The following is a 72,089-nucleotide window of genomic DNA, read 5'->3' on the forward strand; positions in this document are numbered from 1 at the left end:
GAAGATCGAAGCTTCGGCACCATCTGGTCCAACGAGATTGACTCGAACAGCAGATTGCGCGAAGAGTTGAAAACCGGGGCTTCCTCCGAAAGGCTCGACAAAGTTTAGGTGACTTCGTATGAGAGCGACGGCTTTAGCAAGGGCGTGGTAAAAAATATTGACAGCGACATGATATTTATAGTGTAAGGTGGTGGCAGTTACAATTGCCCGCGTCAAAAATTGAACCGGCGCCGAAAACCATGCTTCGGTATATATCAAGAGCATTAAATGCAGGCGGTTACTGAGGAGACCTTTTGGTAGTTACCAAGGAGCCGTCTGGTAATCGATAAAAAAACTAATGATAATAATAAAACAAAAAAATTCCTTATACACAACAATAATACTCAACGACATGCATTGGCCCCAGTAGACTTTGACAGGACGAAGGGGATGGCGTTGAGATATCTCGCAGGCTACAGGCTCGGCCTATCGAAGATAAACCTTACCAGTAGGGGGCTACTGTTGGGGATGATCTCCCCCCCCCCCCCACCACTTCGGAGGGAACCGCGAAGTCTACTGGAAATACTGCGTGCTAGCCGTTGTGGTTTTGTTCCAGGGACTTCATCTGCAAGCAGTGAAGATCGTAGAGCTACATCAGTCGAAGGGTGTAGGCACGCCCGCACCTTCGATCTCCCATACTGGCGAAGTCGAAGGAGACCTTCGGCTGACGAGCGAAGCCCAGACCCGCAGTCCGCCACGTTCGCAGTGGGCGAAGATGCAAGCTGGCCTTCGCTCGAGGGACGAAGGCTATCCAACAGACATCCGAGCGGAGGAGGCTTTGATGCCCTTCAGAGGCAGCAATCGCCTCGAGACAGTGGGCCCGATTTCGGTCGTCCGGGGTACTACTGTAATTATGTGATTATGCTCATTTGTACCATAATACCCCTAGATATTCCACTAATGTAGCAGGTGAGGGGGTAGGATTTGTAAACCGCACCTGTGGTTGCCGGGTACGGGCTATAAATAGAGCCACAGTGTACCTGGAAGAGGTATCAAAAACTGTTTCTCCTCCAACACGTGTCGTTCTGAGAGCCCTTTGATATCTCTGTATCCGAAGGCTCACCTTGTCTGGGATTCCGGTCCCAACACACATGTTGTTCGAAGCTGATGTAGAGGAACAAGAGAGCATGCTATCGAGGGATAAGTCCGAAGGTAACATGAAGTGGATCGCGTTATGCCCTAAGAACAAAGATAAGTGTGTACATATAGGCCCGGAGTTGCCACCTAAGTAAGAGGCAAAGTGGCTGGCCACCCTTCCAGCTAATAAGGACATTTTCACCTGGTCACCACAAGACCTTCCAGGAGTGCCAAGAGAGCTGATAGAGAATCGTCTGAATGTTGATTCAGAGGTAAAACCTCGGAAGCAGAAGCGTCAAAAGATGTCTGCTGATTGCCCGAAGGCCACAATGTAGGAAGTCAAGAAAATCCTTGCAGTATGGGTAATTCACGAGGTTATACATCCCCAGTGGTTAGCGAACCCCGTGTTGGTGAAGAAGAACAATGGCAGGTGGCCCATGTGCATAGACTTCACCGATTTGAACAAAGCATGCCTGAAGGAGGACTTTCTCTTGGCCAGGATAGACCAATTGGCCGATACAACTGTAGGATCAGAGCTGATGAGCTTCCTTGACACATATTCCGGATATCATCAGGTCTAAATGGCCGAAGAGGATGAAGCAAAGACAAGTTTCATCACACCTTCGGGGACCTATTATTATGTCCAGATGTCATTCGGTTTCTGTAATTCTAGGGCTAGATTCAAGCAAGGTCCTTCACACCCAGCTAGACTACAATGTAGCAGTGTACGTTGATGACATAGTGGTCCAAAGCCAATGCGAAGGAGACCACAAAGCTGATTTAGAAAAGAAATTTGCTAATCTTCAGAGGGCAGGTCTACAATTGAACCCAGAAAAATGTGTTTTCGGTGTTGGTTCGGGCCATTATTGGGGGGAAAATAAACCAGCCTAAGGATAATGGTTGAAGATTACCATCCAGGTCCCTCCAGAGCCTTGATCTCTGGACCCTCAGTTAAAGGCTCGATCTCCGAAGTCATCAGATCCCTTCACGGTACCCCTTTGTACCGGTGAAGCTTTCCCTTGGCTCAGCCGGCTCGGTCTCCCGAAGCCTCCCAAAAACCCGACCTCCCAAAGCCCCGATCCCCCGAAGCTTCGGCCTCCTGAAGCCCCAGCCTTCCGAAGTCCTGCTTCCCAAAGCTTTCACCTCCCGGTTCCATGCCTCCCAAAGCCCCCGCCTCAGGCTGCTCGGGCTGCCTTCCCGAAGGCAGCAAGGTGAGCCAGCAGGCCATAGGAAAGACCTGCCGGAAGGGGAGCACCGATCGTGCTTTGCCTGCAAGGAAGTGACCGGCAGTAAAAGCCTAGGCTTTTAGACGCCGCTCTGACACCCCTGCGTGATGGAGGCTATCCTAACAGCCCTGACAGTGCGGCGCCGGGCCGCAAGCGGTGACCAGCTCACCCCCTTCAGGGGAAAGGCACCACGGTAATTACCACGATGGATATTTATCTCCCCGAGAAGGTAGAAGGTAATTATCCGGGATAAGGCCCAGTAATTCGGTCAGATCTCGGATTTTTGTACATTACGATAACTTGTACGCCAAGCTATGCATGGCCCTATAAATAGGAGGCCATGGTCCTCTGGGCAGGGTACGGGCAAGATAGCAAAAAAGACACAAAAATGAAAATACACTAAGTCATGTTGTGATACTCCTCCCAGAGCGATCCATTTTTTCTACCATCAATACATTCGTGGTGTTCCTTTCTCTTGAACTTCGTCTCCAAGCTTGAGTCTCCTCCTTAGAAGAAACTCTCGCCATACTTGCTGGGGCAAGATGAACTCTTGCTCCAACAGCGCGCCGTCCATAGGGACTCGAACACAGAAGTGCTAAGAGAGGTAGGAATCCACCTGAAAAACTACCAAAGGGTTAGCTAAAACCGCCATACCCATCGTTGCAAGCATGCAACCATATACATGGTTGCCTCAGCCATACGCACCGTATGCATGCTCCAGCCCCACTACCTTGTGGGATGGTGTTCCTCCGACCTTGGCCAACTCAGAACCCTGGGTCAGTACAGGAACTCCAAACGGCGCGGAGGCCTTCCAACCTCTGCACGACAAAGACCTCACCGCCTCAGGAGAGGACGCGGCCGAAGCCACGGCCAAGCAGGCCGCCTTCCAATGGTTCTGAGCGGTCCAACCCAGGAGTGCTCCCACCTTGACTTGGTCCCCAGGTATCCCTTCAACCACACCTGGGATACCCCGAGCGAGCCAACATCTTCAGAAAGTCTGTCCACCCAGCGCCCTCCTTGGGCCCCTCAGGCGAGAGAGGGTTCCAAGGAGACAGAGGGCTCCGAGGTGCGCGGTCCCCGCTAGCGCCTCTGACGCCGCACTCCCAATGCCAACCACGCACAGGGAATCCCAAGCCCACCTCGTCCGAGGAGGCATAATTAGAACCACTTGGGCCCCAAAAGCCGGTGTACCAGATAGCCTCGATGGTCTCCCAAAGGGGAAGAAGACCTGGGGGAAACCACAGGCTCCGGGACACACTGCCATCGGCAGCGACCCCAATGACAACTCCAAGCTTCGACGCCCCCGGAGGCACACGGGTGTGTCCTGCACAGACCAGGTCACAGCCACAACACCAACGATTGCCGCACCCTCATGACCTTCCGGGAGGAATACCTTGGAAGGCAAGCAGGATACCTGGCTGCAGAAGGAGCGAGCGAAGGACGGCGTAGGGTCCGGAGGCCCGAGGCCACCTCCAGGGAAAATCCCCGACCCCTCAACCCTGCACCATCACTACCGACCCCACCAACGGTACCACGTCCAGCAACAAGAACTGAGTCACGGACATGCCGTCGCTAGGCCCCGGACGGAGCACCTCCGGAGCCAGGCAGTGGCTAAGGGCCGAGGCGGTCAAGGATCGCCTCTCCCGACTAACCTTCGACTACGCCTCCAACATGCCGTCGCCAGGATCTGGACGGATTGCCTCCAAGGCCAGGCAACGACTAAAAGCTGAGGGGGTCAAGCACCGCCTCTCCCAGCCTAGCCACAGGCTTTGAGGCCACTAAGCCTCGCAATAGAGGCCATATTCCTACAAAGGTACGCCCGCTATTAACTACCAAGTAGTTTACCTAGTGATACATCTTTCATACGGCCAGGTTAGAGTCTGTTGGAGGCCTCCAACCTTACTACTAGAAGTCTTTTTTCAATAGATAGCCACTAGGTAGAAGCAGTAGAACTTAAGTTACATTCTCATTTAGCATGAACAGTTATATAACCTAGCTATATTCTACGCTACTGCTAGCTTCTTATTGCCAATAGTAGACTGCAAAACTTAGCTAGTATAACCATGCAAAATCCCTACACTCCCGTAGATGCATCGTGCCTAGGTCGCCTGGGGGGCGGGTCTGCCCAGGTTTCTTGGAAGGCATTGTGCAGCCTCGGAAGTGTCGATGCTGGTTATCAAAGGACTTCCTTGGTAATGTAGTTGCAGTGCCCCCGGGGGATTTCTCTGGAGGCGTGACAAGCCCACGCACCAGTAAGCATTGCTTGCCTAAACCCAAGGTCACCGAAAAAGGTTTCCTAGAGGGTAGGCATTGCCCTGGTAGGAAGTGGAGCTCACACACCATGGGCGTAGCATGCTTAGGTCACATAGAAGGCAAGACTGTCTAGGTTTCCTGGAAGGTGTTGTGTAGCCTTGATAGTGTGTGGACACCGCATATCAGGAGACTGCCCTGTAACACCTGATTTTCAGATTTCTCAAATTTCTAAAATTTTCCAAGAGTATTGAATAGCTTCACTAGTAGTATAGGTTTAAAACCTATTTTCTTAATCAATCAATCAATATAGGTTATTATTTTCTGTGCATTGCATGCTGAGTTTTGTATTAGAGTTCTTTTTCCTTTTCTTTCTCTTTGGTGTTTTGAGTGAAAAAGATTTTGAAAAGGTTTTTACAAAACTCAGTAGTGAATAAGTTAAGGATCTTAATGGTTGGAATTCAAAATCTTTGAATTCATTATCTATTCAATTCTTGATCATATCTGATCCTTCACCAGGTCAATTCAAATCTTATCCAATTTTTTGTTTAAAGTCAATCTCTCCTCTTTCTCAAATTCTACCCAAATCCAAATGCAAATTCCTTATCTAGTCCTATTCTTGTTCAACCTCATCATTTTTCGTTTCTCTTAAATTCACTCCAAGCTCGATTCAAATTCAAACCCTATTCAAATTTCACTGCAAAAGTTTTTTTTAAACCCTAGATATACTTAAAGTGTCTTTGGGCTCAATCTTGCTTAAGTCCAAACCCTTAGCCAAGTCTTCTAGATGGCCCAACAAAGAATCCACGAAATCTTTAAATTTTCGTGGAGTCCTGGACAGCCTCATTTTCCCATGAAGTTCCGAAGTTTTAAACTGCCTCAAATGCAAATCATGACAATACCAAAGTTGTAGGTCTCGTCGAGAGCTTCGATTTGAACCTATGAAAGTCCTCTTTTGGATAATAGAGCTAGGAGTTATGGCCCCCGAAATCAGTACTGCGCAGAGAAGTCCGAGTTCAAAAGTTTATCTTGTGGTGCATTTTTGAAAATTAAGATGACGTTTTCAGAAGTTCTAATGACTACCAAAGTTATAGATCTTTTCGAGTACTACAATTTAGAATCAAGAAACGTCCAATTTGGAGTCCCGACGATGGAGATATCATCCTCGGAATACAAAGCTGCGAAAAAAGAAATCGTAACCGACTCGAATTCGAATCCGATTCGTGTTCGGTTTGGACTCCACCTCAACCAGCCACCCCTAGCCCTATATATATATGAGTTGCACGCCCTCTCCTACCCCTATTCCATACCCCCAAGCCCTAGAAGTCGCTGCTGCCCTGTCCGTGCGTCGCCGGAGCACCGCCGTTCGCCGGAGCCGCCGCCGCCGCCTCCCGTGATACGCTACGTCGTCTTCTCCACGAATCCTCCTTCCTCAACCATCAAAGCAATGTGAGGATCTCTTATTCTCCTCTCTTACTACTGTTTTAGCATCATACTAAGTCCCTAGCCAAGCCCTAGCCCCGACCAAAGCCCGATTCTACGTTGCCACGGTCGTCGCCGTCGCGAATAGCCGCGAGACAGCCGTGCTGTAGCCGATTGGCATCGATGTTCCTGACCGACCAGAGGTCAAATCACCAAGCCCTTTCACCGGTGCATGTCTCATGATGTTCCCCATACCCTCACCAACTAGGTCGGCCAGTAGAGCAGCCAAACTACCGCAATCAATGTCGAAATACCCGCTGTCCGGTTTCTGGACGTGTTCAGCGTGCGCACCGGATTTGCATTCGTGTCCCCCGTCAATTCGAAAGCCGTATGGATGTACCAAACACGTCACGGCGTGTCCCATGGAGTCTTCTATGTTACCCTAGGAGCGCATCCCCGTTTGTGCAGCGACACGACCAGGGCGCCATTGCCAACCACAGCATATCGCAGCCATCACCTATCTCATCTCTGCTGATCGTTCTTCCTCTCAGTGGATGATCTACCCAAAACTATACCATAGCATTGTGTTCCCGGGATATATGAACATCTCTATTCAAACGGTTTCTCAAATTTCATAGCCAATCTCCTGGAACGCGAGCATCTTCGTTCCTTAATCTATTCGCGGTCACCACCAAACGTAGAAGCAGTTATCGTTGTTTTGCCACTACCTCGGATGACCCCTTCCAAAACCAACCATACCGCTGAGTTAGTCTTTCCGCATTCTACGCCATGCTTCCCTCGTTTCACTGAAACACCACTGAAGCCGATATCGATGTCTGTGGCCACATGCCCGATCGTCATCTCCGACGAAACCCGAACCACCACCACTACATAGAGTCACTAGTAGTATCCTTAACCTAGAAGGGCAAACTTTAGCCTTTTTAATCCATCATAGGTGGTCGATACTAGATATCAGCGTATCCCTTCTTTAATCCAAGATGGTACTTGCATAGCATGCCAAGTCAGCGCCACATCATTCTCCTTAGCCTAGTCAATGAAGTCTAGTCTACCCTACACTTCTTGAATCTTGCATAAGGATGTTGTCAAGCCTGACACAGTGATTGTGCAATAAACTCTTTTCCCATAGGAAGATAACTCCAGTAAATTAGTCTTTCTTTTCAGTCTAATCCATCTCTCGAAAGCTCATTCTCTTTTCATCGATTTAGGTGATTCTTGCGTCTAAATGTTTCTAAAATCATCCCTATCCAACCATAGTATTTTTAAAGTGTTTTAATGATGTTTGGTATGTTGTTCTTAGTGTTTTTCTTTGTGTTGTTTGTCGGTAGTTCTCGCGATTAGTCGATAACATTCCGGAGCAGTTCGAGGGACTTCAAGACCAAGATTTCGACAACACTGAGCAGAATTGGGAATAAGGCAAGTGTCCTTGATCATATTAAACCTATGTTTTTAAATTTTTTGGTTTTAATAAACTGCATGCAATGTCTGTCAATATGATGAGTAGTTACCTATGTTAGGGTTTTCCCTAGATTTTCCATTATCATCCCTTGGAACCTAGATGGTTTATGGTTAGGTGTCTTTTGTGGGTAGATTGCTTAGCCATGCTTTTGGGATGTTAAGAAGTGTCATAACCTTGACTAATGAATATATGCAACAATAGTGGTTAATTTGTTAATGGTCTAGCAACATGGAACCTTAGGCCTTGAGCAAAGTAGTTTTGATGGTTGTCATGGTTATGATGTTGGTTTAGTGTTTGCTCAAGTAACCTAAGTAAGGACCGGTTTGTGGAGCGACAACCCAAGAAGTAACGTACCAACCACGAGGCTGATATGGGTACCTACCATCACCCTTCAAGTCCGAGTCGAACACGCAAAAGACACCTTGAGCGATGCGGCATCCTCCGCGTGCAGGAGGTACGACTGTGAGAGGTGTCGCATGAACTGGAGAGGTCACTGAGGTTTTCGCGGCAGATGAGGTAGCCGCCACATCACCGTTCTCGCCTAGTTTCATTGATGTACCGTGATTTTCACCGTGTCCTTCGACGGCTAGCGTTGACCATCACTTCTTAGATCCTGGCTCATTCGGAACCCCAAGGCCACGGTGGGCAACCTTCGAAGAAGTTGTAGATGTAGAGGCATCGGCGATGAATGCCTCTGTTGCTTTTTGCTTTTGTGTAACCACTGTAGGTGGATGGCAGGGCCTGTAAGATAGGCCACGGCCATCCACGATGTAGTTGAGCCATGGCTCCTTCACCTTCATGATTAATTCTTCATGCTCAAGCTGTGTATACGGCCTAAGCAGGACCTCTGCTTCAACCTCAACCTCCTCGACGCTCCTTGAAACAAATAATAAGCAATCTTAAACAATTCATCAAAAGTGATATCGAATGGGATACCCAGGCTTACCCAGCGCTCCTTTGATATGAATCTTGAAAGCTTCAAACACGTCTAAGGATGTCGCATGCGACATGTCAAATTTCTAGTCGAAGGAGAGCGGGCCAACTTTGGCTGCGCAATGCTCCTCGATGAGGTCATGGAAGCTGAGATGTCTGGAAATCATTGCAATGACCTGGACCCTCGCCTTGACAATATTAGTGAATTCCACCATCGGTCTTCTTCAAAAGAGGATTTCTTTGGCATCGGATGACATCTTAAACCCGGTAGGAATCTGGTGGTAGAACCAGAACTTGATCCAGACATACCCCACCAATTCCATTGGGCCTTCACAGACACCTCCATCGCCCTGAGGGGAACAATGGAGACACTTCTATACGAGGTGACACACTCCTCCCCGTTCACCTGTAGCTTCTTTGGCTAACAATGTGCATAGTGCAAGTACACGAAGGCTGCGGTGCTAGGTCCCTGACCTTCGGACTGCCAGGCCCACGCAAAAATAGAGAAAGGAATAATGGCATTCGATGTCAGTTGCTGGATCTGCAGCTCATACCAATTTAACACACCGGCCAGCATAGTTACCCATGGGAATCGAACGCTAGTGGCAAAGAATTTGAGGAAGACGACAACCTCACGTTTTGTGTGGCTGCGAGGTCGACTCTTCAAGAGGCATCACTGGCTTTGCAAAGCTAGCCTTTCTCCACCAGACACCTGATCTGTTCTACAGTGCACCAGTTGACCCCGAAGTATGGTGTCAAAGGAACCTTGTCACTGGCACATTGGAGCCCAGACTTCATCATCTTGCCAAAGGAGAGGAAGTAAAAACCAGAGTAGAATGAAGGGCTAACTACCCAAATGGTCAAGAGCAACCTAGTAAGATGGGCGACAGCAAGAGATGTGTGATGGGAGAAAAGAGCTGGCAAAGGGAGCGGAAATGAAATTACACCGAATGGGGGAGGGTTTCCATATATATACCCTGCACACAAACCGCACCACCGAAAAACTTGGAGCACATTACATTGCATAGGGCGAATACTAACATGACAAGTGTCTTGGTGCATAGGGCCGTAATGTCCACTTCACGTTTGCGTAGTAAAAATCATGGGACGTGGGAGTGACACATGGCGGAAAAAGTGGGGGCACGTAGTGCCTACAAACCTTGTGCCGAAGGTACTGTTACACCTGACATTCCATTGGAAATCGCAAGCGTCGCCACTTAACTCCAAGTGACTGTTTGCCTCCTAAAAACTAGCTTAACCTGCCACCTATAAATACCAAACCAACTATTCTAATTCTCTCATAACATTCACAAGAGCTCAAGCTCACTCGATTCCCCTCTTCCGCCCCTCGGTTACCCGTGTTCAGCTCGCTCAAGTCTAGCCAAAGACAGCCATGGACTGGGCAGGACTCCCGTGGCCTGCCCTTTGGATCATTGTCGACTGCATCAATGAGTCAAGGGACTTTGTGTCCATCAGAGTAGTCTGTGCTCAATGGTGCATCGGCATCTGCTACAAAGAGCATTCGTAGTTTGCCCCGTGGGTACTAAAGAGCGGCGAAGCCCACGAATCGAGTGAGGTCTCCTTTTACTCACTGATGGAGGAAAGCATCTTTACCACCTACATCCCGGTATTGGTGAAGCGTAGATCGAGGATCACAACCTTTGATGGAATTTACCTCGTAGGATTCAACTACCACGATAACTTCGCGGTGGTCACAAACCCGTTGACGGGGAAAACCTTTGCGCTACCATGACTCCTAGAATGGGCTCAGGGCAAGTACCCAAAGAGTTTCGTTGTGAGCCTGAAGGCAGAAGTTGAGCCTAGCATCATCATCATCTACGCATACTGCAACCGCTACCTCAAGACAGGAGAACGCTTCATAGAGGTATCATGGTGGCAAGTCGGCAGCATGGATGGCTGGGTCTCTGAACCAGCAGAAGATTTTTTGGGCGACGATGTGGCCCGAAGAAGGAGAGGCCGCACACATCATTCAAGTTGGGGGGCATGTGCTTCTCCTTCGTGACAACAAGTTGTGGGCTCCACCTCCCAAGAACACCCGATGGGTCCTGCCTCTGCGAGCACTGTACAGCTTCGCGGACTATTACATACTTCATGATGGGTATTGGAACTTTGCAATGCGCATGGGCTGGCACCAAGCCTTGGAGCTCCATGGCAAGATTATCTTGCAGAGTTGGGACGACATGCGGTATGTGCTCCCAGGAGACAAATACTTCGTAGACCTTCGCAAAGACTATAACCACTTCCTCGACTGGCACGACCACCACAATAGGGCTAAATACTACATGTGGAGATGGGACATCAGAGCGAATGCCCTAACCATCATCAAGGGTGTTCCCACAGCATCTCAATGGGTGTCGGGCACTTGGTTCATGCCAAGCCTCAAGTAGGACACCTCATGAGAGAGCGATGGTTTAGTAAATATGGCACGAATAGCTATCTTGTATAGGTCACGTGAAGGGCATATTATTGCACCATCCATTGATAACCAAAACCAAATAGATAGTATTATCATGCGAATTATGTATTTTGTTCTTATCGCATGATGACGGAAGGGTATATTCTGGTTATATATATATATATATATATATATATATATATATATATATATATATATATAACCAGAATATACTCCCACATACATATCTCATTACATAGGGAGTATCTTATGTGATAAATAGTATGTACATGGAGCATGTGAGTATATAAGATTATCCAAGTGGTATGTATAGTTTTCTAATAAAATTGATGGACTTTTTTTCTATTTTTTCATGTAGTTCACACTGGAGTATCTTAGAATGAGTATATAAGTATACTCATAGTGACAAAGGAGTATATCCAGTTCATTTATGTAGTATATCATAGTAGGGAGTATGTACTCCTGGGAGTACAGACTAGTTTTCCTATATATATATATATATATATATATATATATATATATATATATATATATCTTTTTTCTTCTAAAATACAAATTAACTTTACCGTTTTTGGGGGTTGACTTCGGCTGGCCAAATGGGGGGGGGGGGACTGAGAGATGAGTACCACCCCATTGTCTAAAGATTCTTGGCTTTAGCCCCCCAAAGTAAGTACCAAAACCGCGAAGGGGCCACTATTGGAGGAATGGTACCATATTGACCCCCGTTCGTTGACTTCGGCCATATCAGCTAACCCTAAAGACAAAGTAACAAGACTAATGTTGAGGTAGAGATGTTTTCCCTTATGCTCTGAGGGGTTAAGTCCAAGGATGTACAGTGAAGGAATGGAGGTCTGAGGGTACAGTTGATGATCCCAAAGGGAGCGCTTGAAGAAAGAAATATCGATGGACCTTCGTGTAGCGAAGCCCAAGAGGTGAAGCCCAGACACGAGGACCAATGGATGAGGGGGTGCGACGAAATCCAGAGGACAAAGGGAGATGATGCAAGGATCTTAGATAAGAGAGCGAAGGCCTATTCGAGAAAGAACCTACGGGTTCACCAAAATCTGGCCAGAAGATGATCAGGGGGAATTTGCCGGTAGCCCCGAAGAAGGACCTAATGTGGGCCCCTTTAGGACATGTGTCGGGGTCAGATAGTGTAGGACACCGCATGTGTACAATGACAATATTACCCCCGGAATATTCTAGGATATTCCTTAGTGTTGAAAGGAATATTCCTATAGATAAGGGGCACAAATGTAAGGATGATTGGGGTGGTTGAGGTATGGCTATAAATACCCTCACCTGACTAATGTAATAACAAGAAAGAAATAGTTATTACACTCACTGTTACGAGTATTGTTCACTGTGTTGCAATCACAATCTCAATAATGGATGACAAGTCTTGTGGGTAAAATGTAAAACCTCTTTAAAGTGTAAAAACATGTTAATCAATCATGCTCACGGTCAAGAGCGGTGAGCAAAAGCTCACATGATTAGAATTTGATGGAATGGTTGGTTTGATCAATCAAGATGGTGGGAAATGTGATTGAGGAGTTGGTTTGTTCAACCTTGGTGATTAGAACATTGGTTAAGGTGTTGGGAAGTTGGTTAAGTCAAGGTAGCTGGAATCTTCATGTGGTTGTTTATTTAGAGTTTTTCACTTCATTATTTACTCATTTTTAACTGTTGTTAAAGTAAATATTGTTTTATGCAAAGAGCCATAATTACAATATTATTATTCAAGCCTTCATATGCATACTATTTTTCTCACAACTTGCTGAGTATTGTAAGTGATCACACTTGCTATAACCAAATAAACTCAGTTGGAGAAGAGGTTGGAGAGTTTACGGAAGATGGATCGTTCTAAGGTATTTTCTATGTTGGTTTTCCTGTGGTATCATCGTGAAGGAGAAAGTCTACGTAGTTCCGTTATAATTTTATTGATTCTTGACCCTCAAATGTTACCTTTGTAAGATGATTAAGTATGATTAAGTTAGATATTGTAATAATTATCATTAATAAAGTTACTATATGTTGGAATTGATTTCTAGGCTCAACATATAGATGATATTGATCTGTTTCTTGGTCTGATCTTAACAAAATTCGAGTGCATGTGGGTGCCTGATGCGAGACTCTAACTGGCTGCATGCATGATGGAATCAAGAGCAAGCGTGTAAAATCTTTACTATATAAAATATGAGTTAGATCTCGTGTCACATTGTTCTCCTACTCTAAATTCAAATAATTTACCCACTTTTATCATTCACTCTCGTCCTCTATCATACTTTGTTACCGGCTATGGATATAGAACCTATTTTACTCATGCGAATAAATAAACAAATTAAAAGAATAATTAGTGGATAATTTCATCCTCTTTTTTATCTCATTTAAAATCAAACTACGTATCGCTCTTGATATATTCGTTCAGTGACACTCCTATACCGTATCTACATCTCTATACTTAAATTTATACTTAATATTATTATATCTAATATTTATATTTTCGTAGCTAGTTAAAAAATTGCGGCTGATGGTCATGCATGCCTTGCATGTACTGTGCTAGGCGAGATGCCGATTGGGAAAATAACAACAAAAATGTGGCCAGCTATGACTGACTCCCGGCAAGTTGAGGTAGTAGAGGTTTTGGTCGGGCGGCCGCACGTGTACAGGATTAGGTAGGCAAGTACAAAAGTGGTCCTCGTTATATCCTTATAAAAAAGAGAAAAAATTATGAAAATACTATCATAAAAAAAACACTTGTTGTCAAATACCGTCGCAAAATTACTGAGTTGCTAAATACCATCGCAAACACGAAAAACTTTGGAAAATACCATTGCCGGTGTTAAAACACCATGAACGATACTCGACAGCTCCAATTTCAAAATAGTAGTCTTCTGTTACTCCAAAAATCTTAGAACTTTTTGTATGTGTTTCATAATCCATGTGCAACCTATTTTAATTAGATTCACTCAAAAAGACTATGTATAATTTAAACTAAAATACTTAAAAAATACTACTTTTATAACTCCTAACAATTATTAAGTCCTAAAATAAATTCCAAACAATCCGGAAAAATTTACTAATATTCTTATTATATGATAGAATAATTTCTAAAATTATTTTTTTCATTAGGTTATAATTTCTAAAATTATTTCCTTCATTACCGCAATCAGATGAACAGTACTGCAACTAGTGAACAGTGACTTCCGTCCAGTGATCAATGATTTCAGACCAGTGAATAGTGATTTAAGACTAGCGAACATGATCAATGGTCATGACCAATGACCAGACGACCAGTGATCATGATTTGTTCCCGCAATTGGTCTCTGGACAGATGGAAGAGTTGGTCAAATCTAAGAAGGCCGAACTACATTAAAGCGTGTTTGGGTAGATATATGGGAGTTTTACGTATTCAAATAGAAATATATGTTTGTTGTAGAAAGTTTGGAGATCAGATAGGCGTAGCCGAATCATATCTGTAAGTCTTATTCGGTTTGAATTAGGAGTCCTGATCTTTTACAGCTAAGACCTGCTGCCCTTTAAATATGAGAGGGTCATGGCTGATTGAGGGATCAACCAATCGATCAAACACAATTTATATTATCTTCATCTTTTGCCTAGCTCCTGTAATCCCATTCTTTTTTCCCATATATATTGCTTCATATTCTTGATCTCGGCGACCAAGAACAAGCCGCTAGTGACCCGCACTTGTAACACCCAAAAATTCAATTTTTGCAATAATTTAAAATTTTGCTAGAAATTTAATCAAGTGTTACAACTTAGTTCAATAGGAAATTCATTTCTAAACTTAACCTGGCCTAAGATAAAATGTTTGAATGTATTCATGCTGTTATAGATGCAATAAGGTTTTATTGGGTGGAAAAAGTTTACAAAATTTCGCTAGGTTTCGCCGCTTTAAAACCTCATTTGAAAATATGCTGAAATTCAAATAGAAACAGCTTTGAAATTAAGAAAATTTGATTTGGGCCGAATTCTCCTCCCCTCCCTTCTTCCCCTCCCACGTGGGCCAGTTTTCCTCGCAACGTCGGCCCAAGCTAGCCGAGAGCCCACCGAGCCAACCACTCTAGCCGGCCCGCCGCCCCCCATGCCTTTTCTTTTAAGAAATAAAACTGTTTCGCTTTATGACATCATAAATCCAATTTTCCAGTGTAAAAACAATTCGAATTTTCTCTGATAATAAGGAAAATTGGCAGAAACACCCCTGGAACTTCAAACGCTCATATCTTTTCGCTCGTAGCTCCGTTTTAGGCGATCTTTGCGCTCATATTCTCGTAGCGACGTGTAGATTCTGTTTATAGGGTTTTTTTCCCTAGTTTTAGGTCTGTTTGGTGTACTGTTCTTATGTTGATTGTGTGCTCGTGTAGACGATTCAGTTCAGGAGTTCAGAAACTTTCAGGAGGAAGATTTTGAAGGACCTGTGCATCACTTCGGCGAAGGCAAGTGTCTTGACCATGTTGCAAACCCAGTTTTTATATAAAAATAATCTTTATCCAATATGCATGCTATTTTACAAAATGGGTAGTATAGCAAATACTAGTGTTAGTTGTAGATATTTTATCCTTAAAATATCATCATGCTTATGCTTAGCCATGCTTTAGATGAGCATGTAGCGTGTAGGTGATGAATCATGAGTTATGAACTAAAAGTTGATATAGGAAGAATATCATGAAAACTGATGTTGTTAAGGGAGTTAACAACAAAGATAACTGGGGTTTGGACAAGGAAGGGCTACTTTTCCCAGCATGGTTGGTTGTTTGGAAATGTTTGGTAATCTACCCTTATGGGGTTATTGACGGTCTTGCCCAGACCATTTTAAGGACCGGTTCGTGGAGCGACCATTCATGGCAAACAGAACAACCACGAGACCAATATGGTACGGCTTGGCCTAGTAATTAGATGTTCTCCCAGTGTTGTATGAGTCAATTGGATGTGTAGATAAGGAAGGGTTACTTTCCGATTCTACCCGGCACAAGAGGGGGCTTCTGAGGTGGAGGGTTACTCCACTTATGTACGGCAGTGAAACCTCAGTGGGCAAGTGCATACTGGGAGACTCTTTGGAAAAGCCTCGTAGTGATCTCTTAGCGCACACCCCGGAAGTGTGTAAGGTACCAGCAGGTGCCGGCAATAGAGAAGATCACGACTTGTGGGTAAAGTGTACAAACTCTGCAGAGTGTCAAACTGAATATTCAGCCGTGCTCACGGTTATGAGCAGCACGGACCCTCACATGATTAGTCGGGTGGTTGTTGTTCTTGGTTTGAGAATTGGGTTGAATTCTCGGAGGTTAAAGAAAATCTTGGGTACATCTTTTCCTGTTTAAAATAAAATTTGCTTTTCCAAAGTTCAGGGATAAAACCAGCTTTTATGCAAATGAAACCCTAGAGAATAGGAAACCTTGATTCAAGCCACCATATCAAATTAAATTTTCCCCCACTTGTTGAGTATTGGAAATACTCACGCTTGCTGTTTCAGAAAGTGAAACTTTTGAAGATTTCCCTGAGGACAACTTCCCTGAAGATGATGCTGAGTTCTAGGCTTGTGGAACTCCCGGTCGACTGCTTGTTGGCTTGGAGCTGCGCCGTTCTTTTTTCGTTGTGGTGTATTTTTCTTTAGACCCGTGTGTGGTCATTTTATAATAATTAGCGATGTAATAAGAAGCACTGTGTCTGTTACGCACTAATGAAGTCGCTATATGTATGAATAAACTGATCCTGGCATACATATAGTTTACATCTGGTTTTGGTCTTAAAACCGGGTGTGACAGAAGTGGTATCAGAGCCGTGTCGACCGTAGGTCGCAAGCCTAGCTAGAAATGGTCGCGTATTAAGGATTAATTTATAAAAACTATATTTGCAAAATTTTCATTTACCCTTGAGCTTCATTTTATTGCTTTATTGAAAAAGTTTTACTAATACTCTCTTGTTTCCAAACTCTAGATGGCCCGCATCAAGAAGACTGCTCGCAAGACCATCGGCGGCTATGTTCCTCCCCGTGCCCCAGCCACCTTTGCACCACCCAACGCCTTTGCTGGACCCAGCCGTGGAGTCACTATTCCTAAGAATGGAAGCAAGAAACTATATCATTCCAAGGGATTCGAAGCAGGGAAGGCACCAATGATACTGATGGAAATGCTGCAGCGTCTGGGGTACACCAACGCGCCTGTCTACCACGGTCTTCGTCAGACTCGTCCAGGACGTGAGGAGTGGACGGTGGAGGTGTGCATCTACGGTTCTCCAGAAGGCGACGACAACTATGAGATCGTGGGCATCCACAAAGCAATGGCTGTCCGTGCAAGCTTCGAAGCAGGAATCCGAGACGCAGCAAGGCAGGCACTGGCTCGTGTCTGTGAGCGCCACAGGAGCACTCTAAGGGGGACTTCCTACGACTACTTCCCTCATCGGGAGCGTGGAAGCCGGGACATCAAGGTGAAGGCAACCACCCACGAGCATAGCGGTGTGGCTCGAGAGCAGGTGCTGCTGGCTACCACACTACATGAGGACTTGGATGAAGCTTTGGACGAGCTTCAGGACACCCGCAAGCGCCTTCATGATGCTGAAGCACAGATCCGATAGCTGCAGAAGAGCCTCAATGGGATGTCCAGCTCTTCTGACTCAGAGGACCAGTCTGTTCACTCGCCCTCTCCCAAGAGGCCGCACCGCAGTGATCCTTCTAGCGAGGAGTCTTCGGAGGACGATGACCAGTCAACTGCCAAACCATCTGCCGGGTCGCAACCTTAGGAGACCACCTGGAGCCAGTTTAATAAGTTGTCTAGATCGTTCGTGTTGTCTAGTCCTTGTGTGGTCGTGTCTGTTTTGTGATCAATGTTATGAGTTGGATCTTTGCATGATTGTTGATGTAAGGTGGATGCTCTTTCTCCACGTTGCATCAATTATCTTATAATATAATAAATAGCTGGGAGTCTTTTGCTCTTGTTCTTTCTGTCTCAGTCATATCTTGTCATCTCTGCTTTTTCCCTCTGCTCTCCGCTCATACCTTGGCAACCAGCAGATGGTGAACACCAGGAGAAACCCCCGCGCCGACAACAACAAAGTCAACAACAACCAGCAACTGCCGCATCCTCCTCCACCACCTCAGTTCAACATGGAGCAAATGATGGCCATGCAAATGCAAATTCTTCAGGGACTAGCTCAGACTATGGCGAATATGCAGCAGGCCCCGTGCACATGCAAGCTCCTCCTCCTCCACCGCAGAATAGGTTGGGAGAGTTTATGAGAACCAAACCCCCAGTGTTCTCACAGGCTGTGGAACCAATGGATGCTGACGACTAGTTGAAAGCCACGGAGAAGAAACTCCGGATAGCTCAGTGCAACGACAGGGAAAAGGTCTTGTTTGCTTCACATCAACTTTCCGGGCCCGCGGCAGATTGGTGGGACGCATATGTCAATGCCCATGAAGACGCTCAAACCATTACATGGGCGGAGTTTCGGACCAGCTTTCGCATTCACCATATACCAGCTGGGGCAATGAAACTCAAAAAGAAGGAATTTCATGAGCTTAAACAAGGAGCTATGTCTGTGAGTGAATATGTGGCAAAATTCACACAACTATCAAGGTATGCCCCCAAGGATGTCGATACGGATGAGAAAAAGCAGGAGCACTTCCTAGAGGGCCTGAATGATGGTATCCAATATGCATTGCTTCCCCAAGACTTTGCAAGTTTTCAGGCTATGGTGAATAAAGCCCTGGTGGTGGAACACAAACGCCGCCAGATGGATCATAAAAGAAAAATATCTTCTCAAGGTCAAGGCTCAAGTAGTCACTCCCAACCCCGCTATAACCCACCTCAACAAGGACCCATGTTACGCCAGCAGAACCAGCATCAAAATCAGAACCAGCATCAGAACCAAAACAAGCTACAGATGCAAGCTCAGCGCTCAAACTTCCAAACCCCTCGTCCGACCCAACCCCCGGCGCCTCAACAGAAGTTTGGCGATCAGGCACCTTCCACCGGAAAGGCATGTTTCGTCTGTGGTGAAGTAGGGCATTATGCCAATAAATGCCCAAGGAAGAAACACAACAACCCTCCCGTGCAGTATGGCAATGGGAATACTCCAAAGCAAGGGCAGCATCAAACTCCAGGCCGCAATGGGAACCCGGCACCAGCTCTAACCAACCGGGCTCAACAGAACTACGCACGTGGGCGAATCAACCATATCACTGCTGAAGAAGTCCAAGAAGCGCAAGATGTGGTGCTTGGTATGTTCCTTGCCAACTCAAACCCAGCATCAGTTATATTTGATTCAGGAGCATCGCATTCATTCATCACTGCAAGATATGTTGCAAAGTATAATCTGCCAATTGTGCATATGAAGCAGCAAATGATTATTAGCTCTCCTGGAGGAGAGATGAGGGCAAAGTATATATGCTCAAAGATGAGCCTTTATATAAGGGGGGTGACTTCCTAGCCAACCTTGTAGTTCTGGAATCCAATGGAATTTATGTTATTTTGGGTATGGACTGGCTGGCGAAATATAAGGGAATCATAGACTGCGCCAGAAGAGCAGTTTGACTGACTAACAGAGAAGGCACGCAGGTCGAGTTTGTTGCAACTATACCCTCGGCAGAGGAATGCTCACTAAATCAAATGAAGGGTATTCCTATAGAAGAAATCAATGTGGTGAACGAGTTCCCGGACGTTTTTCCCGATGATCTTCTAGGTATGCCGCCAGATCGCAAAATAGAATTTGTGATTGAGTTAGTGCCAGGAACTGCACCTATATATAAGAGACCTTATAGAATGGATGCTAATTAGCTGGCAGAGCTCAAGGAGCAAATCCAAGAGCTATTAGACAAAGGGTTTATCCGCCCTAGTTCTTCGCCCTGGGGAGCTCCGATCATCTTTGTACCAAAGAAAGATGGAACGCAAAGGATGTGCATAGACTATCGGACTCTCAATGAAGTAACTATCAAGCACAAATACCCACTGCCTCACATTGATGGTTTGTTTGATCAGTTGAAAGGAGCGTGTATTTTCTCTAAGATTGATCTTCGGTCCGGATACCACCAGTTGAAGATTCGCGCTTTGGATATTTCAAAGACCGCGTTGTTACCCGATATGGCCTTTATGAGTTCACGGTAATGTCTTTTGGCTTGACAAATGCACCAACATACTTCATGTACCTAATGAATAAGGTCTTCATGGAGTTTCTGGACAAGTTTGTCATGATGTTTATTGATGATATCCTGGTCTTCTCCAAGGACGAGGAAGAACACGAAGAACACTTAAGGATGGTATTACAGAAACTCAGAGAAAACTTGCTTTATGCCAAATTGAGTAAGTGTGAGTTCTGGTTGACAGAAGTACCCTTCCTTGGTCATATTATTTCATCAAGAGGTGTGTCCGTAGATCCATCCAAAGTAAGGGATGTTCTAAACTGGAAAACCCTGCAGAATGTTTCGGAGATCCGCAGTTTCTTAGGTTTAGCAGGGTATTATCGCCGATTTATAGAAGGTTTTTCCAAGATAGCGAAACCAATGACAGAACTACTAGGAAAAGGAGCAGAATTCAAATGGACAGCCGCTCGAGAAGCTAGTTTCAATGAGTTGAAGAAAAAGTTGACCACCGCCGATTCTTATTATGCCAGATACCCAGAAGTCGTTCTCTGTGTATTGTGACGTGTCTCGACAAGGGTTGGGATGTGTGCTTATGCAAGAAGGTCATGTGGTAGCATATGCATCCAGACAGTTGAGGAAACATGAGGAAAATTATCCGACCCATGATTTGGAGTTAGCTGCAGTGGTTCATGCCCTAAAGATTTGGAGGCACTACCTCATTGGCAACTGATGTGAAATATATACGGATCATAAAAGCCTAAAATATATTTTCACCCAACCGGATCTTAATCTGCGGCAACGTAGATGGTTGGAACTAATCAAAGATTATGATGTGGGAATCCATTACCACCCTGGGAAAGCAAATGTTGTGGCAGATGCCCTGAGTAGGAAGGGATATTGCAATATGACTATGTTGCAAGGAAGTCAGCCGGAATTATGCAAGGAGTTTGAGAGGTTAAATTTAGGTTTTGTTGCTGACATGGATGCAACAGTAATAGAAATGAAGTCACAATTGGAACAAGGCATCCGAAAAGGACAATGGGAAGATGAGAAAATAAAGGAGATCAAAGAACTCGTAAAAACAAATAAGGCACCGGGATTCTCGGAAGATAATCAAGGAACAGTGTGGTTTGGGAAAAGGATTTGTGTGCCCAACCAGAAAATTTTGAAGGATTTGATAATACGAGAAGCACATGATTCTGCATATTCCATTCACCCCGGAAGCACCAAGATGTACCAGGATCTGAAAGAGTATTATTGGTGGTATGGTATGAAGAGAGATGTCGCAGAATATGTAGCTTTGTGTGACACCTGTCAGAGAGTAAAGACAGGACATCAAAGGCCAGCAGGATTATTGCAACCCTTGGAAGTTCCAGAGTGGAAGTGAGAAGAAATTGGTATGGATTTCATTGTTGGGTTACCCCGTACTCCAGCAGGCTACGATTCTATCTTGGTAGTGGTGGATCGCTTAACAAAAGTTGCACATTTTATCCCAGTCAAGACAACATATTCAAGTGCGAAACTTGTCGAGTTGTATATGTCAAGGATTGTGTGTCTACATGGGGTACCCAAAAAGATCATGTCAGACAGAGGTACCTAATTTACCTCTCGCTTCTAGCAGAAGCTACATGAATCCTAGGACACTAAACTGAACTTCAGTTCCGCATATCACCCCCAAACCGATGGACAGACAGAGAGGACCAACCAAGTGTTGGAAGACATGTTAAGAGCCTGCACCTTGAAGTACAAGCAAAGTTGGGATAGGAGCTTACCATATGCAGAGTTTTCTTACAATAACAGCTACCAAGCCAGCCTCAAAATGTCTCCATTTAAAGCTTTGTATGGTAGAAAGTGCAGAACTCCGTTGTATTGGAACGAAACTGGAGAAAGCCAAGTGTTTGGGCTAGAAATTCTTAGAAGAGCAGAAGAGCAGGTTCAGGCCATACGGGAAAACTTGAGGACTGCACAGTCCCGACAAAAGAGTTATGCGGATAATCGACGGAGAGAATTGACTTTTGAAGTGGGAGATATGGTGTATTTGAAAGTCTCACCATCAGAGGTCTCCGCAGGTTTAAGGTAAAAGGGAAATTGGCATCCAGGTATATTGGACCATTCAAGATAGTCGCTAGACGTGGAGAGGTAGCATATCAGCTGGAACTACCATCTGCACTGGCTGATGTGCATGACATATTTCATGTATCTCAATTAAAGAAATGTTTAAGAATGCCAGGAGAACAGTTGTCCCTGGAAGAAGTGGACCCAAAAGAAGATCTGACATATGCAGAATATCCTATCAGAATTCTGGACACTACAGAGTGAACGACGAGAAGAAAGGCTATTAGAATGTGCAATGTCCAATGGAGTCATCACTCAGAAGATGAGGCAACCTGGGAGCGAGAAGATGATCTGAAGGCAGAATTTCTGCAGCTATTTGAAGATCAACCCGAATCTCGAGGGCGAGATTCATCCTAAGGGGGGTAGGTTTGTAACACCTAAAAATTCAATTTTTGCAATAATTTAAAATTTTGCTAGAAATTTAATCAAGTGTTGCAACTTAGTTCAATAGGAAATTAATTTCTAAACTTAACCTGGCCTAAGATAAAATGTTTGAATTCATTCATGCCGTTATAGATGCAATAAGGTTTTATTGGGTGGAAAAAGTTTACAAAATTTCGCTAGGTTTCACCGCTTTAAAACCTCATTTGAAAATATGCTGAAATTCAAATAGAAAAGGCTTTGAAATTAAGAAAATTCGATTTGGGCCGAATTCTCTTCCCCGGCCCAGTTTTTCCCTCCTCCCCTCCCTTCTTCCCCTCCCGCGTGGGCCGGTTTTCCTCTCAGTGTCGGCCCAAGCTAGCCGAGAGCCCACCGAGCCAACCACTCTAGCCGGCCCGCCGCCCCCGCTCTCGCCGACCAGTGGACCCAGCTCCGAGCCAAGCCGAGCGCCCGCTGTGCCGCTGCCGAACGGCTCCTCTTCTCCTTCATCCCGCCGCCGGACTCCCGAGCTCCCAAATCCCGCTGCCGCTTCAAATCACCGCCGCTTCAAATCACCGCCTCCCCGCGCATTGAATCGGCAATCAAAGTGCATGGCTGCGTTCCCCTCTTACAAAATACTACTTTTATAACTCCTAACAATTATTAAGGCCTCAAATAAATTCCAAACAATATGGAAAAAATTAATAATATTCTTATTATATGATAGAATAATTTCTAAAATTATTTTTTTCATTAGGTTATAATTTCTAAAATTATTTCCTTCATTACCGCAATCAGATGAACAGTACCGCAACTAGTGAACAGTGACTTCCGTCCAGTGATCAATGATTTCAGACTAGTGAATAGTGATTTCAGACCAGCGAACATGATCGGTGGTCATGACCAATGACCAGACGACCAGTGATCATGATTTGTTCCCGCAATTGGTCTTCGAACAGATGGAAGAGTTGGTCAAATTTAAGAAGGCCGAACTACATTAAAGAGTGTTTGGATAGATATATGGGAGTTTTACGTATTCAAATAGAAGTATATGTTTGTTGTAGAAAGTTTGGATATCAGATAGGCGTAGCCGAATCATATATGTAAGTCTTATTCGGTTTGAATTAGGAGTCCTGATCTTTTACAGCTAAGACCTGCTGCCCTTTAAATATGAGAGGGTCATGGCCGATTGAGGGCATCAACCAATAGATCAAACACAATTTACAATATCTTCATCTTTTGCCTAGCTCCTGCAATCCCATTCCTTTTTCCCATCTATATTGCTTCATATTCTTGATCTCGACGACCAAGAACAAGCCGCTGGTGACCCGCACTTGTAACACCCAAAAATTCAATTTTTGCAATAATTTAAAATTTTGCTAGAAATTTAATCAAGTGTTGCAACTTAGTTCAATAGGAAATTAATTTCTAAACTTAACCTGGCCTAAGATAAAATGTTTGAATGCATTCATGCTGTTATAGATGCAATAAGGTTTTATTGGGTGAAAAAATTTTGCAAAATCTCGCTAGGTTTCGCCGCTTTAAAACCTCATTTGAAAATATGCTGAAATTCAAATAGAAAAGGCTTTGAAATTAAGAAATTTCGATTTGGGCCGAATTCTCTTCCCTGGCCCAGTTTTTCCCTCCTCCCCTCCGTTCTTCCCCTCCCGCGTGGGCCAGTTTTCCTCGCAGCGTCGGCCCATGCTAGCCGAGAGCCCACCGAGCCAACCACTCTAGCCAGCCCGCCGCCCCCGCTCTCGCCGACCAGTGGACCCAGCTCCGAGCCGAGCGGAGCGCCCGCCGAGCCACCGCCGATCGACTCCTCTTCTCCTTCCTCCCGCCGCCGAACTCACGAGCTCCCAAATCCCGCCACCGCTTCAAATCACCGCCTCCCCGCGCATTGATTCGGCAATCAAAGTGCATGGCTGTGTTCCCCTCTCTCTTAAACCCCTAGTCCAACCGTTTCCCCCTCGATTCCCTTCTCACTTGCATGGAAACCGAAGTTTGGATTAAAATTGGGGCCGCCGACCAATCTTCTCGAATCCGGCCGCCTCCCTCCCCCTCTCAACTATTTAAGCCCTCCTTCGGCATCGTTGCTTCATTCCCCACCAGAACCATCCTTTTTCCCCTCGATTTGCGCTCGGGTTTAAGCCCTCCGCCGAGACCACCATTGTTGACGGTAAGAAGCTCGGCCACCGCCGTTTCCTCCATGGCCGAGCCTCAATTAACCTTGTTCTTCACTCAAACGGTGTCGTAGGGTCTCGGTCTTCGTCCCTCGGCGTTTTTTGGTGTGTCTCTCGCGATCGGACGCCACTTCGGCCGAGACCGAAGCACCGTCGGTCTCCCTCACCGTTGCCAGCCATCTCTGGTGCCCCTCTGTTGCCGTCGAACCCGTGGTGAGACTCCCTTTCTCCCCCTTTCTCTTTTGCACCGCTCGCCGTTGAGCTCTATGGCCGGATGCGCCGTTTGGCGCATCGCCGGCGAGCTCACCGTCGCCCCTGCCGCTGCTGGCCATCGCCCCCTCCGTTGAAAGCTGCCGGCACCGCCCCTTTTAAATCTCAGCCGTCGGATCTCCAACCAACGGCCGGATTAGACCGGCCGAGTATGTAGACCCCTCGGTCCACCATGGACCGGTGGACCGGTGTGTCCTCCGTGGTCCACAAGCCCCGTGAACCTTTTCCATACCTTTTCTTTTAAGAAATAAAATTGTTTCACTTTATGACGTCATAAATCCAATTTTCCAGTGTAAAAACAATTCGGATTTTCTCTGATAATAAGGAAAATTTGCAGAAACACCCCTGGAACTTCAAACGCTCATAACTTTTCACTCGTAGCTCCATTTTAGGCAATCTTTGCGCTCATATTCTTGTAGCGACGTGTAGATTCTGTTTATAGGGTTTTTCCCTAGTTTTAGGTCTGTTTGGTATACTGTTATTATATTGATTGTGTGCTCGTGTAGACGATTCAGTCCAGGAGTTCGGAAACTTTCAGGAGGAAGATTTTGAAGGACCTGTGCATCACTTCGACGAAGGCAACTGTCTTGACCATGTTGCAAACCCAGTTTTTATATAAAAATAATCTTTACCCAATATGCATGCTATTTTACAAAATGGGTAGTATAGCAAATACTAGTGTTAGTTGTAGATGTTTTATCCTTAAAATATCATCATGTTTATGCTTAGCCATGCTTTAGATGAGCATGTAGCATGTAGGTGATGAATCATGAGTTATGAACTAAAAGTTGATATAGGAAGAATATCATGAAAACTGATGTTGTTAAGGGAGTTAACAACAAAGATAACTGGGGTTTGGGCAAGGAAGGGCTACTTTTCCCAGCATGGTTGGTTGTTTGGAAATGTTTGGTAATCTACCCTTATGGGGTTATTGGCAGTCTTGCCCAGACCATTTTAAGGACCGGTTCATGGAGCGACCATCCATGGCAAACAGAACAACCACGAGACCAATATGGTACGATTTGGCCTAGTAATTAGATGTTCTTCCAGTGTTGTATGAGTCAATTGGATGTGTAGATAAGGAAGGGTTACTTCTCGATTCTACCCGGCACAAGAGGGGGCTTCTGGGGTGGAGGGTTACTCCACTTATGTACGGCGGTGAAACCTCAGTGGGCAAGTGCATACTGGGAGACTCTTTGGAAAAGCCTCGTAGTGATCTCTTGGCACACACCCCGGAAGTGTGTAAGGTACCAGCAAGTGCCGGCAACAGAGAAGATCACGACTCGTGGGTAAAGTGTACAAACTCTGCAGAGTGTCAAACTGAATATTACAAACTCTGCAGAGTGTCAAACTGAATATTCAGCCGTGCTCACGGTTATGAGCAGCACGGACCCTCACATGATTAGTCGGGTGGTTGTTGTTCTTGGTTTGAGAATTGGGTTGAATTCTCGGAGGTTAAAGAAAATCTTGGGTACATCTTTTCCTGTTTAAAATAAAATTTGCTTTTCCATAGTTCAGGGATAAAATCAACTTTTATGCAAATGAAACCCTAGAGAATAGGAAACCTTGATTCAAGCCACCATATCAAATTAAATTTTCCCCCACTTGTTGAGTATTGGAAATACTCACGCTTGCTATTTCAGAAGGTGAAACTTTTGAAGATTTCCCTGAGGACAACTTCCCTGAAGATGATGTCGAGTTCTAGGCTTGTGGAACTCCCGGTCGGCTGCCTGTTGACTTGGAGCTGTGCCGTTCTTTTTCCGCTGTGGTGTATTTTTCTTTAGACCCGTGTGTGGCCATTTTGTAATAATTAGCGATGGAATAAGAAGCACTGTGTCTGTTACGCACTAATGAAGTCGCTATATGTATGAATAAACTGATCCTGGCATACATATAGTTTATATCTGGTTTTGGTCTTAAAACCGGGTGTGACAGAAGTGGTATCAGTGCCGTGTTGACCGTAGGTCGCAAGCCTACAGCAACATGACAGGGACACCACAGTGATTCTATTGCCCCGTACCTTCTGACCCGATGGATGCGAGTTCTTGCGCTGTGCTATTTTACTACGACGCCGAGTGACGACACGGAGTATAAAATATTTTACGTGTTAAGTGTACGACACCAAATGAAATGATGCATAACAATGGTTTAATAGCAACAAATATCACATTTTATGATAGGTTTATTTATGAAATACGTTTTCAAAAAGGGTAAAAAAAAGTAAAAATTCCACGTTGCAACTAGAGTACAATACAAAAATACCAACATCAGCGCCCAAGCTAACTACCGACGAATGCTTGGAAAGACCCTTCAATCAAAAGCGTAGCACTAGGTTCTTGGCATATCTGTCTGTGAGGAACAGTGACGTCTTAAGACGAGGATGAATTAGGACGCTTAGAAGCCTAAATAAAATTGTCTCTAAAAAACTTTACAAGATGAACTTATCTTAATTTCTATCTAAATGTGCTCTAGGTTTATCTAGTATGTTTACTCTACCACTCAAGAGGATTACAACCTACTCTAATAAGGTAAATTGCAAGTATATAAATGTAAAAATGTAAATAAGGTAGAGACAAACTTGGCACGAGGGATTTTTATCTCGTGGTATCGATGACATGAATACCACCCTAAGTCCACATTGGAGATCCATAAAGGATATGCTCATGATAGACAAGTCTCTTCCAGTCACGGCTCTTAAGCTACCAAGTCACCAAGATAAGGGGTCTCAAGGATGATGAGCCACCAAGCCACCAAGGTAAGGTCTCACCACTAGCCTCTCTTCTGGTCACTTGCCGCCGTGATAACTTCGGAGCTTGAGCCATCAAAGCAAGGGTCTTCGCATTCCCGTACACGTGTCTTACCGCTGTTCTACACCAAGTCAGAGGGTCATCAAGTTTGAGTCACCAAGACCTAAGATGACAGCAAGTCACCAAGACTCTAAGGAAGGCCTAAGATGACAGCGAGTCACCAAGACTCTAAGGAGCCAACGTACCACTTGGTACAAGATAGGATCACTCCTTGATCCCTTCTTCAAGCTGCAGCACCTAGCTACAACTCACTCTAGGCCTATAAGCACTAAACATTCTCTAATCTTGTATTTAATCACCTTGTATGATCACTTTAAGCACTTTGGTATCTTGGATATCTTCTCAAATGTGTATGAGCTTCCTCTAGACTCCAGCATCATGCCACATCTTCAAATGACTAAGTGGAGAGGTATTTATAGCATCAAACCCACCAACTAGCCGTTTTTCCAAAGGCTTAGAAAAGTTATTAACACCGGATGATCCGATGAGAGCAGTAATACTAATATCGGATCATCATATGAGTACAACATCAGAGACTAGCCGTTAGAAGTCCACTCAATGCCTCTATGACCATCGGACACTCCGATGTGCCTTCAAATCCATCACCGGACCTTCTGGTGAGTTGTTCTTCATTTTTCAACACTTGCATTCGCCTCTGCAATAAATGCTCTAGTACTATACTCCGTTATGCACAAACCAAGCACCGGACCATCTGGTGGGTTGACTTTCAGTTTTCTGCACTTGCATTCTTCTCTGCAGGAAATACTCTGGTGTTACCCAGTGCAGACCACCGAACTATCTGGTGAGGTCCTCAGCCTTTTTCTCCTTTGTCAGAAATACTCCGGTGAGTTCGACACACAGAGCATCGGACCATCTGGTGAAGTCATCAGCCTTCACTTTGCCTCTGGACAAAAAAAAACTCCAATGAGTTCAACCCATGAACACTGGATCATCCGGTGAAGTCAATTCTTCTAGGACTTCTCCAATTCAATCAAACTTTCTCCTGGTTGTGGTGGCTTCTTGATGTATTGCATCGTAATACCTACTAACATATATTCTTGACAAATATATTAGTCCCAATGACTATATTGTCATTAATCACCAAAATCACAATCATATCCTAATATGGCTATTTTCGCTACAATCTTCCCTTTTTGGTGATTGATGACAACACAACCAAAGTAAGTGGCAAATAATAAATGATACAAATCATAAAAAGCACAAAGTCTTACCACATTACTTGGATGCATGTTCTTACCATTTAGTCCCCATTTGTTTTGGATCCCCATTTCACCATTGCCACTACCTCCCTTGATCGACCCATGCAAGAACTTCTCCCCCTTTGTCAACCTAGGTGCCTCATGTTGCATCTTGTATCTTCCTTCTTCTCTCCTTTGTCAACTTCGATATTCCTAAACATCTTGTATCTTGCTTCTTGCTTTGGTCATCAAACTTCTCCTCCTTTATCAACAATCCCAAAAAGAGCTACAAATATATGTTGAACTCGAGGAAGAGCATTAGAGCACATGGGAGAGAGCTTCATAAATCATGATCCAGTGAAATGATACCAATTGAAAATATACACTAATTTTAAGGATAGGAGGCATTGATATCAATTGAAAAAGAAAAACAAGGATCGTAATTCATGAAATTCACATAATATAATCTAAATTCCCCTTTTACGTGTGCATAGATATAATGAGACCCACTTGTGAATACCACGTGTAGGAATATAGTAATATATGCACATCTATACAATAAGTAGAGATACGAAGTTTAAGTCATATCATGCATGAAGGTAGTTTAAATGTAAAAATAAATTGATAATGGTACCAATTAAAGTATTTAAGCATTGCATACCTTCTGGGACGTGTTGATTTCTCCATAGACTAAAAAAATACATCTAGCAACACATGTTAGTTTCGAAATCACAACTTATAGGATATACTTCCCTTAAATATGTGTATACAAGTTTTAAATACTTATGAGAGATATGCAGTTATTTTTTATAACAATAGGGAGGGTACCCTATAGATTAGTTCATGGCACATAAAAGATACCAATTATGAAACTAGTGCCATGAAAGAAACTTATAACTAATAAACAATGTAAATTTCTTATGAGTTAAAGATAAACACAAACAACCTACCATATAAAGATCTATACTAGGCATTACAATAAATTAAAATAAACATATGCAATCCTAGACAATGCAATGATTCAAAAAACATGAACAAAAGTCTAGCTACCATTACCTCATTACTTTTGGATAGAGATTTGGGTATATGATGATCATGATCTTCATTAATGCATCCAATCTTATACAGTTGGCTTCTTTGCTTGAACCTTCACTTCATCTTGCGAGCCAAGTCTCCAAATCCCCGAGTCGACTTGTGCTTCAAGTCTTCTTTGGAACCCAAACTGATTGGGACCCCTTTATGTTAGTGATGACTTTCTTAGGCACCCAAATAGGTTGGTTCCACCTCTGATCCTTTCTTCCAACCATATGTGCAATCACCTTGCCATTGTTCTTCTTGTTGAGCTTGTAGTGGTTGCTCTTGGTCTTGGTCTTGTAGTTTGACTTGGTGTATATGTTGGAGGTCTTGTTAGAGAGGTTCATTGCTTTCTTATTCTTAATCTCCTTCTTGACTTTCTTGCATTGGAAGGATTTGTTGCCTTCTTGATGACATTTGAAGCATGTTATGGTGGACCCCTCCGCAAACTTCTTTATCATAGTTGCACGGTTATCTTTAAGAGGTTGGACGTAGTTCTTGCTCTTTAATCTTGCCAAGTCATTCTTGAGGTTTTCCACTTCTTGTGAGCTCATCATTTTCTTGTGCAATGAGTTCATTAGATGTTTCTACAAGAACATTCTCAACACATATCTCATTGCAAAGGGGTGAGTATGATATATCAATTAAATCATCACAAGAAGTGCAAGCATCTCCCTTAGGATTAAAGTTAAATAGAGAGGAATATTGCTCCAAAGAGGCCTTAGATTGAGATTTAATGCACTCAAATTTTGCCTTAAGCTATTCATTCTCCTTGTTTAGCAAATTGAATTTGCTCAATAATTACTCATAATTAGAAACAAAGGTAGCATGAATGTCATTGAGGGTATTAAATTTCTTAAGTTTCTTATTTGTTTCTTAATAGCCATTTGTCATTGATCAAATAAAGGAATTCATCATAGGAAGGAGAATCCTCATCGGATTCATTATCACTTATATCCCTATCCATACCTTTGGTCATAAGACACTTGTGAGATGGTTTGCGTATTGACCTATCCATACCTTTGGCCATAAGATACTTGTGAGACGGCTTGCGTATTGACTTGCGTGATGATAATCTTAAAGAAGAGCTTCTCTTAAAGCAGTGGGTGACAAAGCTCTCATCACTTAAGTTTGAATCTTCATCTGCACTCACCCATCTTCCTATGCTTGCAAATGCTTTAGCTCTTCCCCTTGTCTCCCTCTTGCTCTTGGTCTTCTTCTTCTTTTTTATGCGATCAATATTTTTGACCAAGTCTTTCATAGAGATTCTATGATCAATCTTGGCATTGATCTTCTTGATGTTCTTATCCACTTGAGAGATGAGCTTGGTAACTTTGGGGTCCATTTCTTCGTCACTTGATGTGCTTTGCTTATCATCTTCATCTTTATCTCTATTATCTTCGATTGAGCTTGACTCTTGCTCTTTCCTCCTTATTTTTTTCTTCATATGTGGGCATGGTGCTTGCTTGCTTGTGAGAGCAAGTTTCTTGTGAGAGCAAGCTTCTACCCTCCATGTTTATGGTCATCTCATGGGTGGTGATCTTGCCGAGCACTTGACTTGGAGTCATATTTTTGATGTCGTTGTTGTCGTAGATGATGGAGACTATCAACTTATACTTTGGAAGAAGAGCTTGAAGTATTCTTCTCACCACTTGATCATTGTCAATTGGCATCAAACCTAGCCTATTGATCTTATTGACAAGAATACTCAAACGTGAGTACATGTCATTAGCACTTTTATGGGTAAATTGTTCGATGCTATTGAGCTTATTAACAAGCACATGATATTTATCATTGCGTGTATCATTTGTGCCTTCATATATTTCAATGAGACTATTCCAAATATCATATGCATTGGTGAGAGAATAAATACGATTAAATGTATCAGCATTTAAAGATGATAAAAGGATACTCTTCGCCAATGCATCTAATTACCTCTCATTGTTGATGATGCGAGGTCTCATCCCTTCCTCGTTGACTCTCCAAACATCTAGACCCTTAGCTTGCAAATAACAACAAATTAGAATGTTTCAATGGTGGAAAATTTATGTCATCGAAAAGTAGAGCACTATGAGTATCCATCCCAACTCCGGATGTCATAACTTTAGGATGTTAAGTCTATGAAGAGCACGAGACTTTGATACCAATTGTGAAGAATGGTGATGTCCTAAAAGGAGGGTGAATTATGAAGCTTAGAAACCTAAACCAAATTAGCTCCCAAAAAACTTCACAAGATAAACATATCTCAATTTCTATCTAAATGTGCTCTAGATTTATCTAGTATGTCTACTCTACCACTCAAGAGGATTGTAACCTACTCTAGCAAGGTAAATTGCAAGTATGTAAATGCAGAAATGTAAATAAGGTAGAGAGACAAACTCGGCACAAGAGATTTTTCTCGGCATGGTATCGATAGCATGAATGTCATCCCTAGTCCACGTTGAAGCTCCACAAAGGATATGATCCCTATCGCCAATTCTCTTCTGATCATGGCTCTTGTGCTACCAAGTCACTAAGACAAGGTCTCAAGCTTGATGAGCCACCAAGCCACCAAGGCAATGTCTCACCACTAACCTCTCTTCCAATCACATACCGTCGTGATCATTTCAAAGCTTGAGCCACCAAAGCAAGAGTATTCGCATCCACGTGCACATGTCTTACCGTTGCTTCACACCAAGTCGGATGGTCAATAAGCTTAAGCCACCAAGGTCAAAGATGCCAGCAAGTCACCAAGACTTCAAGACGCCGATGTACCACTCGGTACAAACTAGGATCACTCTTTAATCCCTTCTTCAAGCTACAACACTTAGCTACAACTCACTCTAGATTTATAAGCACTAAACACTCTCTAATCTTATGCTTAGTCGTCTTGGATGATCACTTTAAGCATTTTGGTGGCTTGAATGTCTTCTCAAATATGTATGAACTTCCTCTACACTCCAGAAGCATACCACACCTTCAAATGACTACGTGGATAGGTATTTATAGCCTCAAACCCGTCAACTAACCGTTTTCCCAATGGCTCAGAAAAGCTATTAATACCAGATGATCCGGTGAGAACAATAGTACTAATACCGGATTATCCAGTGAGTACAATCTTAGAAACTAGTCGTTGAAACTCCACTCAAAGCCTCTATAAGCACCAGACACTCAGGTGTGCCTTTAAATCCATCACCGAATGTTCCGGTGAGTTATCTTGAGCCATCCGAGTCTTTTGCAGCCTCTCTATGTAAAATGCTCCGATGCATTCATCTTCAGAGCACCGGACCTTCCGATGGGTTTTCTTCATTCTTTAACACTTGCATTTGCCTCTGCAAGAAATGGTTCAGTGCCATACTCACCGGACCATCCGGTGAGTTGATCTTCAGTCTTCTGCACTTGTATTCTTCTTTGCATGAAATATTCCGGTGTTATGCAGTACAGATCACCAGATTATCCGATGAGGTCCTCAGTCTTCTCACTCTTTTTCAGAAATACTCTAGTGAGTTCAACACACATAGCACCGGACCAGTCGGTAAAGTCATCAGCCTTCACTTTACCTCTGAAAAAAAACTTTGGTGAGTTCAACCCATGAATACCGGACCATCTGGTGAGGTCAATTTTTCTAGGACTTCTCCAATTCAATCAAACTTTGTCTCAGCTGTGGCGACTTCTTGATATATTGTATCCATAAAACTTACTAACATATATTTTTAACAAATATATTTGTTCTAATGACTATATTATCATTAATCATTAAAATTATAATCATAATCTAATAAGATTATTTTTGCTACGCTGTCCAGTTAGGTCTTTAGCATTTTTCATCTTCATCAGTCAGCATTAGGCTGAGCATTTTGCTCGGAAGGGGAAAACTGAGGTGACGCGGAAGGAGTTGAGGAAAGATGGGCTCACAGATGGGAGAAATGGTTAAATGGGTTCAGAGGAATATAGCCCACCTGTCAGTTCATTTTTCGGGCTTGTCAACGGTGATGCAGGGGTCGTGCCATGGCCTCGGGCCCCCCAAGCCCGACAGGAAATAAATTTCACCGTTCACTGCTTCAGTGGTTAATTCATCGCCGGGATGACTTTCTTTCACTACATCTTTTGGTTCCAACTACTAGTTGTTGATGGTTTTATTGCATTAGCACATGTCTCTACTACTTAAAAATTGTATAGTGATTTCTACATCTTTATGTATCTTGCCTCCACATCTTGCCCTCCCCACAGATGACTACCCGCCTGGGCCTAGGCTTGCTCCAACGCATGGGCTGCTCCAGCTCACTCATGTGCTTCATGCTATCACCTTTAGGCGAGCCTCAAACTGAGCCTCTCTGCTCCACATACGCTAGATCGGCCCACTAGCCGCCTTAGCCTCTCTCTACATCCATGCACCAGCGCAGCAAGTCCATGCTAGCCACCTCAGCAGTCGGTCTGCACAGCACCTATACTGGGCCATCATCCATTACTGGTCAGAGCACACACCACACTCTACTGACCACATCGGCCTATACCAGCCTACACTAGTTGTTCTAGAGAAATCAATAATATTATTATATACAAATTTCTAGCTCCTGATACAACACACGACCATTCAACTAGTTATAACTAAAAGATAAATTTTCAAGACTCAGTTATATACTAGTTTAAGACCTAAGGTTTTAAGTAAACCTCTGTTCAAACTTCTAGGAAGAAATTGGACATTCATTGTCAGGTTGAAGTTGAAAAGTATCCTTTTTGTCTAAGAGAGAGGTGACTGTTGGTGGCCATTGCAAGAAAGAGGTAAACCAACTGAATTACCTAGACGTCGAATCCCATATAGAAAGCTCTAGCCGCAACAAAATTATTTGTTTTTAGCTACACATTTGCCGAGTGGAGCTTCCAATCCTACATGGATCGAAAAACTCACACCGCAACAACATTGTCTCCTTCATCTGAAAAAAATAGTGAGAAAAATCTCTAAACGAAAAATATATTTGGCAGAAAATTGATAAGAACAAGTCTTCTGCATCAATAAAAGGGAAAATTTAGATATATGCTATTATAAATATTATGGTTTAAAATATATCATTAAAAACCTAGTATTTAGAAACATGCCATTACAAATCTCTTAAAATTGGATCCATATCATTGCCTACGTCTCCGGCTGTAGATCTGTATCCCCATCCACCGTGTCGACGCCTCCTACAACCTCCCCGCCGTTATCTGGCTCCTTGAGCCATACCCGCGCTCCCCGCCCCTCGTCTTCCACTCCCTCATCCGTGACATGATCATCAAGCCCCACCACCCGCTCATTGAGCACTCCAGCCTCATCGCTAACGCCCCTACCTTCGCTCATGGGTCTTCCCCTCCTTCAACCTCGTTGACCTGATCTGATCCCTCTCCCACCTATTCAGACTTGACCCATCCCTATTCACCAGGAATCCCCTTACTGCCGCTCCACCTCCTAACCCTCCCACTCCAACACGAGTAGTCCCCACCCCCACCTAACCCTTTTCCTTCTGCCCTCCCCCTATAGGGCTGATGGGTTCCCTGCCTCACCCTAGCTCACCGCACGCTCGCCTCCCACCGAAGACCCCGTTGAAGCCTTCAAGCGCAACACCATCACCAAGCTCGTCGACATGTCCTACGTAGATGCTGCCACCCTATGCATCGCCCGTGAGGCCAAGGTCTACACCCTCTTCACTATCCAGGCAGAGCTACACACCACAGGGGCGACTTCGTTACCGATAGGGTGGAGAAGGGCGCGTTGGAGTGCTGCCTGCAGGACATCATGATGGCCACCAACGTGATAAAGGCCTGGGTCGTGGAGAACAGGAGATACGGCAATATGGAATAGGCGTGGGGGGCAAAATGGTCGATACGGATATACAACAGTAAGAAAATGTATGAAATAGAGCTGGAGACGTAGGTAATGACATGGATACAATTTTAGGAGATTCACAAATGATATGTTTCAAAATACCGGATTTATAATTACATATTTCAAAACCGATATTTATAATAGCATATATCTAAATTTTCCCAATAAAAAAGCCTTCGTGCAACAAAAACAAATCCCTTGACAACAGAAAAAAAAATCCTTATGCAACAAATAGATTACCCAGCTGCAACAAAAAATGGTCAATTAGCTGCAACAAAAAAGTTCTTGTGCGACATTTTTCGTAAAAATATGCAATAGATTAGAAGCTCATTTGCAACAGCTTGAAAAAAGCTCACGGATTCACATTGAATATACGAATTTGGTGAGAGTAACAAAAAGAGAAGAGGTATGCAACAAATTAAGAAAACATATGCAACAAATGGGTGAAGGGGATTTGCACAGACGGAAGCGACGACACGAGCTAGTGAGAAGGACGTGGTTTGCTAGTTCTCATCACCGGCAGACTCAAATCCCCTCTAGCTGTCGAATCTGGCCTCCATGCTCCTCTTCATTGCCTCCGGTGTCTTCTTCTCCTTTCGGCACACAGATCTGATTCCTTTGTTTAGGTTCCGTGGGAGCAGAGAGAGAGCGGGGGAGGGGGAGCCGGGGAGCGGGGAGGGAAGCGGTTCCTCTAACTGCACGGGTGACGATGGTAGTATAAAATTATCTTATCCGGATATTTTAGAGTTTTTCAACATTCTCGGGTATATTCTTATTCCCGAAAAAGAATTCTAAACTTATAAAAACTACCCGCATATATTCAAGATATCTCATAAACAAATAAATTTATCTCAAAAATGATAAGAAAAAACTTCAGAAGTTATAAAACGATCCCTCTATATATGCAGATCCTACGAAGGATAAGCTAATTGAAGCCTCAACAAGTCCATTGAAGCTATTTAAACCTACAGGAGCTTAGAACCCTCGAGTCTTCTATAACTTAAATTTGTATTAGTATCTCTTCATGACTACTCATAAGGGAGCCATCTGACTAGATTGAATCTATCTAGTCTAGCCAAATAACCTTTTGTAAATAGTCCTAGAGATTAATACAAGATCAACATTATGTATAGCTATTATCCTAAGAAAAATCTGAACCTATATAAAATCATGTGTGTGCTATGATTCGTCTACTAGAAACATCTTCTATTATTTCTGTAAGTTCGTAAGATCGGTGATTTACTAATCGTTGACACAGGGTGATATCGTCGCTGATACACAGAGTCCACTAAGAGTTAGTCTACATGTCAGCGACTAGGTTATATTACAGTTACATCAAATGATCTCCTTCCACAGGGAGGGAAGCAATAGGAGGAGTGCATGAGGGATGGATAGGAGTGGTTGGGATCGGAGACCGGATAAGTACTTTTTTTCCTGTTTAGCTAGTAGGTTTGATGCTTGCTAGGAAGGCAGGTATGGGCAGACGAATGTGTCCAATTTATTTTGTTAGTTTTAGACGCCCAAGCGTAAACATTATCATTCTGTATTATTATCCTTTTCTGGATGTATTTTCATTGGACTAAAAGCAACTTTAACCGGCTCGACAAATGGCTCGCTATCACCAAATTTGCTGAGCCGGACAAAAAAAAAACGCTCTAATCAACTCGCTATCGCTATCGCTATCGCTATCACCAAATTTGCCCACTCGCTATCCGCTCCGCCTGGCTCACCACTTCCAGTGAGCGGGACCAGCTCACCATCTCCGGTTCGCTAGAATGAAGGAGACGATGACACGTGGACCCTCTACGAACAGTGTTTGATAGCTTCAATTTCTCTTCCTATTTTCTCTATTCAAAATAGTGGTCTTATATTGCTCTAAAAATCCTAAAATTTTTGTAAATATTGCATAATCTATGTGTAACCTATTTTAATTAGATTCACCTAAAAATTCTATGTACAATTTAAACTAAAATTCTCCCAAAAAAATGTTACTCTTATAACTTCTAACAATTGTTAGGTTCTTAAATAAATTTCCAAAAATCTCAAAAATTTCATTAATATTCTTCTCACGTGATGGACTAATTTCTAAAATTATTTTCTACCCTAGGTTATAGGTGACAAAGTGAGTTCTTTTGTAATGTTCTATTTATATGTATTTTTATTATTTCATGTGATATTCTTCTTTTAATCCAATTTGAATTCAAATAAAATTCAAACATATACAAAATTTAGCAGTTGGAAATATAATCATTATAAATATTTTTTTATTTATAGGATACTAATAAAATATATGTAAGTGGAATTTAAAGAGCGAGATTTTGGGAATTGGTTGGAGTTCGATGACAAATAGTGAGTGAAATCTAGATAGAGAGGTCCCTATGTAGGAGAATAGGGAGCCAAATTTGAGGGTTCGATTGAAGATGCTCTAATGAAAAATCCGAAATGGATAATCTAGGTTTGAAAAAAGTAAGAGCTGATCAACCGTCTGTTGTTCCATTGAACGACCGAGAATCCAAGGCAACCTTTGCTACTCTACACATATATCCGCATCTTTTCTAAGGCAGAATCCTGAGTTAATTAATTTTTTGCCACTCTAGCGAATGTTATATTCTCAAAACAACATCCACTTAGTTGTTATGCTAAAATGTCACCTGAATCTCACCACTTTGAGGCTTTTTTTTCCCGCTATGTGGCATTTTTTATTTTTTTTGTCTATGTCGATGTAGATATTCACTAGAAATGATCACTTTGCCTCCTCTCTTATGGTTCTCCCTCGCATATCTCAGTTCTTCCTCACATCTCAGTTCTATCACGCGGTCGCGCCTGCTGTCTTGCTCATCGGCTTCCTCGTGCCTGATGCTAACGTGCTGACCATGCTCACAAACGGGATGTTCCCCGTGGGACCGAATGATGAGCTATGACGGCCACGACCAACGCCCGCTCATGTCCTTCCAGCTCACCGTGCTTGGCGACGGCATCGTGTTTGTCAGCTTCATCGCCAATCACGCCGTCGTGGATGGCACCCCCTTTTGGAACTTCTTCAACACGTGGGCGGGGTTGTGCCGTGGCACACCAGTCTAGGAGCCTGACTTTCGCCGCAACTTCTTTGGCGACTCCACCGCCGTCCTCCGGTTACTCGGTGGCATGGGCCCGGTTGTGACATTCGATGCCGAGGCGCCCCTCCGCGAATGAATCCTTCACTTCAGTGTTGCCACAATTCGCATCCTCCAGTCGGCACGACGGTAGAGCCCAGGAGCCCGACTTCCGCCGCAACTTCTTTGGTGGATCCATTGCCATCCTCCAGTTCCCTGGTGGCTTGAGCCTGGCGGTGACGTTTGACGCTGAGGCGCCCCTCCACATGCCGACGAAGATGACAGATGGGTTGATGGTGCGGAGCTCCTCTGGCTTATGTGCGAAGAAGCAGATGTGATACGCGCATCCAACCTCGTCCTTGTAGAGGCCCGACCGATACTGCATCGGGTGGAGCCAACACTCGAAGACATTGTGCGTGTACTCGCAATTGTAGCCCTTGCGGAACTCATCGCAAGGAACACAACTGTAGGAGTAGCAGCGCAGGGGAGGTCACCGATGCGGAGGCCGAAGAAGGCCAACGCGCCCGCAAATGCTCCCACGGTGAGCAGGAGGTGTGTGGCCACGATGGCGTTTGTGGCGTTGCCGGTGCCCGACACGCGGGCCGCCTCGAATGGCATGACCGATAGGATGTACGCCAGCAGCACCGTGCTCCCGTATAGCATGATGACCATGGCTGGCGTGCGTAGCTCGAGGCGGAGCTGGCCGCCGCCCATTGCTGAGGGGTCGTACCACTAGCACGCGACGTCCAAGGCCAAACAGCAAGAATCAGACCAAGCGCCATCTCGCCATCGTTCTCACTCCCCCAGCTCGCGTTCCCACCTCTGTCAGTTAGCTCTCGCCATTGCGATGGGCTCCGTGCACTCCTACCACTCCTCCGTCTCCATCGCCAACGGCGAAGACAAGGAACCCTTCACCGCCACCGTATCCTGCTTGGGCCGACCCACACCACCGCCCACGGCTGGCGCCGGTGCACTTGCCATTAGTGTCCGCGTCCAAGGTGCTGGAGTAGGAGCCCGAGGTGCTCCATGTCACATCCTCCTTCCGTCGCCATCGCCTCAGCAGCTAGGGAGGGTAGCCGAGGCTACCGCAGTGGCAGATCTGAGGGTGAACTGAGAGAGAGGAGACAAAGTGGTCATTTCCGGTGAATATCCACATCGATAGGAAAAACAAAAATAAAAAATGTCACGTGATTGGAAAAAAGTCTCAAAGTTGCAAATAAGCTATTTTTGTGGGGTTTGCAGATGACATTTTGGCTCGAGTGGATGTTTTTTGCGAATATGTTCCGCTAAAGTGACAAAAAAATTTAATTAACCCCGCCACACCATATTTCGAAATTTCAATTCCCGCACTCTCTCCCACCTCTCTGGTCCACCCCGCGATGCCGCCGGCGACGACTCCCTGTGGCGGCGGAAGGAGGGCCACGAGCGGTGACTCTCTGCTTCCAGGAAAGCAGCCGTGCGATTCGGACGAATGCGGCGCCGACGGCGACTGCGACTCCGTCTCGGACTCCGACTCCGAGGGCGACTTGGTCAGGTGCCGCCTCGGCGCCTCCCCGTTCCTACTACTCCGATCTGGAATATTCCGTCTTCGATTTTGCTCGCCGGAGTCTGATTTCTGAACCGCCCTTGTTCTCATGGGCTGATCTGTGATGCTTAATTTCGCGGGGGCGCCGGCAGCGACTTGAGGGAGATCGTGTGCCTGCTGCGTCTGATCAAGGGCGGGGCCAACAAGGATTGCCAGAAGATGTGCGAGCAGATCATCGCCAGGTGAGAACCCTGGAGAGTTTCCTCATTTTCCTCTTTTTCCAGCTTAATTACATGAGCAGTTTTTAATATCAGTGTGCTGTATGAAGCTATTGGTTTGCAATCGTCCAGAATGTTGCCTGTGTTGAATTCACTTGTTTTACATCTTGTAGTATCTTTTTTTCAGAAGACATGTTGCTGGTAAAATCTTGCCCTGATCTACAGTTTATGCAATTGTGCAGCCTTTTAGGATCTGTATTTGCTGGCCTTGTGGTGTAGCGCTGCAACGGTGTTGAATTAACTCACAATTTATGGTGAATGGGAGGGAAATACATCTGCAACTTGGACAGTTGCAAGTGTGCTCATCGTGCAATCTCGTGTATGAAGCTCGTTGTTTCTTGGATTAATTCGGGCTCTTTTGGTGATATTGTTGTGCTACATACTGTGTGATCTGAATGACTGATGGAAATGTTCTTGCTAATATTGTGATGGCCGGCTGAATTAGTGTTCTGAGATTTTTTTTGTTCCCCTCAAGATGCTTGTCCTTTTGGGCAATCATAATCTTTATTGTTTCCTGAACAACAGGGAGCTACTTAGAATTGTAAACAACAAATCATTTGAGACAGATAGTGGGAAGAGTAACTATATATAATTGATCAGATTTTCCCCATTTGACATTTTGTCAAGTTTGCTCGTGGAATGCATGATCTGTTAAATCTGAAAGTATGCTCTTTCGTCTGTACTACTACAATCTTGTTGCTGATGGTTTTCTTAATCTGTAGTGTCGCAGCGGATATTCAAACTATGCTAGAAGAAACCCAGTTGAAATTTGAGGAGGAAAGGTATTTCACTTGCGTGTGAATATTTGTTCCATACACTAAACGTCTAAACATATTCCTTCATGAAGTGTAAAAATGTCTTTATACTTGCCAGTTAGCAGTTGCCAATAGTTAAAAAAATACTCATCTTTACTGAGAATACACTAACCTGTTCTCCTATTACACATGCAGGCAGAATTTGCTAAAAGTACTGTCAAACACTTCCAAAGAGGTATTGGAATTGCAATTCATTCAACCAATTTATTTGTTTGCCTATAGAAGAAATAATGACTTGAGATCTGTACTATTAGCAGTGTGAGAGTTCACTGAACAAAGAGTACAGCAAGTTTCAAGAAACATACGAGATGTTCTGTAGAGAAAAGGATGCACACTTGCAGACTTTCAGAGGTGGGTCAAATAAGGGCTAGCTGCATTTGTGATAGTTGCTTCTCACTGATATCTTCAGCTATATACAAAGTGTGTCTCTTGTTTTTCCTTCTTTTTACTTTAAAAAAAATGCCTAGTAGCAATAATTCCAGGATGCTTGATTTTGTTTTTACTTTTACATAATAGAATGTAGAGGACACCTTCAAACCAACTTTTATGCTTTCTTTACTAAAATATGTTGTTGTTGCCTTTTTGCTGCTTGTCTGAATGGATTTGCATGCTGTCTCTACAAAGAGCTGCAGTATCCTTATTGACTTGGCAAAGATATTAGCCTATCAACTGACCTCTTTAAATGTCATGATTTGCAGAACTGTTCTCAAAAGTTGAAGTTGAGAAGAAGTTGCTTGAGCAGTATGAACATCATAGTAAGTAACTGGATGAATTTTCCAATTTCATGCAACAGAAAGATGTTTTCCCTGACTATCATTCTTTCAAACAGAGAAGGCGGAGACCGCCACATTATCAGAACTTGACAAAACATTCTCAGAGAAGATAACATACGTGGAACAATCTGTCAGAAGGATGAAGCAGGTATATCATGCAGATATATTACATATGCTTGCTCCTCTTACACTATATTTCCGGATATCCAGATTCCAGAACTGATTGATAAGGTACATTTCTATATCATGGCTTTGTTTACGCAGGATAACAAATCCTTTATCATCTTTCGCAAGTCGATTGGCTCATTTCTCGAGTGTGGCTCCGATGATGATTTTGTTGACGATGAGTGATGCTGCTCCTTGTACGACGCACTTGCTCTGGGAGGCGGATTCCCTGGGAGGCAATAGACAAAACGGGATCTCTTTATTGGCCTTTTCTTTTCTTTTTAATACAGATTTGTTATGGTTTAACCAATAATATGGAGATTCAGGAAGCACAAGCATAAACCGTGATATTGGATTTGATCTGGAGCTTGTTGAACAAATATAGGCGTAGTGTTCGATTGTGCTATTTTTCCTCTTTGAAAACAGCAGGGCTGGTATTGTACATGTTACCACTCGTCCCAAAAATTTGACGGGGAAAGATTATGGTTCTGTCACTACATAGGTTGGCATTCTTGAGGATCTGACACCATATTAAGTGAATATGTTAATCTAATCTTGTGGAGATTTAGACCATGTTGTTACACCTCAAGAATAACATCATCAATTGGTTTACCTTGTACAAATAAATCATATCTCTCTTACGCAGCTTTGTGAGCACTATCTGTACCTTCCACATGTTTCTCAAGTGTATCATTACCTATGTTCTAATTTCTCCAATCATCCTTAACAAATTTACTGCCTCTCTTGCTAAACAAATAACATACCATACAAAATGCTGCATCCTTCTTAATACTATATTCAAACCAAGGATATTTATAGAATCAAATAATACTGAAGCGACGATATTTACCGTATATGTTCCTGGTTGGGTAATAAGGGCATAAGGTTGGCATGAACCTTTTAAAATATATCCTCTTCGTATCGCATTTTGATCATTGACATTATAGCTTGCAATAGGCACTCTTAAGCCAGGATCATGTTCGAGACGATCAACATCACAAATTAGTAATGGTTCTTGTTTTTGATGTCGCTCTTCAGCTACAACTGGAATCAAAATATAATGTAGTTGTTCTTGAGATTGCTTTTCAGCCATAGTCGGAACATGAGATGCTTTTTGTTCTTGAGTTTGAACATGCTTCTCAGCCGTAATTTTCTTTGTCTTTGCTTCATGTTTTCGGAAAAACGAAGCAATATCTCCTTGCCTTTTCATCTGTGCAAGGTTGTCAGTCGTCACCTGAACCTGATCGATACACGTACACGAATAGCACGGCACAAATCAGTAAAATTCCATGGCATAAAAATTGAAACAGATAAACCGGAAACAACTAGATGGTTGACACTAGCTCACCTGTGAGGAATTAAGGCTGTGACTGCAGGAAGATGTACATGTACTGAATACTGATTGACACGCTTCAGAGACTTTGTCTCAGCCTCTCAAGTCTGACACTATATGACGGTATGACTTGTCACTTCTAAAATTCTAAGCCCATACCTCTGTTTGGTTTCCCTCTGACTCTGAGCGTCCGCCGTCCGCGTGACCGCGTGCGGCGTCATGGCCGTTCGCGTCACGGCCTCACGGGCGTCTGCATGGCTGGCAACTCGCGATTCGCGAAGACCCGCGGGCAGCCGGCAGCGACGCAACGTGCCATCGTCTGGGTGTCCGGCCGTGCGCAGTAGCGCTGGCGCTGACGCGCTGTGGCGTGAGGCGTCCGCAGAGGCTGTGAGGTGTCCCGTCCGGCCGTCCGGTGTTCGCACTCCGCAGAGCAGCAGAGTCGCAGATGATAATCGCAATCGCCAGATGAGTTCGTGACCGCGTCAGGCGAGGATTACGAGGAGTTGAGGAGGTGAGGAGGCGTCGATTTTGGCTGTTTCTATTTTTTTAACTGGACTAAATATTTTAGAATGGGCTAAATTTTGGGCTGAATCAGGGTAGTCCTGGATCTACCAGGATCACCCTGTGGCTCAGGACCTATATGTTACTTGAGATATTAAACGTAAAATACTGAAGCGCCAGTATATGAAATCCTGAATACTTGTGTGAACAGCTTAACCTTATTATTGATGGATTTGAGGTCATTGCCACAATGAAAAGCTTCATAGCATATATTTGAACATCAAGAAGAAAATAGGAGACTTCCCAAAGTATTGATATCTTCAAAATTTGAATTCAAAATTTGAACTTCCCAAGTTATCCATAAGCAATGCTAAAGCACAAAATGTATCAGGTCGAATTCCATCCATATATAATCATCAACTGATTGTTTCATGCTGCATATGAGAAAAACAAGGTAGCTAGATCTCCTAGATGAAGTCCGAACTGCAATATGTTGCAAACTATGTAATATCGATGCCACTCTACAAACATTAAAACAGACGCACTTCAACCAGATCCTAATATCATATTCTAAGGTCAAAATCCTCCCAAAAAAATATGTTCCCAAAATTCTAATACCATGTAAACCCGGCGCTTTCAGAACACTTCATCCAAACTGATGTCATAAATGCGGCTCAAACGATTAACCCTGCCACCCAGAATGACAGTGTCTGCGGCTTCAATCTTCATGTAGTTGCAATTCAGAATGTCCTGCTGCTGCTTTGCGAGCAATTCCTCCGCTTCCAGTTGGTGCTATTAGGATTCAAAGAAATAATCAGCATAATGCATCAGTGACGCAAATAGTGAACATGAGGGCACATCACATGCAAGAACTTTGACATGACTTAGATAACATTGACTCTACTAAAATTTTACTGTAAGAAAACTTCAAGTATGAATTTTAGTTGTATATTTCTATTCTGAAACTTCTTTGAGATAGGATGATAGCTATTCAAGTTCATAGAATAATATTCACTACTATAAAAACTTTTTCAGATACTCAAGGTGCCTTTCCACAAGCAGCTCAAATGACAAACCGCCTGAGCAGTCACCTGCGGTTTCAGATCGCTTGTGGAAACAAATTTCCATAGACAGCTGCTTACGACAGCCGCCTGTTCAAATGGATGATTACCATAGATGATTCCTTATGTGAACCGTCTGTGTAAATAGTCATTACACAAATGATTTCTTATGTAAACCGTCTGTGCTATTACGGTTCAGATAAAGAACCACCTCTGGAAATAGGATGATTATCACGGGCGGGCCACATAAGAAGCTACCTGTGTAAAAGGGCATTTTCAGATACGGTTTCTTATGTAAACCCGCTCTCGTAATGAAGATGATTTTTAGAGACAGTTCTTTATGTGAACCGTCTCTGGTAATGGGCTGCAAAAATTAGTAATTTTTTCATACGAAGTCGGATGAGGACAAACTTTATAATTGTAGTCCTCGACGAGATCTACAACTTTGTAATTGAAAACTTTTTCATTTTAAGTTATTATTCAGATGGTGAAATGTTAACCCCCATCAATAGTTTGAGCCATATTCAAATGGATCTATCTAGAACTTTAACCTTGGGTGGAACAAACTGAGAATGATCATGCACAAGCCTCAAAGAGAAAACACTCTTGAGATAGATTTTGCCCCTACTAGTAAAGACAGAAGTGGAAATAACTCCCTTTCCAGTATCAGTTTTGGCCTTTTTAGGAGTCCTCTCACTAAGATCAGACCCAGATGCATGTTTTGCTTTGTCATTATTTAGACATCTAATAATGACTTCAAATTCAAAAAAAATCAACTACAAAGTTGTGGATCTCGTTGAGAGCTACAATTTTCATAAAAAATTTATCTCCATCTGACTTCATATAAAAAAGCTATAAATTTTTACAACCTATTTTCAGAGACGATTCCTTTGCGAACCGCCTCTAGTAATGGGAGAAGAGATCAAAAGGATTGCTTATACTATTAATATCACTAATACTTCTTTTGTGGGATGGTAAGGATGTATCGCGTAAGCTGAGAGATTCCGGTTCGAGTGCCACGAATCGCACGCGCGCGTATTTGAAGCTAAAAATCGCGTGACTTGTGACTTACGAGACGACGCGGGCGCGAGGTTCCTCACGTGCAAAAAAAGTTCGCTTTTTTAGGCTAAAAAACATTAATTCTGGAAATTGATTAACAGAGGCGTTTCTCTTAAGAAACCGCATATGAAAATCGAATTACCACAGGTGGTCTGCTTAAGTAACTACCTGTAAAAACATTTTACCATAGTTCACTTCCAAGTGAACTGTCTGTGGTAATAAGAGTTCACAGGTGGTTCCTTAAGTGAACCGTCTCTGGTAATAGGTATTTACAGACGGTCTTTTTGCGCCTGTGAAAATCGTCTATTTTCACAGGCCATCGACCAGAGGTGGGTGGCTAAACATCTGTGCAAATGGGTTACTACTCAAATCTGAAAATAATTTTTGTAGTAGTGATTTTACCTTGAATTACCTTGATTAGTACCAAGTTCCCCATCTCATGTCTCTTGGACATTAACTTAAACTTTCTAACCTTTTCATAATCAGGGTTTGTAGGGCCCACCCAACAAAATTCTAACTTACTACCAGGTCTCCGGGGACGATCATTGAACATTTCAGCTGTTGCAAGCGTCGCCCTCACAGGCCGTGGCATCCCAGAAATCATGAATGGGAACTCATGCAGCATGGTGACTACGGACTCAGCATCCTTCTCATTTTCCATTTCTACTAACGCAGATTGAGGAATGTCATATGGAACTGAGTAGTTGACCAAAAAATTGACCATTCTGACACTCCCTAATTGATTCAAAGCCATCTTTATCACTGCCTCTGTAGCTAAGGGAGACAAGTTATCAAGGTATACAGTTCTCCTGACCTTCTTCCCGAACTCTTTATACTCTTTTATGGCCTCCAAGTTTGCAGCACTGGTACTTTGACCCACAGCCTGACCAACAGAGTTAAAAGGCTTCATTCCAGAAGTGTTCTTGCTGGTGTCAGTAGCATGGACCCCAGAGGTAGCTAGCTTTTTGCTAGACATCTTGCCATTAGCTGGAATAGCTGGCCTTCTGTTTGAGGCCTTCTTTCTAGCCTCAGCAGATAGCTTGTCAGACACAATGTTGTTTCTAGCTTCTTCGACCAGGCTTGTCACACTTCACTGCAGAGGTTGTCAGATTCTTGCTTGGGTTGTTGATCGTAGTCTCATTACGTACACCCTTACTTGAGGCGTTGCTGTTTGTCTCATACAGTGCCTATTGCTCAGGATATTGTTACTAGCATCTTCACAAGGCCTCATTTTGGAGTTGCTCTTTTCCACTTCACCCTTCATTCCTGTGATTGCCAGTCTCTTGCTTGGGGTGTTATCGGTAGCTCCTACGCATGATTCCTTAATTGGTGTGTAGCTGCTATTCTCAGGAGGCAGGCCCTTGCTCAGGATGGTTTTGTTTCCCTCTTCACATGGCCCCTTTCGTACAAGGTAACTGCTTTCCTCTTTACCATCCACTCCAGTACTGGTTGTCAGGTTATTGCTTGGAATCATGAAATTGGCCTCTTCAGGTAGTGTGTCCATTGACAGTGTTTTGCTCAGGCTGTTGCTGTTCGCCTCTTTACACATCCCTTCTCCTGAGGGATTGCTGTTTGCCTCCTTAACCTTCACTTCAGTGACTGTAAAAGCCATGCTTTGGATGCTGTTATCAGTCTGTTCAGGTACTTCATTAGCGGGGAGGTTTTTAGTATCCTCAGGTACCCCTGTGCTCATGGTCTGAAAGCCATCCGAACCTCTTTCTCAGTGGTAGACGTATACGAATTTTGATCGAGAGTAGGAAAATTGTCCTGTCACTGGTATCCTTGCTGGCTTCATCAGCCTGGTTTTCAGAGGCAGACATTTCCTTGGCACACAAAATACTCCTGCACAGTTTGTGAATCAAAATGGCAAAAAGATAAATAATAAAGATATATAATACTTGTCACACTATGTGTGAAAGTCAAGAAGGTCCTTATTGATTTATCACATAATAAGCAGAAAGTCAGACTGATGTTCACATTACAGTAAACAGGCCTAACACAGATAACCTGAATGGTTTGCACACAATGCACTGTAAGCTAGTCATATCTAAGCATCAACATTAAAACACAGTAGAAATGACATTTTCAATGCTACAAACAGGTTCGCCAAAACTATCATGTGGCCTGATGTCCCTGGATTGTTGGATATAGCACCAGGCTGGACAAACATCATATCTGGTCCTGTACGGAACCAGAAACTACTGCAATAACTCTATCTATATTGGTGACAAGTGCCAATTTAATTGCGGGCACATCTGGAAATCTATTTGAGTTTCTTTTCCATTTTCCGGTCGTGATAGTACGACACTAGTTTTGAATCACTTTGCAGTTCTGGTAAACATCGTAAAATAATGCTGTTTTGTTCCAGATAACAGGTTAGGCCCAGTAAAACTGTCCAGCTGAGTAGTCCTACAATACACTGAACCTAATAGCTAAAACAACAAAATTCATAGAATCAATAAGGAAAGGTATAACAGCTAGATCAGGTGAACATTCTTCTACTCCTGATGCAGAAGAACATTCAGGGAACTGCATTTTTCCACCGATGCACAAAAAAACTTCAGTAAGACAGTAACTTGGTGAGAAAAACTATGTGGTGAGAACTAATGTTGGGTACAGATATTTTACCGCAAAATTCAATATCCTGTCAGCTCATTCGCAGGGAGATTTATTTTTTACCAAGAACGACACATCAACAGCACATACACTAATTAAACACAAATTAGTAGAACAATAGTAACAATCGCCTGCAATATATGCAATATATAGCCTTAATTTAGTTTCTCCCATAATTAAGTTAAGAGCTTGAAAAATTCTTCAGTTGTATGATCACAACGCTGATATCATAAGTCGAGGCCCTCGAAATCGATGTCTTAGCGAGCATCCTACAGGAAGCCATGTGAGAAGCCTTGTCATTGCTGCTGCACAGAGGCCATCCAATTTCTCGCATCTCTTGAATACAATAACAATTTATTCAAAAAATGTAACGGGCTAGCGATTGACTTTTTTTTAGATGATTAGATGAGTGTCTTAAGAAAAAAGGTAAGGGCTGACAACATGAGTACTTAAAAGTGTCGCGTGCCACTCATCTCCACTTATGCTTCTTTTTTGTTGGATCATGAACCATACTCTTGATGTTCAAACTTCAACGGGAATGCAAAAATTATGCTGATGACTCATGTCAAGTGAAAGTTTGCAATGCTAACCATATCATCTCATTTGTATCTTCTCTGAATGCATCTTCTGAAGCCTGAAAGGAGCCTAGTAGCAATATTGAATATCTAACGAAACAACAACCATATTGCTTCCTCACAAAATAGCTATTTTAGATCACCTAAAGCTTAAATATGTACTTTTATTTTTACGACAATTAAGGAAACATACCTGAGTGTATTATATGCTAGCAGTGTAGCTCAATACCTATGAGATCATGCTATTTAATGATTAAAGAAAGGAAAATTTTAACCTACATCCTCAATATTGTATATGAGATATTATAACTTGTGAGGACATTACATAGAGCTCGTTCGATTTCAAAATGTGAGTTTAACAAAAAAATAAAAACAGTGAACCGAGCTAATCTCTTGCACTATAATAAATATGATATCGACTGTTATCTGATCATTTGCAAGGTACAATAACTAAAGATAGTCTAACAAAGTACAACTTACGAAGAGTCTGATCATTGGCTTATCCAACAAAAATTTATTGAAATAATATGATTTATCCTAGAGAAGGATCTTCTTAGAGTAATAATCATATGATTTCACATCATTTCGCAATTAATAAAGAGAAGCTAAAGAATCAGCATTGCGCAATTATGCTAGATGAGCATTCCTAGCCTACCAACGGTCTTTGAATCACCAAAGACTGCTTGCAGTGGGGAACAATTTTTCGAACCCAAATCTCCTTATGTAACCGTTAAGTGATTCTCAACCTCAAAATAATTACAGGGGAAAAAGTTTCACGCAAGAAAACAAGTCGACCAGAAAGAGCTGCAATGAAGAGATATAAGATGCACAAACCGATTCAGAACATGAGGTTGACCCTACAAGTGAGTGTAACAAACTAAAATGTAGGCAAGTAATCGCAAAGATAAGCACATGCACATACCATGAACAACCAAGACAGGCTGCCATAAGCCTATGAAATAAATAGATTGTGCCATCTCCCCTCGAGCTACCTACCATTGATGTTGGCTGTCCAATCCATGCGATGCTGGCAAGCACATCGCGTCAAACACCTTGGAGATTGTAGGCAACGACATCATCTTGCACTCACTGGCCACTGCGGCGCTGCGTTCACACTTGCCGTTGATGCCTTACTGTTGTCGCTCCACTTAGCCATTCCGTCGAACAGGTGACACGCGCTAGTGCTTGGGAGCAAGTACTGGAGCTTGGTGGCGTCCAACCGTCTATGGCTCTCACCCACCTCTCTGATGACACAATGGTTTGGTTGGCGTAGACAAACTAAAATGCGGACAACTAAACTAGGATCGAATCCTCGTAGCAATTCAGGGGGGGGGGGGGACAAAGAACTACAAACCGGGTTAGAGTAGAGAATGCAGAGTGGCACGCCGGTCACTGCATCTCAAGACGGAAGTGGTGGCGCATGGGAGGCACATACATGTTGTGATGTTAGCGCGGTTGTGGTGGATTGGGGCGACGGGTGCATATCAATCTCCTGGCTACAGTAGGGGCTGGTGACCACTCGCTCCCACAACTTGCACACACACGACAGGACGGTGAGCACCTCATGTACTAATCTGGGAGTATGAGCATGGCGCAGAAGGTGAGGGGAGTGGGGCGGTTAATATGAGGCGAGGGGAGGGGGGCAGTGCAGGCGAAGAGTAAAGGGAGGAAGGGGATTAGGAACAATCATTTTGAACAGTTGTGTTTGTGCATCGTGGTGAAGCAGGGAGGAGCAGTGAAGGAGGGAGGAGCAGCGGTTTTGCGCGGTGGGGAATGGGAGGGCGACATCAGGGAGGGAGAGATGGACAATGAAACTCATTGTTTATATTAATAGAGATTTAGATTTGAAAAATGCTTGTAGATTTTGGTTTGTTCTCTCGAGCAACTTCGAATTCTAAGTGGTACCATCTTGTATTCATTTATAGGCAAAATTTGCCACATAACAATGAACTTTGCTAGCATGTGTCATTTCACATCAAACTTATCGTATTTAGCTTATGTACACTAAAAATTCGTGGATATTTGCCACAAGACACTACCGGCATTAAATACTATATGTTTGGTGTGAAATAGCAAATGTCAGCAAAGTTCAATATTTTGTAGCAAATTTCACTTTATTTATAAATGAACCACAAACATGTGATTATATATAAAGAACAGTGTATCCAAATTCTTGTTGATGCAGAGGCCCGAAATTGTTGTTGGTGCAAAGACCAGGAATCGTACTTTCATTATTTGAGGAAATCTAAAATATGGGTTTTGTTTCTATTATTTCACACATATATGATCGGCTTAAGAGGGCACAAAAGCACCGGTTAACCGATAAGCATCTACCACCCACTATAAAAATATTTTTTTGCGAACAATGGATAGTCCGAGACCCTTCTGTTATATTTGCGACATGAGGAGAATATGTGTTATATTAAATATCTTATCATCGTTACATCTACATTTATTGGGAAATATATTCCCGTTTCAATTTATTATTCTCCTCTGCCTTTTTATTTGTAGGGAGAGCAGGTTCCTGTTTGAACTTGAATTGAGACTATATGCCTTAAACTCCTTAAGAAAATCAGTGAAAAAAAGATCAGTAAGAAAACGAACTAATTGCAATAGATTTGTTTCACTTTGCTAAATCGTCATCAAGGGAGAAGCAAGCAGTCTTGAAAGCTCGCAATCATGTTTCAAAGCCCAATTGCCACCAGAAAATCAGAAGTAACAAGGGCAAGAATCCCAATGAGTGAGTAAGAATATAACGTTAAGGGCATATGATTTAATTCAAACTGGGACTAAATCCTATGGATTTGGATCCAATGCCATAAGAGATGTTGTGGTTGTCATTGTCGTCGTTGTTTTTGTTTTTGGACTCTACTTGTTTATCAGTTGCTCTTGAGAGTTGAAATTATTGGAAATTTGAATGAAAATGTAGAAATCGAAATGTGGCTAGGATTGCACTAAAGCGGGCGGGAACTGGCCAGTTACTGACTATCGACCAAGGTCCTAGATTTGAAACCCTGCTCACAATAATTTTCTATACTCTATATAACCTTCATGGTGATGAGTTGCAGGATCAAGTTGAAAAATAAGAAATACCACAAATGCACAATGATACGTATTAAAAAGATATTCGAATAGGAAGAGTAGCAGGCAAACTTGGTTGGTTGGGACAGAGTTAAACTCTCTAACTTGCCATTTGTTTCAGATATTCAAAAATCTCAACATTCATGCAAACGAAAAGGTGTCTATGAAGTTGTTTAGGATTGTTTATTTTACAATGATTTAGCGGCTCAGATTTTTCCAACTCAAATATATACAGAAAAATAAAGCACCTGAATAAAAAAGTGAGACAAATCCATCTATACAAATTAAGTCTCTTCGATTTCGATCTCGCACACGAAATAAAGTCTCTTGTTTCCACCAAGTTCACATGCACATACGGTGTATATCTCTCCAGACATTTAAGCTCTGTTTGTTTCAGATTATAAAAGCTGGATTGTGATCAAAATTTAAAAGCTGAAACAAACAGCTGGATTGTAAAAGCTGGATTCTGATCACAATCGAAAAGCTGAAACAAACAGCTGGTTGAAAAAGCTGGATTGTTACAATCTAACACACAGATGGTAACAATCCAGCAATCTGCTTTCCACCAGATTGTAACCATCCATAATCCAGCTTTTTACAATCCAGATTTTACAATCCAACTTCTTACAATCCACAATCTATAAGCTGCTTTTCATAATCTACAGCTGAAACAAACAGAACCTTAAAACAGCGTCTCACTTTGATCCCGAAAACTCAGACAAGAACCACCGCAAGGATTGCTCCCACAAGCGCGCAGATCGCTGCAGAAGAGTAGCCAAGCGCCCTCCTGCTCGCCGCACCATGGTGGCGGTGGTGGCTCCGGACAGCGAGGTTACGGGGATCGACAACCCCCGCCCCGCCTTGCTCCGGCATGCCGCCGTTCGGGTTGTGCCCACCACTGTGGCTGCTGTAGCCGTGCCCTTCATGTCCGGCAGCACCGGTCCTCACCGTGGTCCGCTCCTCGTCACCTCCTGCTGCTGCTGCGCACACATCAGTTCACCGGTGAGTTGAGCTGGTGTCGTTTCACAGGTCATGGAAATATGGGACTGATATTTGTTTTTTCATTCGAAAAATATATTATTTTTTCTCTCCCTGTACTTTTCATTATCTTTTGTCGATTGATCAGGTTGTTGTTTTGGTGAGTGGTACAATGATGCTGTGTTAAAGTATTGGTGCATGGTCGCTTTTGCTATATCATGAGGCACCAGGAATAAGTACCTTAAGGTGAGAATTAGATGGTTAGTGGAGATAGTTGTATTTCCATTTATCAAGGATTAAACTATATATTTATTTCTTATATGTCTTATTAAATTGAATTTATTTATTTTTAATAATAAACACATACTCGTCGATTACAAGATGACTATAATGACTTTATCAACCTCTAAGTTCTATACCATTAGTTTTTAATAGACATTATATATATATGGTGGTATGAGTATACCTACGTCTATAAATTATAGCATTATTTGTGTTTCTAAAATAAATATCCTTGACGTGTCCTGAAATGCAGGGAATAATATACTTTTCCCTAGACCACACAGGACAGACCGACAGAGCATCTGCGATTGGGAAGGGGCCTCAGATCTGCGTTTGCACACCTCAGCTGGGTACAAGACATTTTTTTGCACACCTCATTTGTAACAAAATATTACTTTTAATCTGAACCCTGAAGAAACTACTCTGTTTTCTACAAAATTTCTCTGATGTTACTTTGTTTTTTTACCCGATCTCATGTTACTAGGTGTCAAAGAACTAAAATTTGAGTCAACAAACACCATTGTCAATGTTGGCTCAACTTCTTTAATATATTTTTAGTTTTCTTAAGATAATGGATTTTTAGCTTGATATGCATGCTTCCACTAATTGCATGAAATTAGCGACATGCGGCGGTGCCATCACGAATGAACTACATAAAGGAAGTTCGTAAGAAACTGCGGCGTTACTATTGTTGTAATGAACAATTCAGTTATCGATATACTATTTTTTCCTGGCCACAAATAATTTACTTTCCCAGCCTAAACATGGCCTTACTGCAGACACTACCGAAGGACTGAAAATAATTTCATCAAAGCTTCAAGAATGAGCAACAAACTAAACGAATTGCCACCATATGTTCTAGCAAAAGTAAAATTGAAACCTAGAAATCTGTTGCTGTATATGAACCGTAAGAAAGATATGGAAGCCTGACCAAACTCAGCCCAAATATCCTCAGCCTGAGATAAGAAATACTGCGCTGCGTACCTGCGTCCCTGGCATCTGCGAGCTGAGCTCCATGGACAGTTGACACAAGGAGCACGAACAAGAGAAGGGAGATGAGAAGGCAAGGTTTCCTTGTGCTCTCCATGGCTGCACTGCAGGAGCTGCACAACAGACAAAGAGCATTAACTGCTCTGCATCTGATGCTGCTAACGCTCTTCACCGTTCCCTTAAGAATCCTCTTGAAAGGAGAGAATAAGTGCCTCGAGGAGCTTTCCACGTGTCTTTCCAAAGCTGGCCACACCAACCTTCCCTACTTTTTTTTTCTTGTAACAGCCAGCACTAACGCATGTCTTCCTTGATTTTTAATTACCAGTGTTATCATCAGTATTTCTTATTACGCAATAATACAACAAAGGTGGGTCTTAAGTGGCTGTATTTATGTACCACATAGCTTATTTTCTGGAGAAGTATGATGCACATTTCAAATGTGATGTGTAGGCCTAGTTGTTTATGTATGTCATAGTACAGAAATACAGTATATATTTCTTCTTCTTTAGGCAAAGGCAAACTAGGTAGATGTTATCTACAGGGACATGTGCAATGGAAACAGATCTAGATTAGATTTGTTTGGGTTTCTATAAATTTTGGTTTCTTCAAAGTTGTTTCTAATGCAAGCACATCTAAACTTACTTATAGCTTCTCAGATTTTTTAGTAGTAAATACTGCTTTTTGCTTCTCATAAACTATAGCCAGAAGTTAATAAAAACAGACTAATTATTTCAGCTTCTGGCTTCTAAAAAGCAGAAACCATTAGAAATACAAACTAACAAGACCTAAACTGTCACACTCTGATTTTTAGATTTCACAAATTTCTAAAAAATTTCAAGATTAGACTATAGATTAAATAATTAGAATAGGAAAAATGATATTTTCTAAATTCAAATTCAAATTCAAATGTGAATTAAGGATATTAATTGTTTGAATACATTCATGCTCAAAATAGTCATTTAGGTTTTATTGTTTTTCTCTGGACCTTATTGAATTTTATTTGAGCTCATTTGGATTTTATTTGAATTCTTTCAAGTTATATTTTATTTCCATAATATCAAAATGTTTTCATAAGTCCAAAATATTTTATTGGCTTTTAAATGTTTTCAAAAGCTTGTCGGTTTTTTCTAGAATTTTTAGGTTTTATTAAGTATTTTATTTGGGATTTATTTGCTTCCTTTCTTTTCTAGAAATTCCAAAAAATCCTTAATCTAAAGCCAGCCCACTTCCTCCTGGCCTTCTCCCTCTCTCCCATATGGGCCGAACTGGAGCTAGCCCAGTCCAGCCCGGCCTGCCTCAGCCCAGCTTCACCTCACCCATCCCTGGGCCCGTTTCCCTTCCCCTGGCCTAGCTGGACAACCGGCCCAAGTCAGCCCTGCCTCTCCCTCTCCTTCCCTCTCTCGTGCCTAGGCCTAGCTATCCCAACCCATTTTTCCAACATCCTCTCTGCCCTAGGCCAATGCCTAGCTGCCGCTGCTCCAGCCACACCTGATGGCACCCCGTCTCTTACAGCCTTCACCATGCGCCGCCGCCATGTGGCCCCTACGGCTTTCGTCGTCACCACAGACTCTTCCGTCGCCGTATCCAAGTCAGGTCCATCGGTCGCCGCCTCCGAGTTCAGGCACTGCACGCCTCCCTAGCCCTTTAAATATCAGACGAGGCACCCATGTCCATCACCCCCGTGCCCTAATCCGTCGAGACATCAAAACCCTAGAGCCGTTGCCGCCATTAAAGAACCTCATCGGGGTTCGCCGATTCGTTGCATCCAAGCCGTTTCTGCCCCTCTGAGTAGCCCCTTGGAACTACAAGCTCACGAGGAGACGATCCCACCGATTCTCGTCGATTCTTCGTCGCTGGAGCATCTGTCTCACCGACGCCAGTGAGCAGCCACCGCATTCTCTCGTCGCCAGCTGTTTGCGCCGCCTCCCGAAGCCAACCAACACCCTAGGTAAGTTCGCGGACCATATATCTTTCTCCTTTGCCGCTCATCGTTGAAGTCCGAGGTTGGCGACGACCTTTTCCCCTTTCTCCAATGAGGACGCCGCCGTCTTGAGCTCGGATTCGCCGTCCCTATCCTCTTCGCCGGCTGTCAACTCCTCTGCCCCTCTTCTTGACTATCAGATCCATCATCAATGGACAAGATTAGATTGAACCCATACCCTTTCAGCCACCAATCACAAACCGTCACGCGTCCACTTAATCCCAATCAGCATGTCAGTCATGTTAGCTTCACCACATCATCGTCAACGTCAACAAAGTAATTGATGTCTCATCCTTGTCACCTTGCCACGTCAACAGAGTCAGCCCAGTCAGCCTTAGTTTTTCATATAGGTCCTTGGATAGTTTAAATCTTAATTTGAGGTCATGTCTTTTTACAGAAAACTCCCTGGTATTTATAAATTAGATTTTAGTCCTAATTTTTTGCAGAAAAGTCCCTGAAACTTCAAACCTTCGTATCCTTTTCGTTTTAGCTCTGATTTGAGTGATTCTTACGCTCAATTTTTTCTAAATTCATGATCTATCCAACAATGAAAGTTTTAGATATCAATTCTCACATCTTTATAGTAGTTTTTCTTTAATAACATCTAGATCTCTACAACCTTATCTTTCACTGTAAGAACATCAGTCAAATTCTGTTCTCCTGGTTCAGCCAAATCAAAGATCCCAGTCTATCGTTCTATTTCTTTTTGTGTTTGCAAATTGGAGTTTATTTGATGCTTATTCGATGTTGCTTTTGTTTGTTGATAGAATCCACGATTGGTAGACAACGCTTTGCATCTGTTCGAGGGATTTCAAGACTAAGATTTCAACAACACTGGGCAGCATTGGGTAAAAGGCAAGTGTAATCCTTGATCATCTTGAGCCTATATTGTCTTAAATATTTTATTTTACAAATTGCATGCAGTGTCTATTAATATGATGGGTAGTTACCTATGATATGGTTTATATAGTTTTTCCCTTATCATCCCTTGAAGCCTAAGTAGGTTATGGTTAGGTGTCGTTCTTGGGTAGATTTGCTTAGCCATGCTGTCAAGATGTTAGGAAGTGTCTTATACAGGATTAGTGGACATATGCAATGATGATGGTGAACTTGATATAGTAACATGAAACCCTAGGACTTGGACAAAGAATTGTAGGATGGTAATAGTAAGTGTATTCAATGGTAGATGCGTTGGGCTTGTAGATACGTTCCAGGCAGGTAGTTTCTCTTGGTTAGGTTGGCTGTGACATCTATTCCCCCCCCCCTTGCTTTACGATGGTTATCTCCTTGTTGAGTAGCCTTTGTCCAAGTGTTACATGTAAGGACCGGTTCGTGGAGTGATAACCCAAGAAATACCGTACCAAACACAAGGCCGATATGGATAAGGCTTAGCATATCGATTAGACATCTGGCTGGCATTCATTGGAGTATCAGGATTTAATTGATGGACCATGCATCATAGTGATTCTCCTGATGGCACACCATTGGCGTGTATTAAATGTCTTGCAAACACGACAATATGAGTATCATGACTCGTGGCTAAAAGTTGAACAACCTCTGCTGAGTGTAAAACTGTTATAACAATCATGCCCGTGGTTATTGCAGAGTTGGATCCTCAAATGATTAGATGGGTTTGGTTTGGTCGTGGTTATGGTTATGGTGATAGTTATGGTTTGCAAAATGGTTAGTTTTAGGTGAAGTCTAACAGTTGGATTAATTGGGATACATTCACTTAATAATTATTCAATATTTTTAAAGTTTAATTGTTTTCTTTAATCGTATTTACGCAAATATATCTTGTGTTAGCATATTCTTGATATAAGCCTGCATATCATTATTCTCATGTACACATGTTGAGCGTATCATGTGCTCACACTTGCTATTTTTTCTATGCTATGCAACATGTATGGTACTGCTCAGTGAGTGAATGTGTTGAAGACTATAAAGACGAGGTTGTGACGTTCTAGGCACATATCTTCCGGTCGGTTGCCTTCGGTGTTTTTGGCACCAGTACTTCTGTTCCGCTACAGATATCTATATAGAAGACAATATAGATCAATTGCTGTAAGAGTTAACATTTATTTAATTAAAATATTACTTTTGTTATTTCACCTTTGACGTCCTTATTTATGTTGCACATTCTAGACATATATAAACAACATCTAATTTTATCGGTTAAAATTGGATGTGACATAAACAACTGTCACTAGCATATGCCTGCTGCAACATGGCACGTAGATCAGTAGCTCGTAACTCTTTATTGTCTTGTTTAAAAAAATAGTATGTCTTGGCCAAAAAAAAGAGAGAAAAAAAAACCTGCAACAGAGGAGATTTGGGGCGGTGGTGCACGAGGTGCAAATCAAATGAAGTCAAGAACACCTTACTCCGACACCGAGGAGATCTGAACACAGCGTATAGTTTTTTTACCTCTTCCTAAAACCTAGTCCACATTTCATACTTTTCATACTCTAAACCAAGACACGTAGCTCAGAGGAACCAACCAATTAATCCAAGTAGCAAAACGCGAGTGGCCGCCGTCAGCCTCGACGCCGCAGTAGGCAGTAGAGGTGCGATCAAATTGAATACGAATAAATATAGCTGATCTTATATTTATTTATTTTCTTAAAGATGGGCTAAATATAAATAATATCGAATACACATATCATTCATCTTATATTTGCTTCGAACTCCTTCGAACGGTCGCATGGTCAGATATATAATTTTTTTTATTTTATTTACATTCTCACATATCACATTAAACAGTATAGTTATTAATAGAATTATTTTAAAGTGAGCATAGTAAGAGAGTGATCGATAAAATGTCAAAATAAAGCATTTAATATTATCTATCTATAAATATATAACAAAATATCTATATATTCTCAATAAGTTTTCTCATAACACATAATATTTGAATACTTTAAATATCAAATTAGATATGAACCGATAGTGTTGAACACAATATCTATCATCCCATATTTATTTTGAACCCTTTTAAATGATCGAAAAATATTCATCACATTTACACCTATTAGACGGCGACCCTAAAGAGATGACCCAAGGGTGGCCCGTGCGTGTCATGCCCTTTGTCGCTATGGCAGCCGCGCGTCTTCTCGTGACCACGTCGGACCGCCGCGCCTCGCTAGTGCCTGCACGCACGCATCGCCGGTGGCTAGATCGCAGTGGGGCGAGGCAGGCGGAACGGACGGGCATGAAATTTCAGGCGACGTGGCCCACGGTAGGGGCGCGTGATTTCACGCAGGACCGAGTGTGTTCGATTGCAGCAACGACTTAATTTTGTGACCAGATAGTAGGACAAATTAGAAAAAGAAAGCACATGCTATCTCTCAACAGTTACATGTAGAAGGATAAACAAATGTTAAGGTTGCCTAATTTAAATAAATTCCAAATATAATACTTTCAATATGAAATAAGGTTATGCTGCCATTGCTAGCTCAACCTCTTACAAAAAAAAAGGTCCACTAGAAAGTGGGACACTGCAACGGCAAACATGATGAAATGACAAAGTCCAAAAATATATTGTATATGTACATTCAGAATGAATTGGTGGGTCTTAATCTTTCTGTGCTAATCGGATGCTCCTCTGGAAAGCCGAATTAAAAGTAAAAAAGGCATGACACGCACGTATTATATATTCTATATACTTCGAACATGAAAAAAAGCAACTACTTCACTTTTACTGTAAATTATCAAATTAATACTTCATTTGATCATAAATACTTATCGTTTTGATCAAGATTCGATCAAACTTTTAAAATTTTGACCGTCAATAACTTCTAAAATATTTAGTTTAGAAACATAAAAATCACATATATAAATTTATCTTAAAAATACTTTTATAATATTATATATTATAACTATATTCTAATAAAAAATAAAAGTCAAAGTTGTACGTTAAAAACCATAAAATAAAAAATGATAAATATTTATGACAAAAAAAGTAGTATAAAAAGGTAAAACAAAATACTTTATTAGTTATGTAGGGTCGCAATCCAGCAACCCCTAAACACGAAGTCAATGGAGACACAATCCGACGTTCTCCGCACTAGAGAGCAAGCAGAAGATGGTTAGGGGAAGACCTGGATGTACTCAAGCTAGAATTTCAAGTAAACACATGATGGAGAAAAATCTAGAGTAAAAAGAGAGAGAATCTATACTCCTATAAAATGTAAGAGTTGTGACAGATTTAAATAATTTCTACCGTTTATCCGAGTTGATCAAATAGTTACCGTATAAAGTTGAACCTCATTCCTCTTTGAAAAAATATTTCCAATCTTCATGCCCACGGATAAGGGATTAACCCCACAGTTACTCATAGGATTAATTCTATAATTTACCTTTTATAGCTAGACGTCCATTATTTGCCTTCCTTATCTTCACAGTTGAACTTCTCCTAAATTTATTCTATGTATACAAAATACATGTGCAGTTACTAGGGAAAATAAAAAGGCACTGGGAGACAATTAAAACAATAGCAGAATCTATCATAGTCGGATTACTGTGGAGGTGAAGTGTGTTGAAAGAAATGGTAGAATTGACGTAGCTAGAGATTAATATGATTGAGAGAAAAAACGAAAATCAAGTAATTTCTATTTACTCATGAGTCTCAGATTTAAGAGAGTGAAAGAGGCTAAACACTATATGAAAAGAACAGTGAAAATGGGGCTAAACATGACATGTCTAATAGCCATTCCAATAATACTATACCAATTTATAATATATATCTACTACTTAAAATACCTAGAGAGTTGTGGCCGGAGAAAATATATTTTTAATATTGAGAAATTTTGCATTTATGTCTGCAAATAATAAAAATGTAATACTAAAAACGTCAAAATCTTCAACATGAAGTTAATTTTTCACGAATTTCTACTATTTATGTTTTCTGTGCACGGGTTGCTTTGCTAGTATATACCAATTGGCTCGGCGATAAATGATCTATCTTGGTGGCGTAATGCTAAGGATTCAAATTCATTCCGGTATTTGAGCACGGCCATTCGGTCGTTGATTTAGTAAGGGATAGTAATGGATTTCGGATTTCAATCTTCCATGAACGCTCGCAGCAACGATGAGATGCGTGACGATTTGGGGTTCGTTACTGCGAAGCTATCCATAGGGTTGGAAAACGTCTCGTTCCTTTTCAGGATCGGAGTACCAAACATTTGCTCATGTCCACTCAAACTTGAGGAAGCAACGAGCCATTGATCATCGATCTCTTGCCATAAGAGATGCAATCAGCTGACTGATGCAGGTCAGATCAAAGACGAAGCAAACAAAAAATCGCCGCACCGAGGAGGCATGCGGGCACCGTGGACTGCCGGCCGGGGTTTGTAACTCCGGCGCTGCGCCCGTGGTGGTTGTTGTTGGCGCCAGCGACCGTCCGAGGGTTGTACACGGTCGGTGTCCCCGGCGTGCCGTGTCCCCGGCCTTCGCCATGGCCGCGACCGTGGCCGTGGCCGTGACCGTGGCCGCCTTTCCTGATGGCCGGAGGCAACCATCGGGTCACTGTGGCGTGCGTCTCCTCAGTCCCTGCTTTCGTGGAGCCAATGTAAAATTAAAATTGTTACGGAAACAGCTCACTCATTTAAAACATTGTGGAGAAATAGGCAACACTATATCATGACCAGAGAGAGAGAGAGAGAGAGAGAGAGAGAGAGAGAGAGAGAGAGGCGCACCTACGCGGCCTTCGCTGCCATCTGCAAGATGATCAACTCCACGAACACTTAAGACCAGAACTGACAGTAATAAGACAATAACAGCAAGGAGGAGATGAAGGCGTGTAGTCTTGCTCCTGCGTCGCGCCATTGTTCACATCGAAGTCATCACCTCTCTAACGCGCGCCAATAATATACGAGAGACGCTGATTAACTCCGCAACTAGCGATCCCATTTGCTGTCGACCTCTCATCGATCCCTTTGCCTACCTCGCACGCTTTCTCGGCTTCTAGCAGGCTAAAAGCGGTCGACAAGAGAATCAGGGAATACGTGTCGAGATAGAGAAGCTAACATATGGAACATGTATAAAAAGTTTTAAAATTTTTAGAGTAATAAAAGACTATTATTTTAAAAACAATATACTCGATCGTATTTACTGAAATAGATAACATATTATCATATTTATAAATTTAGTATGCGTATTCGGTACCTCATTTGCCGAAAATGGTGAACAGTGACATATTCGGTACCTCAGATACCAAATATAGCACTGTTCACCATTTTAGACAACTGGGCTACCGAATATCAACTGTATTTGTAAGGTGCCGAATACAACCAGCCCAGTTAACTCCCGTTCGCAATGAACAGTACCGTGTTTATTAAATTCCATTTTCCCTCTCCTTTAAAACGGTGGTCTTCTGTTACTCCAAAATTTTTAAAATTTTTTGTATGTGTTCCATAATCCATGTGCAACCTATTTCAATTAGAGTCACCCAAAAATCCTTTGTATATTTTAAACTAAAATTCTCCAAAAAAACTACTTTTATAACTTCTAACAATTGTTAGTGCCTCAAATAAATTCTCAAAAATCTGAAAAAATTCACTAATATTCTTCTTATGTGATGGAATAATTTCTAAAATTATTTCTAGCCCTAGATTATATGATGAAAAAGTGAGTTCCTTTGTAATGCTCCATTTGTATGCATTTTTATCATTTCATGTGATATTCTTCTTTTAATTCAATTTGAATTTAAACAAAATTCAACTATCTCATTATTTTTATCCTGTTGACATGCTAAACTTTTAACTACATTTTTGAAAAACGGTGGGCGAGCTGGCACGTCTCTTGAACCATTTTCAAAAGAAGTTTAAGTGAGCGCCTTCTAACGAACTTTTGCAAACATTTTTCACACATAAAAACCTATTGCAACTATGACAACATGAATGCACAAACAAAAATATAACCTATGGAAATTTAAATTTAGAAATTAATTTCCTTCTAAATTAAACTAAATTTACAACTCCTATTTACTTATAGCAAATTTTAAACTATTGCAGAAATTGAGAGTTTAGGGTGCTATAGGGCCAACAGTGGTGGCATGAAGCGTCGAGGCGGGGGTAGCTGCGGCGGCATGATGCAGCTTCTAGGCTAGGAGGGAGCACCATGGGACATTCTATTGGAAATATGCGTATTACTTTAATAATATCATATTTTACTTGGATGCATAATTCATAGTTTTCACTCATGCAAAATAATCAACCACTAGAAGTAGGCTATAACATATAATCGAAAAGAATGATATGGACTCTCAATCGAGATCGATGAAGAAAATGACTTGATACAGTGACAACCTGTAGTCGTGGAGATCGAAGGGGAAGTCGTTGGGTTGATGAAGTCGAGCTTCCGCAAGGGCGATCTGATCCATGTCGTGGAAGCAGCTCCTCAAACGTAGTTGAAGTTGAGTATGTAGTCAAAGTCGAGGACGTAGTCGAAGTGGTAGTGCATGAGAGATCGTGCAGTTGCGCGCCCAAAAACCATATTTGCCGCCTAATGTGCACTCTTCACGATGGCAACCGTTTGGAGATACCGCTCACCCTCAACCTTAATGCATGCCAAGGAGAGGGCTGGCAAGGTTCAATAGCATAACACAAAAAACACATTAATTCCGAGGAGAGAAGGGTGAATAAGTTTGGTTTTTTTCCCCAGCCTTGTTGCCTCACTAACGATGAATACTGGATAATGACCATATACGAGTGCCCCAGGGTTTCTTGCAACTCGGGGAGCATATCTGTGTTTTCAGGAAGGGGATCCCTAGATGAAAGAAAACTACCCGTAGGTACCCAAGGTGTCCCGTAACCGGGAAGGTTTATCTCCAAGAATAGGAAAGAGGAGTTCAGAGAATGTACGACACCCTCATATATATATGGGGCCAAGGGGCCCTGCGGAAGGGTGGGAGGCCACAAGCAATACAAGCCTAAACAAGCCAAAAAAAAGCCAAGGAGGAGGTCACCAACTAGGTTTAGATCCATCTAAGCTAGCTACAACCCCTTTGTAATGGGCTCAGATCAATATAAGATAAAAAAAGATGTAGGGTTATTATCCTCTCAGAGGTCCGAAGCGTCTAAAACCCCCTGTGTATTTCCTTGTGATTCTCCTACTCAAAGCATCCCTCCATTTTTCAACAAGTTCGTTAGATCGACAGTTCACCAATCATCTAGAGCTGGCACCATCCGTGAGGGCCACGACAATAGATGTTGAAGATTCTACACACAACATGCCATCGTCTTGACCCAAGATAACCGGTTTCTCGGATGAAGGGTTCTACGATAACTTCACCTCTCCTACCCATGAACCGGCAATCGACCGTGTAAACTTCGACAAAGAGATTCCGACGATGATTCTAGCAATGAGGTAAGTCGCTTTATGGATCAATGCCAAGGATTATGACATCGAGTTCATACCACCTGACTGCCAAGATAGCTGTGAATGCCCTATTCACCACAAGCCAGGATCTTCCCTTGTAATTTTTGACAACATGGATTGTCAAGATACATATCCGAAGCAATCCAATAAAAAATCCATGATGGATCTACCATCAAGTTGGTTACGCAAACCTTCTACAACATAATACCTAGATCTTCGGCCACTCCCATCGGTCAGATATCACTCCTCGTTACCTTCGGGAAGTATGATAACTTCCAGACAAAAAAGATTATGTTCGACGTGGTCGACTTCCAGACAGCATACAATGCCATCTTGCGAAGATGTACTCTCACCAAATTCATGGCAGCCATGCATTATGCTTATCAGTGCATGAAGATCCCAGGACCTGAGGGAGTCATCACCGTCTGGGGTAGTCCCAAGGCAGGTCTCCATTGCGACAAGCGGAGTCTCGACATGGCAATTCAATACCAACCAAGCAAGGAACCCAAGAGCTCAAGGATCAAGGTGAACAAGAAGACTCAATCGTAACTGTGACCATAATGCCTCGAGATGCAAACCCAAAAAACCATAGGCTAGGTTCCACGACTAGTTCGGATTTTGGGTCTACAATAGTTCGTGGGTTGTCAATAAGCTCTGTAAGTCCCAAGCGTAAGTACTAAGAGTACCTTCATAATAATAAACATCAACTTCCTAGGAGCTCGCTTGAATTGTTTTTCTGCCTTGTCTTCCTTTGCATGCTCATGCCCGACATTGGGTTAAGCAGCTTATCGGGTTTCTCATCCCAAATGCGCACCTGGGGTGGCAAAAAGCTTTTCTTGACCGGAAGGCAATATGGGATTGTTTCTCTTAATTGTGTTCTCTATTTAGACTGCCTACCCGAAAAATTCTTCCGGGCAGACAGTCAGTGGCTTCAGAAGTACTAGGTGTTGGAAACCGAAAACAACATATTGTGTACCCTATGAAAGCAAATTCCAATGAGAAGGGAAGGATTGTTACATTACGAACTCAGGTTGTGAAAAGGCTCCTTATCGCGTTCCACAATTGACCGAGGGCTACAACGCCTCCCACTCATGTGGACCTAAGGTTGGTCATAATAAGCGCTTCGACTAGTGATTAACGCGTCCCGAACTAATCAAAGAAAGAAGTCAGTAAGGAGATCATGATATGTTGTCGAATGCATCTAGCACGAAGTATTCTCGTAAAATGAGAAAAGTGTTTAAATTCCTACAAGTGTAACAAATCTACAAAGATATTTATTACAGACTGCAGGGTAAAGTTTTAAGGTAGGACGACCTCAATGTCCTTGAAGAAAAAAGGACGCAAGTGCTGATAAGATGAACACAGTACCAACAAGCTCTTCGGCACTACCACAACTAGAACATCCGCAAAAGAACCCTCCAAACCAGGAAGCTAGTTTTACGACCTATTCAAAGTCAACATAACAACAACAAAATATCCCCAAAGTGGGAGGGTCTCTACACGGTGGTCGAGTCTACTTGCCTTGGGTCCCTTAGCAATGGGGGATGGATGGGTCTTCAATAATTCTTGGAACGTCGACCAACTCTAAAAGTTTATGTATAAGTACTAAGAGTAAGTTTACACTAGTAAAGGTTTATATTTCCTGTAAGGTCGCTTGAATCTCTTTGTGCTATTTTTTTTGTCTTCCCTAAACTCAACATTTGGCACCTCTAAGATGGGTACAATGGTGGTAAGCCGCAATTCGGGTACCTCTACCTATTGCACGCACCCAGAGGTCACACGGGAATCAACTACTAAAGGGGAAATATGAGCATTCAATTCTTTTCTCTTACCCCTACCAGCTAATTCAAACTAGTCGATCAACAATTTTATCTTATTATCTTTAAGTTTTCTTCCTAGATAATCAGTTGGGGGCTGGATGAATATAGTATACCAAAAGCTAACGACAACATACTGTGCGTGTGCCAAAGCGACTTCCTTAAAATGGGGATGATGTTCTAAGTTGCGACCTCGTAGGATGTGACAAAGGTTCCCTATCGTGTCCTCGAGTGCCTCGGAGCTATGGCGTCTCCCACACACGTCAAACCTAGGGCTGTCCTGATTAAGCTCCCCAATTAGTAACAAGTCATCCTACCCTAGCAGGACGAGGAGGCAAGTATCACTAAGCATGTTATCTTGTTGGTATATCCTCGGTATCGAATTTCCAAGTAGTCTCACCATTTTTATTTACATTCTTTTCTACTAACAAAAGAATAAGTTTCTATTTCCAAGCACAGGATACAGAAGAAAGCCTAAGCGGACTCGGCAATTCTCCGACTAGCCACCATGGCAGTTCCGAGTGCTACTTAGAGCTATGATTTTCTCTGCTAGGGTCCCATTGCATTTTCTGTTCGGGATCTCTTCTGGTGCATGCAGGGGCTGTTGGTATGAAATACCTGAAGAGTTGGCACACTACACTGACAAAGGCGAGTTTCCAAACGTCATCCCGATCTTTTGCTAGAAAAGGAGGACCGAGAATCTATTCACCACCACATAAAACTTGCGCTACAACACTTCAACTTTCTAGCTTGGCCAACGGTGAGTCTTATCGCCCTGTCCTTTTGTAGGGACGAGACATTTTTCGAGCTAATCGGAAATACTACTCGGGTGGAACACCTTCTCGAGAACTCGCTGAAGAACTCAGAGGCATTCAAAACTCTGAGTAGATGATTTGATAACCTAGAGAACCCGGTTCGATGTATCATCCTAATCAAAAATCGTGTCTTACTCGATGATGTGGTCAAACAAAATGCTTATCTTCGCTGACCAAGTACTTGACCCATCAAAGCCTCATTTCACATACTGGTGGGGGGGGGGGCTTGACAATGAATACTAGATAATTACCATCTCCGAGCACATCAGGGTTTTCCGTAATTCTAGGGGCATATCTCTATCTCCAGGAAGGGGTCGCACAGTTGCGCTTCCCATAAATCTTATTGCCGGCCCTCGTTCACTCTTCACGATGACAATGGTTCGGAGATACTGCTCACCCTCAACCACGGTGCACACCAAGAAGAGGGCCGTCAAGGTTCAACAGCTCAACACAAAAACACAGCAACTCCGAGGAGAGAAAGGTAGATAGGATTGATTTATTTACAGCCTTGTTGCCTCACAAAAAGCTCCGCAAGCCTAGACATCTACAGGACTTGCACATGGTCATCAAGGGGTTCACATCTCCAAGACTTGCACATGGTCAACAAGGGGTAGTTGGACCGGCTGTCCCCGAGGCCGATGTTGGGTGTGTTGTTATCAACGACGAAGATTTCCCGTAGCGCCTCGACCTTGTGAGATCCCATGAGCACGCCCTTGTGCGAGTCCACGAAGCCCGTGGCGCGCTTGAGTCATGTGGCGAGCTCGGTGCCCATGATGGCGTCAGCGCCGAGGCACTCCATGAGGAATGGCTCGGCAATGACCCTTAGTGTGTTCGTGAGCACCACACGCCTCCGAGCGCACAATGTGAGCACTCTCCACGCACCTGGGTGCACGTCGGTGGTGTAGAACCGTGGCAACATGTTTTACGTCGCTGATTTGATGTCCGACACCAGCACGCACACGCACGTGAACTCCGACACCAAGACACACAGCGCCGCTGCAGGGGGCACCGGAGTAGCAGCAGCAGACAAGGCATGCTGGCTGCCACCACTACGTCCATTGCGCTCGCCTTGACCGCACTCACGCTGCGCACTCTGCGGGCTCTTGTGTGCCCAAAAAACCTGGAGCTATGTGGCTGCGCATGAACTTATATAGGCAGCGATAAGTTACTAGTAATGGCTCAAATTATCCTCAAGAAACAGCCATAAACATCACTAGTAATCACTTAGTAAACAGTCATAAACAGCAATAGAAACCGCTGAAATAAACAAAAAATTAACCTCATTAATTGTCACTTATGGCTGACACAAATATAAAAGAAATTGCTTTGAAATTTTCAGAATCAGACCTCTTGATGAGCCAAATTCTAACACATTCAGCAAGGCCGGCAGATGGGTCATAGGCATGGTGCAGTCAGCAGTGGTAAGATGTGCCTCGTTTGGTCATGTGTTGTTTTTTATGGTTACATTGGGTGATTCAAACAGGATGCAAAATGGATGCTGTGCAAAATTGTTGATGCATGAATGCAAAATTTGATTCAGTGCAATCTTGTTAAATGGAGTTCATGCTATATGAAATATTTGGCATATATGAACGATTTTTTTAAGAACCTTCGAAAAGGATAGGAAGTTCTTGCTATTCATTAAAAAAAAGAATGTAGTTGATATACTTTATGAGGGAAACCGACCCCGAAAGTCATACAACCGTACGATTTATTAGAAGGAAAAAATGGAAAAACCTAGACAATGACAGAAATTAAGCGGCCGGGACGACCACCTAAGGCGACTCACCACCACACACCTAGACACACAACAACCATCTAGACACACGTGAGAAGGAGCCTACCACATATCATCATTGTCGAGCTATATCACACCCCACAATGTAGCAGCTCTGACTTCACATAGCATACTCATCCCACCAATGACAAACGACCACTACGAAGCATGAGGTAGCCCCGAGGGGGAAGAGGCCACGCCGAACGACCCGACCCTGCGAGAAAGCAGCCAACAAGAACCACATGATCTTCAAAATGATGCCTTCAGAAAGGAAGCAACGTCGAAGACGCCGCCATCGCCCATCCATAAAATGGATAGGATTTTCACCTGGAGAGAACCGAAGGAAGAGTGGGGGGAGACACCATGACAACGCCCCCAAGGGGGAGAGCAGCGTCCGAGAGCATTGCCGCTGTCGGCACTGGCGAAAAGCCAAGCTAGGCTCTCGCCTAAAGCCTTCCCACCCCTTACTATGCCACAATAGCGGAAAGCCCCTGCGTAGCTACAAAGCTACAGCAAAAATGCAAAAATAGACAACATACTTCAGTGTATTTGCCAAAATAGACAACAGATCAACGTATTTGCAAATCTAGCACCTGTATTCGGCACCTTAAAATCCGAAAATCCGATTTTGGAACCCGAAACATCAAAAAAAGACTGGCCCCACTGTTTTCGGCACCTGAGGTGCCGAATATGGCACTGCTCAACCGTATTCGGCACCTGAGGTGCCGAAAATGGTGAACATTACCGTATTCGGTAGGTGCCGAATATGGCCTGTATTGTGCACCACGCGAGAAGCTGAAGCATAAGAAGGCATAAAAGTGCAAGTTTTTTATTTAACTTATATTTTTTAGTACAAAAATAGTCCAAAAATTCAAAATATTTTCATGAGAAAACTAGAGATCCCTAGCAACCCATTTTTATTGGTTTGATACAAAAAGCCTGAGCCAATATTTAATTAAAATTGTCCAAATAAGCCATTTTTTATAAATTCTAGCAATATTTAATGCCTCAAATAAATTCTAAAAATCTAGAAAAATTCACTAATATTCTTCTCATGTGATGTAATAAATTATAAAAATGTTTTCAACCCTATGTTATTTGGTGAAAAAGTGAATTCCTTTGTAATGCTCCATTTATATGCATTTTTATCATTTCATGTGATATTCTCTTTTTAATTCAATTTTAATAAAAATAATTTAACATGCACAAAACCTTGGTTCTCATATTAATATTAAGCCTTTGTAATGCTCCATATATATGTATTTTTTATCATTTCATATTAATATTAAACCTTATTGGAAAGAATTCTGCAAGGTAATTTTGTAGTGAATTAACGTTGGGAGGATACAAATTCTAGTTTATCGAACATTAATAGTTGTGATGAACAATTATCATATAACCCGACATAGAGATTACATACGCTGATAAACCTTACATTTGATATGAGATTTTTCGTTGGTGTATGAATGAACACTAACCATAAAGAGATGACGACAAGAAATATTAGCATGTACGATACACCTAACGACTAACTTAATAGCGTCCCGCTGCTAAACCTAACATGTCTTAGAGAATAAAAATAGACCGGGTTACAAAAGATAATCTCTACTGAGTGCACCTGGGATATTTACCCTTCCTCAGAGCATCGGGGCCTGAAGCCTTAGCGCGACGGGCCCTTTCCTGCTTCCTTTCCCTTTCATCCTTGTGAGCTTCAGCTGCGGCGTGCTCCTCCACTGCCTTCTCATGCGCTCCTCCTCCTGACGATTAAGCCATAGTTCCTCCTGCTGCTGCTCGTACTCCCAGGGCTCATACGCTTCCCTCCTCCACCCCATGCTCATTTGGACCCACTGCTTCTGGTCGTCACTTTGCTCCATATCCAGCCATTCCATGAAGTCACATAGAGGTGGAGGAGACTAGAAAAATGAAAGAAGATGAGAGATTAGTAAGACAGTGCATGAAATCATATGAAAAGTGCCACATGAGTGATGTATGTCGTTATACCGGTGGGTACTTGTACGATCCATGTCGAGGCTTGTCGTATTGGTAGTTGGCACATATGAAGAAACGTAGACCATAGGTGTAGAAGATGTCCTGGGACTCGCGAAACCTAGAAGGGTTACCACAGAAGCACATCGGTTGTTCGACCCCCTGGGGGATGAATTTCTTGTCGGGGCAGACACAGATTTTTCTCTAAAGGCGAAGACTCTGAAGTGGGCGAACACTCGGCCCAACGGGAAAACATGCCGGCTCTGGCTCCACGCACCTGTTGACACCTTTCCCCAATGTTTTTTGGGTGGGCTTGGTAGAGCTGAGCAAGACATTGCAGTTGAGAGAGCTGAGGAAGGACTGGTCTGTCCATGGATGAGGGTGGGGTTATTTATGGTGGCTGGG

General features: G+C 42.8%; 2 protein-coding genes and 2 pseudogenes across 4 annotated transcripts; 2 read left to right on the forward strand and 2 right to left on the reverse strand.

The window, feature by feature from the left end:
• Window positions 1-33,847: 33,847 nt before the first annotated feature.
• On the forward strand, window positions 33,848-35,781 carry LOC133890230 (protein ELC-like; annotated as a pseudogene).
• Window positions 35,782-40,223: 4,442 nt separating this feature from the next.
• On the forward strand, window positions 40,224-42,981 carry LOC133891380 (uncharacterized). 2 transcript variants are annotated; one of them, XM_062332093.1, is made up of 8 exons: window positions 40,224-40,431; window positions 40,575-40,664; window positions 41,423-41,482; window positions 41,651-41,690; window positions 41,770-41,866; window positions 42,214-42,270; window positions 42,345-42,436; window positions 42,553-42,981. In XM_062332093.1, exons 1-8 carry the CDS (start codon window positions 40,277-40,279, stop codon window positions 42,637-42,639), a joined length of 678 nt encoding a protein of 225 aa, XP_062188077.1. In that variant the 5' UTR covers window positions 40,224-40,276; the 3' UTR covers window positions 42,640-42,981. The 2 variants fall into 2 exon arrangements, with proteins under 2 accessions (XP_062188077.1, XP_062188078.1); XM_062332094.1 differs by having other exon boundaries at window positions 41,773-41,866.
• Window positions 42,982-44,658: 1,677 nt separating this feature from the next.
• On the reverse strand, window positions 44,659-48,244 carry LOC133890060 (uncharacterized; annotated as a pseudogene).
• A 4,799-nt stretch (window positions 48,245-53,043) lies between these two features.
• Window positions 53,044-55,101, reverse strand: LOC133890092 (uncharacterized). Of its 2 annotated transcripts, none has more exons than XM_062330540.1 (2): window positions 54,924-55,101; window positions 53,044-53,656 (listed from the first exon to the last, which is right to left on the reverse strand). In XM_062330540.1, exons 1-2 carry the CDS (start codon window positions 55,024-55,026, stop codon window positions 53,394-53,396), a joined length of 366 nt encoding a protein of 121 aa, XP_062186524.1. In that variant the 5' UTR covers window positions 55,027-55,101; the 3' UTR covers window positions 53,044-53,393. The 2 variants fall into 2 exon arrangements, with proteins under 2 accessions (XP_062186524.1, XP_062186523.1); XM_062330539.1 differs by having other exon boundaries at window positions 53,044-53,659.
• Between the last annotated feature and the right edge of the window lie 16,988 nt (window positions 55,102-72,089).

Source organism: Phragmites australis, chromosome 14, assembly GCF_958298935.1.
Source record: "Phragmites australis chromosome 14, lpPhrAust1.1, whole genome shotgun sequence".
NCBI classification, from domain to species: Eukaryota; Viridiplantae; Streptophyta; class Magnoliopsida; order Poales; family Poaceae; genus Phragmites; species Phragmites australis.

What these genes read in the sequence shown, in the direction of transcription:
- LOC133891380 (XM_062332093.1), top strand. Translation starts at nt 40,277, where the DNA reads ATGCCGCCGGCGACGACTCCCTGTGGCGGCGGAAGGAGGGCCACGAGC. An exon ending in TTGAAATTTGAGGAGGAAAG is followed by an intron (nt 41,483 to 41,650) that starts GTATTTCACTTG and finishes TTACACATGCAG; the next exon opens with GCAGAATTTGCTAAAAGTAC. An exon ending in CTGTCAGAAGGATGAAGCAG is followed by an intron (nt 42,437 to 42,552) that starts GTATATCATGCA and finishes TTGTTTACGCAG; the next exon opens with GATAACAAATCCTTTATCAT.
- LOC133890092 (XM_062330539.1), bottom strand. Translation starts at nt 55,026, where the DNA reads ATGGAGAGCACAAGGAAACCTTGCCTTCTCATCTCCCTTCTCTTGTTC. An exon ending in CGCAGATGCCAGGGACGCAG is followed by an intron (nt 53,660 to 54,923) that starts GTACGCAGCGCA and finishes ATGTGTGCGCAG; the next exon opens with CAGCAGCAGGAGGTGACGAG.